The sequence below is a fragment of the Chenopodium quinoa genome, unplaced genomic scaffold, assembly GCF_001683475.1.
Source record: "Chenopodium quinoa cultivar QQ74 unplaced genomic scaffold, ASM168347v1, whole genome shotgun sequence".
Taxonomy (NCBI): Eukaryota; Viridiplantae; Streptophyta; class Magnoliopsida; order Caryophyllales; family Amaranthaceae; genus Chenopodium; species Chenopodium quinoa.
In genome coordinates this window covers 1500147-1553819 of record NW_018744137.1, presented here as the reverse complement: position 1 = coordinate 1553819, position 53673 = coordinate 1500147, and the positions used below count along the sequence as shown (strand labels likewise).

General features: G+C 35.7%; 5 protein-coding genes across 5 annotated transcripts; 2 read left to right on the top strand and 3 right to left on the bottom strand.

The window, feature by feature from the left end:
• Positions 1–7418: 7418 nt before the first annotated feature.
• Positions 7419–10297, bottom strand: LOC110693057 (1-aminocyclopropane-1-carboxylate oxidase homolog 1-like). Its single transcript, XM_021870182.1, has 3 exons — positions 9672–10297; positions 8989–9310; positions 7419–7946 (listed from the first exon to the last, which is right to left on the bottom strand). Exons 1-3 carry the CDS (start codon positions 10187–10189, stop codon positions 7686–7688), a joined length of 1101 nt encoding a protein of 366 aa, XP_021725874.1. The 5' UTR covers positions 10190–10297; the 3' UTR covers positions 7419–7685.
• A 1260-nt stretch (positions 10298–11557) lies between these two features.
• On the bottom strand, positions 11558–18850 carry LOC110693056 (DNA-binding protein SMUBP-2-like). Its single transcript, XM_021870181.1, has 7 exons — positions 17920–18850; positions 17191–17499; positions 16825–17108; positions 15205–16236; positions 13747–13915; positions 12210–12367; positions 11558–12068 (listed from the first exon to the last, which is right to left on the bottom strand). The coding sequence occupies exons 1-7, from the start codon at positions 18596–18598 to the stop codon at positions 11826–11828; spliced, it is 2874 nt and encodes a 957-aa protein (XP_021725873.1). The 5' UTR covers positions 18599–18850; the 3' UTR covers positions 11558–11825.
• A 3378-nt stretch (positions 18851–22228) lies between these two features.
• On the top strand, positions 22229–35064 carry LOC110693055 (dual specificity tyrosine-phosphorylation-regulated kinase 1A-like). Its single transcript, XM_021870180.1, has 18 exons — positions 22229–22939; positions 23268–23467; positions 25965–26118; positions 26196–26305; positions 26385–26454; positions 26533–26615; positions 26724–26802; positions 26883–26923; positions 27233–27355; positions 28190–28340; positions 29207–29321; positions 29418–29500; positions 29607–29681; positions 31002–31085; positions 31249–32069; positions 32893–33051; positions 33522–33796; positions 33911–35064. The coding sequence occupies exons 1-18, from the start codon at positions 22769–22771 to the stop codon at positions 33934–33936; spliced, it is 2820 nt and encodes a 939-aa protein (XP_021725872.1). The 5' UTR covers positions 22229–22768; the 3' UTR covers positions 33937–35064.
• Positions 35065–36798: 1734 nt separating this feature from the next.
• LOC110693053 (SWI/SNF chromatin-remodeling complex subunit SNF5-like) lies at positions 36799–42105 on the top strand. The gene is made up of 2 exons (XM_021870179.1): positions 36799–37607; positions 41003–42105. The coding sequence occupies exons 1-2, from the start codon at positions 37009–37011 to the stop codon at positions 41637–41639; spliced, it is 1236 nt and encodes a 411-aa protein (XP_021725871.1). The 5' UTR covers positions 36799–37008; the 3' UTR covers positions 41640–42105.
• A 368-nt stretch (positions 42106–42473) lies between these two features.
• Positions 42474–46102, bottom strand: LOC110693052 (probable tocopherol O-methyltransferase, chloroplastic). Its single transcript, XM_021870178.1, has 6 exons — positions 45643–46102; positions 44188–44357; positions 43855–43959; positions 43381–43584; positions 42931–43033; positions 42474–42825 (listed from the first exon to the last, which is right to left on the bottom strand). The coding sequence occupies exons 1-6, from the start codon at positions 46049–46051 to the stop codon at positions 42722–42724; spliced, it is 1095 nt and encodes a 364-aa protein (XP_021725870.1). The 5' UTR covers positions 46052–46102; the 3' UTR covers positions 42474–42721.
• Positions 46103–53673: the final 7571 nt, after the last annotated feature.

The window sequence follows — 53673 nt, the reverse complement described above, 5'->3', positions numbered from 1 at the left end:
CATTTGATAATCAATCATGCAAAGAAAGAATTATAATGAGAATTAACTACACTCAAAAGTTCCCTCATTGACTAGGTGCATAGAAGAAAATTACCCAAAATGCAATCAAATATATCAATTCTAATTCACAATCCCTTGTCAAACTAAAACCAATATGCAATTAAGTGTGCTATCATGGGAGATCAATCCAATCTAAAACAAACAACATGCCAACATCAATTCAATCAATTTAATCACACAATTATCATCAAATTTATCTCAAATAACTCAAATAATCATTACAAAGTCTCACTCAACACCTAGTAGAAGGGAAACTACTCAAGCATAATGAAAGCAACTAAATAAAGCAATAAGAGAAGAGAAAGTAAGAAATGCTCATTGATATAAGGTGGAGATCTTCAAATTCCTCATTTGATTATCCAAAATCCATGAAAACCATTATGCTCCTCACTTTCTCTCTCTAAAATTTTGAGAGTTTCTCTCTCTAAAACCTAAAACTAACCTAAAAATCCCTCCTAAACTGAAAAATCTTTTTCTTTAAGGAGCAAAAAAAACTATTTATACCCCTTACAAAATTGCTTAGGAAGCTCCGCAAAAAGTCAGCTGAAACGGGAAAAGGTCCGACCGAACTCTGGGTAGGTTCGGTCGGACTCAGGGTAGGTTCGGCCGAACTCAGGGTAGGTTCGGTCGAACCTCCCTGATCCTTGTTTGGTCGAACTTTCCTGGTTCGACCCCTCCTGTAAACATGCTGAAAACTTGGTTGAAACTGCCTTGGAGGTTCGGTCGAACTTTTCAAAAGTTTGACCACACCTTGGTTCGACCGAACCTCTTAGAGGTTCGGCCACACCTCCTCTTGAACTTCCTCTTCTTGCTTCCTCTTCTTCCCTTTTGCTCCTCTTGTCTTTGTCCATGCCTCCATACTTGTCCAAGGGGCCTCCTACCGTGCTTAGGACCGTCATGGAACCTGCAAAAGATAGCAAAGATCACGAGAGCATGGGGATGATAAAATTATGCATAAAGATTATCAAAACAAGCGCAAATAAGCATACTTTTCATCCATAAAAGAAAAGGAAGCCATAAGAGGAGAAAAGAGGTAGAAAACCTAAAAAAAACAGGAGAAAAGAGACCAATACACTACCCCTAAGGGTAACATAAATGTCACTCATCATAAATCTCCCACTAGCTGCAGAGTCTAAAATTATTTTAGAGGAATTTCCAATGCCGTTTTAAAAGGCTTGGATTAACTGTCATTGCGCTAAATTATGGTGAGGGCATTCTCTTTGTAAGTCCTTGAACCTTTCCCAAGCCTCATATAAAGATTCATCGGCTTCTTGGGCAAAATTCTGGATCGCACTCTGTAGTACTGTTGTTCTCTCTGCAAGATAATACTTGTTATAGAAATTCAAAACAAGAGTTTCCCAGTCAGTTATACCAAGTGTAGTTCTATTTAAGCCATTAAACCACAATTTAGCTTTTCCAATTAAAGAGAAGGGAAAGAGAATCTCCCTGATTTGGTCTTGAGTGACCCCGGCTTGCCTGATGGTGTTGCAATATTGACAATAGTCGGCAATGTGAAGATTCGGGTCTTCACCCTTGGCTCCACTGAATTGCTTCCTCTCTATCATCGTTATAAATTGAGGTTTAATTTCAAATTGAACCCTATCAAGAGCTGGAGTAGGGGTGAGATGTGGAAAATCCGTAAGCTTTGGTTGTGAATAATCACTAATCTTCTTTGGAGCCGTCATCTCTGATTCTGCGTCTGATGATGTCTCTGAATCGCTAGAACCAGTTAGAGGATTTCGGTGATTATTGTTATTATCACCAGAATCCGCCAGGATTTGCTTGTAGAGATTTTTCTGTCTATGGAAGAAACGTTCGATCTCAGGATCGAATGGGATGTAACCTGATCTGGAACACCTGGGCATAAACAAAAACTAGAAGCAAATGTGAGATTTGTCTCAGAGAACTAACGCTCTCTAAGACAAAAGGGAAATAATCTAGACTACAAAAACAATCAGAAATAAAAATAAAACCGTCTCCCCGGCAACGACGCCAAATTTTGACAGGGTAAAGTCGTATCCCCTAATCAAAAGTAAATACCTAATCTCAACTTAACCATTTATAAATTAACCTGCCTATTGAAACAGACCTAAACATCAATTCTCATATGTCGAATCTCGAATCAATATTGTTAAACTCATGCATAAAAGATCTGCGCAAATCTAGTCACAGAGCATTAAATCAATCGATAGGAAATTAATCTAGCATTGATAATTAACAACAAAAAATTACCCCTTCATATTATTTATGGATCCCCATAAACCCTAGAAATAAAACTACTCACACATATTAAAAACTAAACAAATCAAAGCAATAAAATAAGTCATGATGAAGGGAAGTAAGATTAAGAGAAGAGAAATCGTTACCAAACTAATCTGTATTAATGGAAATAATCAAGAACAAGAGTTGAGAGAAGAGTTAAGAGAGAGAAAAGATCCTAAGTAGAGAGAGAAAGTCTAAGGAAGAAGATAAGTGAAATTAATCGTCCTCCAGCGCACTTAAACAAAACTAAAACAACTTCCTAATTAGAAACTAATTGCTCGACAAAAGAGCTCTTCAGGAAACACGCGCCCGATCGAGCTAGAGGCCGCCCGATTGGGCGCGCCTTTTTCTCGCACTGCTCTTCTCAGCAGCCGCGCCCGATTGAGCTAGCAGCTCACCCGATCGGGCGCGCCTTTGGCGACGCACCAGCATATTCTTGCGCGCCTTGCCCGATCGAGCTAAGCTTGCCCGATCGGGCCCTTGCTTCACCTCGAGGCTTGGACCTTCGATTGGGCTTATTTCTTCGGCCCAATCCGGATGTCCACTTAGGGTCTCGATCACTCGGTCCAAATGCCTCGAGATCCCGATTACCGAGCCCTTAATCACCGGCTCTCACCGATCCTGGGCTCCTAAAGTGGTCGTGTCCTTCTAGCTTCCGTAGTTGGTCCATAAAGCCCGGGAAAATGCTCCGAGAGTGCAATTTCCTGTAAAATATAACTAAAACTACGAAAACACTAGAACACACAAATTAGTAATAAATGTGGCCCGAAAGAGCCAAAAACACTACTAATAACGACCAAGGGACGGGGGTAAAACACTGTATAAAATGGACATATCACCAATTCATCCCCCGTGTGGGCCATTTAGATATTTCATGGTTTTAATAGACGCATCAACTAGATGGTCACACATATCATTGTTATCAACTCGCAACCTGGCGTTTGCGAGACTACTTGCTCAGTTGATCAGATTACGAGCACATTTTCCAGATTTTCCTATTAAGGCTATTCGTCTTGATAACGCTGGTGAATTCACATCCCATGCATTTGATGAATATTGCATGTTAATTGGGATCAGTGTTGAACATCCTGTAGCACATGTTCACACACAAAATGGTCTTGCGGAATCATTAATTAAACGTCTGCAATTGATTGCTAGACCATTACTTATGAAATCTAAGCTCCCAATTTATGCTTGGGGGCATGCTATATTACATGCAGCAGCACTAATTCGCATCAGGCCGACAAGTCATCATAAGTTCTCCCCATCACAATTGGTTTTTGGTCAGGAACCAAATATATCCCATTTAAGAATATTTGGAAGTGCAGTATATGTTCCAATTGCTCCACCACAACGCACTAAAATGGGCCCTCAAAGAAGACTAGGGATATATGTTGGATATGAATCTCCATCGATAATTAAGTACTTAGAGCCAACTACAGGAGATTTATTTACGGCTCGTTATGCAGACTGCCATTTTGATGAATTAGTTTTTCCAACATTAGGGGGAGAAAACAAACAGCTGGAAAAGGAAATTAGTTGGAATGAATTATCATTAGCTCATCTAGATCCTCGTACTAAACAATGTGAGTTGGAAGTCCAAAAGATAATTCATTTACAGAACTTAGCAAATCAATAGCCAAACTCATTTACTGACCCAAAGAAAGTGACAAAGTCACATATACCAGCTGAAAATGCTCCTATTAAAATTGATGTCCCAGAAGGACAAGCCCAAGTTGCAAATGATTCTAAATCACGCCTGAAGCGTGGTAGACCCATCGGTTCCAAAGATAAAAATCCTCGGAAGAGAAAAGGAGCAACAATTGACAATGGCCAGACTGAGGAAGCTATTAATTTTAAAGGATCTCCAGAAGAGACTTTAGACATGATGGAAAAGGATATTCAGGTACCTGACAATGAAGAAATTTCAACAAATTTTATCATGTCTGGAATTACATGGAACCGAAACAAAATCGACGTCGATGATGTTTTTGCATGCAATGTAGCATTAGATGTCATGAATGATGATGAGGATCATGAGCCAAAATCCATTGATGAATGTAGACAAAGAAGCGATTGGCCAAAATGGAAAGAAACAATTGAAACTAAATTGAAATCTCTCGAAAAAAGAGGAGTATTCGGACCTGTAGTCCGTACACCTGAAGGTGTAATACCAGTGGGATATAAATGGATCTTTGTACGAAAAAGAAATGAAAATGGTATAATTGTAAGATATAAGGCCCGATTAGTTGCACAAGGATTCTCACAAAGACCCGGTATTGATTATGAGGAGACATACTCTCCTGTGGTGGATGCAACTAATTTTAGATTTCTAATTAGTCTGGCAATAAGAGAAGGACTTGATTTACGCTTGATGGTTGTAGTCACAACTTACTTATATGGCCCACTGAATAATGACATTTACATGAAACTCCCAGAAGGATTTAAACTGCCAGAAGCAGCAAATTTAGGTTCTCGAGAACAATACTCAATAAAGTTGAATAGGTCTCTATATGGATTGAAACAATCAGGGCCATGTGGTATAATCGACTAAGTGAGTACTTGTTGAAGGAAGGGTATAAGAATGACCCTATATGCCCATGTATTTTTATAAAGAGATTTGTTTCAAGATATGTCATAATTGCAGTATATGTTGATGATTTGAATATTATTGGAACTCCTGAAGATATTTCAATAACAGTAGAGTGCTTAAAGAAAGAATTTGAAATGAAAGATCTTGGAAAAACTAAGTTTTGCCTAGGGTTACAAATTGAACACCTGAAGAATGGAATCCTTGTGCACCAGTCAACATACATAGAAAAGGTTCTTAAAAGATTTTCTATGGATACATCATATCCATTGAGTAGCCCTATGGCTGTTAGAGCACTTGATGTAGAAAAAGATCCCTTCCGACCCCGGGAGAATGACGAAGAAATTCTTGGTCCTGAAGTACCATATTTAAGTGCAATAGGGGCATTAATGTATCTTGCTAGTCATACACGACCTGACATATCATTTTCAGTAAATTTGTTGGCAAGATTTAGCTCATGCCCTACCCGAAGGCATTGGAATGGGGTTAAGCATGTACTTCGTTACCTTCAAGGTATGAAAGATATGGGTTTGTTTTTCTCTAATATATCCAAAGAAGGTTTGATTGGTTTTGCAGATGCAGGGTACATGTCTGATCCTCATAATGCTAGATCACAAACTGGATATGTATTTATGTGTGGAGGTACTTCTATTTCTTGGCGTTCTATGAAACAATCAATTGCAGCTACTTCTTCTAACCATGCAGAAATTTTGGCAATCCATGAGGCTAGTAGAGAATGTGTATGGTTAAGGTCTGTAATTCAACATATTCAGACATATTGTGGCATAAACTCCGAGAAAGAAGTTCCAACAATTTTATATGAGGATAATGCAGCATGCATCGCGCAGCTTAAGGAAGGGTATATCAAAGGTGATAGAACGAAGCACATTTTACCAAAATTCTTCTACACTCATGATCTCCAGAAAAATGGTGATATAAAAGTCCTTAAGATCCGCTCAAGTGAAAACTTGGCAGAATTGTTTACTAAAGCGCTCCCAACAGCCACATTCAAAATGTTAGCTTATGGCATTGGATTGCGTCATCTTAAAGACCTCAAGTGATGTATTCATGAGGGGGAGTTAATGCGCGCTGCACTCTTTTTCCCTTAACCATGATTTTTTCCCACTGGGTTTTCCTGGTAAGGTTTTTAACGAGGCAGCATCTTATGCGCATTATAGTGTATTATTTTGTATGGTTTTTTTTTGTAAATGTTAGTTATTGTTTTATTTAATATATAGTCATCCAAGGGGGAGTGTTATGAAATATCTAAATGTGGATGACTATTATCCCATGTACCATCTAGAATACTCTAGAGTTGGGTATTTGATCTTATCCGTTGATGGAACTCTAGATATTATTCATGTATATATATCCCGTACTGGATGGCAGAATATAACAACGAACAATATATTTCTCTCTCTCTATATATTTCTCTTCTATATTTAACAAATTGGCATATATTATTAATTGTACCTTAAGAGTTAAGACACACATAGGCCTATAGGGCATTTGTTAAGATAAATAAGGATTGCGGATATACATGCCGTTTTCCCTAATTTAGGGCCAAAATTTAACAGAATTTATATTTACTCATAGATCGAATTTCACCCTCTAATTTCCTATCCCTATATATTTCATTCTTTAATTCTCAGTCTTCCTAAACAAATATCCGATACACCGGATGTATATATAATTAATTGTATATTTGTATGTACTTGACAAATAAAAAAGTCTTATAATTTGTTTTCATTAATTTTATTTTATTTTTTGAAAAAAGTATTTATTTAGTTTTGGAATTTTGGGACGAAAAAATAGTGAAAAAAGAATTATGATGTTATAAATAGTATAGGCAGGAAAATTTTCATGAGAAGTTGACATGTTTTTATCAATGATAGCTGCATGGCTTGTTTTAGTATAATAGTGGAATAGTATATTATAATGCAATGGTGTTCTTCAACTTCTATTCATATATAATCGCTGACAAAATCATTCAACAAAGTCATCTTTGGTTGTTATTCAATACATGAATAAACAATAACAAATAAATACGACATTATTGTGATCTGTTTTCAGCTCAATGTGATCTATTGACATTGAGGGGAAATTTATAATAGGTTTAAATAAATCGCCTTTGTCCAAATTTAGTCGTTATAATACCAATTACACTTATTAAATGTTATAGACTAATTCTGGACACAAAAGTATAGTATTGCATCAAAAACTAATATTTTTTGTATGTAAACTAAAAAATTGCAACTTGTCTATTACAACACATAAAATTGACCACTAATATATTTTATTATATTATAAATAAAAAAATATATATACACTTAAACTTATCTAACAATATTTATTTGTTTTTTACATCTTGAGAAAAATAAATTGTGGTCAAAATTGTTGTAGTTATTAAATAATGAAGGAACACTAGTAGAAGTGGTTGCAAAATTAAACAAAAAATTTAAGCAAGATTTTAAAAAAAAAAAAAACAATAATAATATGTTGTTAATAACAATTTTATTATTATGTATTGATATACTCCGTATGAAACTTGCTTTTACAACACTTATTTGATCGAAATTGAAATAATTAAAAGAAAAATGGCATAAAAGTTATGAGCAATGATCTAGTGATCTCTAGATCGGTACAAACTAGCATTAGCCATTAGCAATATAATATAAATGATGAGATGAACAAATTGTACGTATAAAAACATAGATTACATATTCGAATTTTGGATTATTTCATGCATACGTATTTAATTATTTATATAAATTTATTTGTTAAGCTTGAAATTTTCGAGTGCGGGTTGAACACCATAATCTTGGCCAGTTTTATAGTAATGAGCAAGATATTCACCGGCAGTAGTTTCTCTATAAATTGGAGGGTTTTCATCGGATAATAATTCCTTAATTGGTGCAAGTAATCTAGGGTTCTTCAAGCTAGGCCTAAAGAAACATGCCACTGAAATTCTAGGGCCAATTTTCTTTGATTGCACCCTGTGGATTACGCTCTTGTACTTGTCGTTGCTGATCAGCTGCACATAATACAAAATCATATCAATAATTAATATGGAGTACTTAATTTTATTTATATAATTGTCAAATAAATTATGTATATGATATGATTTTTTTAAACTAAAATTTTTAGCTAGGAAAGTGATTAAAAAGGTATGTAGATACTTAAACTATTTGTCTTTAAAATTAGGTAGAAAAAATGAAAATTTTCACGTGCACCCGTCATTCGGGTGAACCTAATATAGGGTACATTCAAGTAATTTTCGAGATGTTGGAAAAAAGTAGACTAGTTTCAAAACAAGAAAAATACTTTGTCTTCTTGTATGTGCGGTATTCAACACATAATAAGTAATTGATTGTCCTATTATTAAATGTTAGTGATTTCTCGTTTTTCAAAAAAAAAAATAAAAAAAAATGTTGGTGATTTCAATTACGAAGTATTAGTTGTTAGTCTTGTTACTACTTTTGTTAGTACGTAGCTAGATGTTAGCTAGTAGACGTTATTCAACATACTCCATAATTGATTATCATATAATGGAAACCTACTTTCAACTACATGAACACTTACTGTTCACTTGACAAAACACTCATGTGGGCTTTCAATGCAAGTGGCACTTGTTTAAGGAATGTTATAAATAATAAACCCAAACACTTTTAAATTACTTTCTCAAAAAGGTTTTCCTCGGACAAAATCTTAATGACAATTAACTATCTACATCGATTGTCCATGTATCCACCTAGGCGAAAAACCATTACCGGGAACAATTATTAGTAAAATATACTATTATTTATGAGGAAAAATAATTTATTTATTTTTTGAACAAAAGGGAATAATGCTTATAATATAAAGATAATTATATAGAAAATACGAGTATGAGTTATTAATATATATTAATTTAAAAACCTTCATAATATGTGCAAAAGTCAACCTTCAATAAAATTAACTTATTATTTTCAATACATTACCCTAAACTCTTAAGGTTAGCTTGTTCTCATCCAACTTTGTTAAACACTAATTAATACCTTTAATCAAAAAACAATTAAAAAGTTAAATTAGCTTACTTGTAGAAGATCTCCAGTGTTGATAACCAAGGCACCAGGAATATGAGGAACATCATACCAAATATCATCATGAAGAACCTGAAGTCCACCAATATCGTCTTGTAAGAGCACCGTAAGGATGTCGTTATCAGCGTGCTTGTTGATGCCTATAGCCGATTCGGGTTGTGGGCATGGAGGATAATAATGGGTTAAGAGCAGATAATCTTCAGCAGAGTCCATGTCTTCCAAATGGTTCGGGTTTAGACCCATGGCCTCGGATAATAGCTCCATGAATGTTAGTCCTAGCTTCCTCACACTTTTGCCATACTCCATCATTATATCTCTATGTAAGTTGAAAAAAAAAAATTATGTTAGTTTTTTTTTTTTTTCAAACAAATCAATTCATTAATAAAAAGTCGTACGGCATTTACAAATAAAATTTGAATTAAGTGATGTTATCATATGATACATAAAAATGTTTCTATGTTTTTTAAATCATTAGAATTTTTAAAAAGAAAAAATATGGTAATGAGGTTTACAAAGTTTTACTCCTTTCACATGCATTATATTTATATAGTATTATACATTACATCTAGCTAGTAATTTTTTAAAAAGCCATTATAAATTTGATCAACAAGAAATAAATAAATAATCCGTTAATAAAAATTAAGTATAGTGGTAGTCATTTTAAAAATTATATATACCTGCATGCCTCGGAAATCTCTTCAGGATCGGGCATAGGGTTCATGGTGGCAACGGTGGTGTCCCTCCAATTAGTCACATGACCGGTGTAGAGATAAAAATTGGACGTGAACACGAACTTCTTTTTCGTGTCGATTCCACGAACATAGTACTGCCTTTTGGCCTCGGCATCCAAGTCATGAAACCTCCTAGCGCCTTTGAGCATCTCTTCCAAGACGTGTTGGGGGATCCCATGGTTCACGACTTGAAAGAACCCCCACTTTTCAGTTACATCAGATAGTTCCTTGATAATCTCCTTTCGTCTCTCGGGACCTGCGTCCTCTAACCCGGTGAAATCTATCACCGGGATGTTTAGCTTTAGTCCCTCATTGACTTTTTTTGAGTCTGGGGATGGTAGGTCATTGACAAAAATTCGAGGTAATTGTGTAACACCCGCATCAATAAGGCCTTTCACACCCATTTGGGACTCGTCAAAGGTCTTTAGATCAGCGTTACGCTCAAAGTTTGTATTAATTTCCATAATGTGAAAATTGTCTAGCAAGTATTGCAACAAAAATGTGTGTAAAAGTAATAGTAAGATGTATAATATACGTGTGTATATTATAGTTTTTGAGCTAGAATATTATTGTTGGTTGCATGTTTGAAGTATCGAGTGTCTCTATTTATAAGAACTTTTTAGCTGTAGTGAGGCAGACAATATCCAATAATGAATGATTAAATGAATAATTGTCATGTCAATATCTGCTCCCTTTCTTTGAATGCTATTATGAATGTCTTAATTTGACCTTTAATTAATTATAGAAATAGATATCCATTGCAATTTAATATTTGGTTATATATAGATTCAACATAAGTGGGGAATTAAATAATCAATTTGGTACGTAGTTTAATCTATTTTTTATGCAATGCATGGGAATTTAATCTATTCAAAAACTAAGGTGTTTTTATCCCTCGAAAAATTACGAATTTAGAATGCAAACGTCAAGAGTGTACAATCACTGTTTCCTTCAAAATATAATCAGTTACTCATGTGGATATATAAATTCTAAAATATTAATTTTTTATCATAAGATAATTTATACATATTAATGGTATAGTATAAATTAATTGATTTATACATATTAATTTATACATATCAATGCGTTGACCTAAGTAAATGAAGCTCTATTACTTCGTAAAAAATCAGTAAGGACTATATTTATCAATCTTGAGTCTGTATATCAATTTAGCTAGGCCGCTAGGGACGGGTTTGAGGATGAGGATTCTCTTACCTTTTTCCTAAAGGAACCTTGCCCGGTAATGCGGACTATATTAACCTCTGTAAGCTAAGCTAAAGTTTCAAATCAATAGGGTGAATGGACTACTATTGTTGATTTATCTGTTTATTGGCTTTAGGTGATGAACTGATGACTATTCGTCATTTTGTTTAAGGGCATGTAACATGTGTCCCAAACACAAAAAGCTTAGTTAAAATTCTACTTGTGATTTTGAGGTTTCGTTCAACGTTGGCATTTTGGCAACCTTGCAAGTTTAGCCGAGTTACCAATTAGATAAATCTTCCCAATTTACTGGATTGTTAACTTCAACTGAGTTGGCATTGATCTTTCAACTAATTGGCAGTTTGGGCAATATAATCAACTTGATATGTTAGCAGTAATCATCTTTGTTTTGGCAATCAACTTTGTTCATCAAATGTTCAAGTTTTTCGTTGAAAGTTCATGTCTTTTGTTAGAGCTTATATATTTAGGTTGTTAACAATTGGTCAAGAAGGTGATGATAGGGATTCAGAAGGGTTTAGGTTCATCAATGCTTATATCCGAACAATTATAATACAAAATCATACCGAGTACTTTTATAATTATGAAGGGAACTCGAGAAAATGCAAATATACTGTAAGATTATGTTCTCATAAAGTTTGTAGTAGTAAACTTAATGATGTTCATTGCAACATATTTTTGCAAATGTTTGTATTATGTATGCAAGTGAGACTGAGACTGCTATGCACATATACACTTACAACGGCGCTACAAAATGCTTTATACAATATAAAAATTTGAATGCTATACATGAATGAGGTCTAGGCGTATGTATCAACAATTGGAAGAAAGCAACCAATAGCTCAGGAATCAGTTGTATAAAGAAAGCTTCTGGCTGCATCAACTTAATGATGGCAACATGGGATTGGAGCCGAGTCCAGGACCTCCTAAATAATCAGACCCAGCATGCTTGACCCTTCCAGAATATCGAATATGCCGCAAGAGCCTTGCAAGGAAGGTGTTATGGCATATAGTTGAGCTATCACAAACAATGGCAACATGCTTGCGTGCCCTTGTTATGGCAACATTCATGCGCCTACTATCCCCAAGAAAGCCAACAGCACCCATTGTGTTTGATCGAACCTGAAAAGTTCAGTGTCACTTGCCATGTACTTGCAAATAGTGCAAAAACTTCAGCCAAAGCAGAACTATCAATTTCCTGTTAATTTTACAGTAAAATCTTAGGTAGACAGCAGAAGGGACAATGTTTAAGATGAGACTTACCATAGAGATGATTACAGCATCAGCTTCCCGGCCTTGAAAGCTATCAATTGTTGCCACTTCAACCCCTCTAGTCTCCTCAAACTGATGGAGCTTCTCTCTCAGCAGTTGCACTTGAGCAACATAAGGAGATTGAACTGCGATAGCTTTTGGGCTCACACCTGCATGATAGAGAATACTTAATCAACTTCCTCATTATATGAAGCTCGTCATCAATGAAAAAAGCAAAAAAAAAATGTGACAGTTGCATTGCATAGCCCTTCTCCATACCTGGAAAAGGAGTGTCTTTATTACAAAAGTTTGGGTGCAGTGTATAACAGAGGTACATCTTCAGTAAACTACTGACTTGTTTAAAATTATAAAGCAATTCAGTTAAGAAATCAGGATTCTCTTTACTTTAATCAGGCTGATTACCTAACTTACATTAGTCATCACAATGTAATTAAAACTAAAAATTGTTTAAATAGTTTGCAACCATGAAAGTTATGTTATTTGTATGATGAATGATGATTATGGCAGAATTACGGAATTACCTAGTTTATACTGAGAAATGCTCCATTAAGCTCGTGTTTGGCAGGCAGAAAATAGCTAAATTTGGGGGATTTAAAATTCCCTAAGAAGTTTTCACATAAACATGGGAGCTCACTCACCCACTACCCATCCTCCCAAGTCATTCAGAACTCCCACGCATTGGGGGTCAACAAATAAAAAAAATTGCTCTGATTTCAAACAAAAAAGAAACACAATTGCCCTCAATCTTCCTCTTATTGATGAGTCTACATGACTCCTTTTCTCTACATCTTACCAACAAGGCTGCAAAAACAACTTGGGTTTCAAGCTGCAATTCTCTACTTCTGCTATGATGAAACATCTCAAATAGAATTATTTTTTATTTTTTAAATATGACAAAGAGGTGAGAAACCTAATCAAATCCAAATTCTACATTTAAAAAAATTAATGGCTCGTTGTGCTTTTTTATTTTTATTTATTTTGACGAAATCATTGTGCTTTTTGTTAATCTTATTTAGGCTTCTTCCTGATTTGATTGGTTATAGTGGTGTACACTAATCAAATTCTGATATATGCTAATATTTTCATATAAAAGCTGATATCAATTAAACCAAACACAAATTAGGAAATCAATTCCCAGGAATTTCAAACTCTAGTACCAACCAAACATCTCAAGGCCATTTCCCAGTATATCTATGGAATTAAATTTCTGTGTGAAACAAACAATGTTGGCCTAGTTGATATTAGGCAACCAGGATGTCCAAATGTTTCCATATCTTAGTTCTGCTAAGAAAATGATGATGGTCTGTGAGGAGACCTTCCCTAGAACATAAGCCCCATGAAACAACCGATGCTCTTTGTAGGTGGGCCTAGCGTTTTTGAGTGACAGTAAGATGACTGTACTGTGGTTAGCCAATCTCAATTTTACATGTCTATGTTGATAATTTATGAAAGCATTCAGATATCCCCAAAAAAATGGCACATGTAAGAGATTTCAATGTATTAGCATGTTTTCTAAATAGAAACAAACCTGCATAAACCAATGAAAGGACATGCTGGATAACAATATTTGCCTCTCCTTCATTGTAGAAAGAACCAGTACCAGCAGGATCCATTTGTTCCTCACAACCAACAGATAAATAACCATACCGCATTCTCGTATCCAGTAATAGCAATGGGCATTGAGTTATCCAAGTTTGCTGCAAATAGGAAAACATAGGCTTTAGTGACACAAATACAACAGAGACTAACAATTTGGTGAAATTCTTTTATGCATCATTATTTTTTTCAACCAAAACAACATTAATTATTACAGATGAAACTATAACTTTACCAAGACATTGTGGTAATTGATGCATGCAAGTGTGGCTCATTAATCCAAATACAAAGACAGATGGGGAGGGGAGATAGAGTTAGAAGAGTTTTCCTAAAACAATCTCCACCTCTAATTTGTTAAATATTACACCACAATCTAATCTCCTAGATCCTTCCAAGTTAAATAAAATACTAAACGTCTTTATTGCTAGACAAATTAGATGCCAACTAAAAGCCCATTCAAGTCATAGGTAATGAATGACTGATAAGTGTTTTGAAGATTTAACTATAAGGAACTGACATACTAATTTCAAAAGTGCTATCACCTGCAAGGCTATACAAGGATTCTATTTGCTTTTGTAAGTCCTGAATATGTGTCAATTAGGTACTAGCTAATACTGGGAAGAACTCTTTAGGTAGTTACAAAGCAATGCTTGCAGGCTTGCAGCTACTATTTCAGCAATCTGGGACTCTAGATATCCAATGGCTTTTTAATCAGTGTAACATCACTCCATAAATCCAATGCTATTTGCTATAGTGCAATATAACGTGATTGGAGCTCCCATTCATAAGTTGAAAGTGGCAGAGCCTAAGCGGCTAGATATGAACTCCATTTCACCCAGATAAGGATAACTAAGTAGATATACTTGATCTCAGTAATAGATTAAAATCAAAGAGAAGCAAAATTAGACTACTGGTCTATATTAGCTTAATTTTACTGGGATTGGGATAACGTAAGGCTTCAAGTCCGGAATGTTAATTTTCCAACTACAGAAAAATAGAAATAAGATGCAGGTTGGCTTAGTACCCAGAATACTGAAATGTAATCAAGTATCTGAAGTTGTAAGTTAACCAAAAAAAAAAAAAAAAAAAAGTCAAAACCTAAAGTTCCGATGCTTGATTAGGAAAAAAAAAAAAAAAAAAAAAAAAAAAAAAAAAAAAAAAAAAAAAAAAAAAAAAAACTAAATTATATATGAATGTATGAAAATTTCTCATGATTGCTATCCAGAAAGCAAGAGAGAAAAAAAGTACGGTCAATGGTCTCAGGACATGCAAGAAAAGGGGAAAAGCCCATTATTACTAAATAGTTGAAAGTGAAAAATAAACGATTAAAAAATAAAAAGCAAAGTCAAACAGCTACTTTTAAATATTAATAGATACTAATCAAGGTTACCTTGACGAAAGGAGAATCTATAAGGAGATGAGATGAGACTTCTGCAGCAGACTTCAACAACCCACCATACATTTCCTTGGAAGCCCAGCTAGCTATGATATCATTCATCCGGTACTGAGTTGTCAACTTTGCAATGAGCATTCCTCCATGCAAATTTGCTGCTCTCTCTAGAAGAGAGATTCCCAAACCTCCTTCCAGTGCATTCCTAGATAAAACCACTGGAGCAAGCTGGCAATGATCACCTGCAAGCACACAGCGCCTTCCCTGCAGAATTGGGATCCAGCATGAGGGTTCAATTGCTTGCCCTGCTTCATCAATGATAACTAAATCGAAGGGCCCCAACCCTCGGATCTGTGGATCCGCAGCTCCAATATTAGTGGCAAGAACAACTTGGGCAGCTGACAATGTGTCTTTCACAATTTCCTTTTCCTTCTTCTTTAATGTCTTAGCAAGTTGCTTTATAAGCTGACGTATGCCAGCAGCTAATGAATCATCCTTTAGACAAAGTCTCAGGTCTTTTCTTAAATCTGATCTTTTCCTTTCTGTTTCTGTCCTGAAATCCCCAATTTTGGAATTGACAATCTCACCTAATGATTTTGAAGCAACAGTGGCAGATATTCGGGCTGGATTTCCCATTCGCACAATATTTATTCCAGTATCAGAAAGTTTCTCAACCATGTTATCAATAGCTGCATTTGTTGGGGCTGTAACAAGCACTTTTTCACCGCGTTCAACAGACAGAACAATGAGTTGTTTTAACAACCTTGATTTTCCGGAACCAGGTGGCCCTTGGATAACTAACATAGGCCGTTTTTTATTCAAACCCAAGGCCATTGCATGACGCTGAGAATCGTCAAAACTGCTACTGTCCACCAGACTGTCCTCTTCTACTCCTTTCCAGTCTACCACATGACTGTCCTCCAGCCAATCAACATCTTCTTTATCACCAAACAGAGAAGCCACGACTGCAATTGATGGATTTTTCTTCTGCAAACCATTCTTTTGCAGTAGCATCAGCGCCTCACAGTTACGCTAGAGAATACATGAAGAGACAATAGTTAATCAAGAGTAAATCAAATTCAAGAAACTTTCTAAGTGAGCCAAGATAAGATAATGCAAGCACACCTGGTAAATCTCTTAACATTTTTACAAAATGCAAGCACTTCACATAGGTTAATCTAACCAATTTTTCATGCTAAATCTATATTGATATTTGTACAAGGTTCACATCTCATCAAAACAAAGGAATCTAACAATTCATATGAAAAATTATAGGAAGAGAATTGCAAAGAAACAGCACTAATGTCCATCAAAAGAAACTAACAATTCAAAGATATATTAGCACTGCAAGGAAACACATTAATGCAGATGCAGGTATGCAACTGATGCAAGTACTTCAGTAAAAATATCTATCAATTACAAATATTAAGGAAGAAATTTAACTGCAACGTGCTATAGCAACTAGTAACTAGAACACATATTAAGGCGATGACCTTTAAGGACCACAGAGATGTGTGTCGCTTATGTAATGCATGCACGCACATACTCACTTACAGTGTAACTTATATCTATCTTTCCAATGTTTACCAGAAACAGAGCCAGTTCATCATTTCCAATTACCTCATATGTTCGTGTGTCAGCCAATCCAGGAATGCGATCAATTCGCACAAGCTTTCCAAAGAGCTTTGAAAAAGTAGCATCACCACGTCGAGACTCCAGAGCAACACTAATACTGCAGCCATCCTCCCCAAGATTATCAATAAAACCCTGCATGCATGAAGTTGCACCAGCACCTCTGCTATCACATGTTCTCACACAAACCATATCACCTGGAGAGAGAGTAGTGGGTGGCAGCTGGTGATTACCCTCCACTCTAAACACAACCAAATTCATTCCACCTAATCCTGCAGGTATAAGAGAGATGCTGAGTCAAAGTAACAACGGAATTGACTACTTTATGTAAGTTCATGTCACAAGCTGAGATACCAGTTGAAGTGCTAACTGCAGTTAAGTTACAAAGCGTATCACAAAGCTCTTGTTGTGATTGCCCATGGCTGACCAAAAATTCAATTGGCTTGGAGAAATCAGAATTTTCGTCAGGTGTAGGCACAGCATTTAACTCTTCTTGAGTAAATTCCAACTCTGAATCCCTTTCTATACGAAGCAAATTTGCCATATGATTGGTAAATTGATCAATGGTAGCCTGCATCTTCCTGACCTTGTTAATGTCAAGCCCCAAAGCACCACGGGCAGGCTTTGGCTGAGTGACCTTCCTAGCTATAGCTTTGTGCTGCGCTGTTACATTCATATGATCAGATTTAAAACAATCAGCAGGAGGCATATTAGGACCAATAAGCTATCAAACTGATCATCGAAGCAGTAAATTTAACAAACAGTCCAACTGTGCACAGCATGATTATAAAGTTTAAACAGAACAAATCACACCGGCTTTTTACAATCAAATTCACAATCCATTTATGAACCCAAGCAACACACAACATGCTTAGTTGTAGTGAACTTCATTTATCCTTCATTATCATCATTCTAATATGACAGTTAGCAAATCCTAAAACCCTACAAAAGTATCAGGCTCGATTTTACGACACTACCAACAAAACCCTAACATTCATCAAGTAATCACAATCTTAGACAACTAACAACCCTAAAAACAGCAATCAAACAACCAATTCATAATACAAAGGCATAAAAATGGACCTGAATTAAACAATTGCTTAAGCAACTTCCACGACCGTGTCTCCTTCCAATCTGGCACAACCGCCTCGCGTTCCAACTTCTGAAGAACATCCCTAAGCTCACGCTGAAAATGATCAAGCAAAGTAGGATAATGAGCACAAGCCTTCAAACAAACAGCTTCAAGACCAACTGGCATAGGAATTGCAGTAATATACGGTTGCGCCTCAATCAAAAACGTCACACCCGGTCCCATTCGCTGCTCCAACTCCGAGAAATCCCCTCGCACTTCCGCCGCCGCAAACTCCGCCGCCATCGCACTCATCCCTTGCCGCAACCACCGCACCACCAGCTTCCCTAGATCTCGTCTTCCTAACGGATCTCCATTGTGATACAGCGCCTTGTTCGCAATCAAATTCCTCGGCTCCGGCAGCGACGTCTCCGCCAGCGCCGGCGGAGTTTTCCGTTGATTCCTGCTTCTCCTCCTCTTCGGAGCAGCAATCTTCGTTTTTCCGTCAACATCGCCGCCGTTTCCGGTGATCATTCTGGAATTCGAGAACACAACACTCGGAAAACGAAGCGCCGCCGCCGAACTTCCGACAAACCGCGTTCTGACGGCGGAGGAAGTCGACGTCGAAATGCGAAGCTTCTCGAGTGCGAGAGCAGAGGAGCCATTACAGACATGGTAGCAAAAAGCTTCCATAACCGAGTTGAATCAGTAATGGCGGAAACCTGCTACTGAGTCAACTCGGTGCAACGCATTATTTTAATTTGATTTTTTGATAAAAATAGTGGAGAATTTAGAAGAAAGAGAGATATTTAAGGGGGGGTTTTGTAAACCAGAGACTGAATATGGGGTAATTGAAAGCGAAAGGAAAGGGGGGTTATTGACGAGACGTTTGGTAATTGGGAACCAATAGTTGTGTTTGGAAGGTGGGTTTTGGGATTGTGGTTGGACGACGTGTATTAATTGGGTTCCAGTTTTAAAATTTGTGGGGATGGAGTGAACCAACGTTATTTTACACTGTGTGGCTCTCAGTCACGGGAGAATGGGGATTACTAGTGTCTCCGCCTCCGTTGACGTCTTGATTTTTTATAACTTGCCCCGCGGTGGCCCCGCCAACTCGCTCTTTGAATCTATTCTCTTACAGAATCTTTTGTGTTCATTGGTAATTCCTCATAAATTTGAAGCTTTTGATATTTTTTGTATACACCTAGCAGCATGATACACCCAATTAATTCAAAGTTAGGGTATGTTTAGTAACACTATTATTTTCTTTTTTTTTGTTTTTTTTTTCAAAATTATGAAGTATGTCGTATAGTGAATCAAAAGTTGGTCAAATATCGTGATAATCTTGAAAACTAGCAGAAAAGGAGACACAATTGTTGTGCTTTTTTTTTCCAAAATGTCAAAAAAAAAACTAAAAATAAAAAACAATATCAATCAAGCTTTTAGTTTTTTTATTTTCATTTGATGATTAATTAAACAATATTCATCAGATACATAATAAAAAAAAATCAATTAAAGATAAAGAAGATACATAATAAAAAAAATCAATTAAAGATAATTTCAGTTCAGCAAAAATAATTTCAGTTCAGTAAATTTAATTTTAGTTTGGTAAAAATAATTTAAGCTCAACAAAAATAATTTCAGTCCAGTAAAAATAATTTCAATTCAGCAAACATAAGATAAAGTGAATGGAGCCTTATCTTTTGACTTTTTATTATTCGTTTTTAAAACTCATACATCTTATTGTAATTAGGTTAAGAGTACAAAACTATCACGGATTTCTATAATTTAGATTCAAATTAAACTTATTAAACACTTCTTTTTGTGCGGGGGATGTGTTCAAATTGGGAAAAAAAAAGTTTTACGTTAATTTTGATTTATTAAATTCAAATAATAACGAATTTATAGACAGACAAGTGGGATTTCATGTCAACAAAATGATGTACTAACGAACAATTGAGAGTTCGATACTACGTTATCTTCACTAGAATTAAGGTGTTATAGTATGCAATTTTTAATCTAATCTAATGCGAAGCGTAAACATTTCTACGCTTAGTCAAGTTTTGTCAGCTCTCATAGTTTAATTAGACTTTGACCTTTTTTTTATGTTAATACAAGATTTATAAATACATATTATCAAGTAAATCAATTTTATTAAAGTTGTCTTAAAGTGTATTTTATAAATACATAATTTTTATATTATTACAGCAATACAAATTAATAAAATGAAATTAGGAAAATAATGGTCTGACCTAAATTTGAATAGATTCAATTTGTATGGTTTCTTTAAGGAAAAAAATAGCAAGATTTTGAGATAAATTAGGGCATGTTCTCATTGACTAAACTCAGCTGAACTGAACTGAGCTGAACTGTACTGAACTGAAATGAATATTTTATAAGAGAAGGAAATTAAGAGCTGAATTGAACTGAACTCAATTTCAACTAATGAGAACATGCCCTTAATGGAAACATAATAGGAGTGGAGTCTAATAGTTTAATGACCTCTCATAGTCCTTATACTCATACGGAGTACTAATTGGAGTAATTGCTATAATTACTACAGAATATTTTATAAATATATTTCATCTATTTTCTTTTAAATACAACACATTTTTGGAACACACTTTGAAAAAGAGATTAAATAATGGATACGGATAAATTATTCAAAATAAAATTTATGCATGTAGTACCTAACCCTAATGTAATCTTAGTGTTCAAATTATTTTGATAAAGTTGCATGCTCGTTTGTTTACTCTAATCATCTCCTTAAAAAACGTGTCAAAAAAAATGTTGTATTTTAAAAATACAAGGGAAGTTTGATGTATGTATGATCAAGGGCCTATTTGGTTGAACTTGCTTGTTTTAGCTTATTTCAACCAAAATAAGTTCAATTAACTTCAAAAAAATATAGGAAATTAATTGCCAATCAAGGTCCGCATTTGCGGAAAAGAATTCATGCAGACTAGCAACTAAGTGGACGACAAAATTGCTTGCACGTTTAACATGAAAAATAAAATCAAACAAAGGAACCATAGTACCAATATTATCAGAAAAGGACTTCAATTAATTATAGATAATGAAACTTTAGATAAATTCATGGACTTAAATAATTCTAAAAAAATTTAGACTAAAGTACATAATGTTTTCAAATGTTTCACACACAAACAATACTACTTTAGACTAATTTTTTCTTAGAACAAAAGGTTTATATGAAAATTTTCACACAAAAATACACATTTCTCTAGAAAGTATAAGTCATTAAAAAAAAATAGATTTAAATATTTTTTGTTATTTATTTATTTTTTCTTATAAATAGTGTTAGATATCACTTTGAATAAAAGGTGTTTTAAATTGCAATTTGTAAGTTTTTAGTCTAATATGAATTTTTCCAGTGTAGTCTAATCTAACATTCTAATGTAAAGTTTTCTTATTTGCTTGTGTTATTGTTTGAAAAAACATGGATCCATTTATATTTTAATATTTTAGTACATAAGGAAAATACTCCACTTGTTTCTCATTTTTGATGCTACTTGAAATCTTTGTTACTCCATATTTAATACATATTATGTTCATGGTTTCGTCTTATGTATTTAATAATTTAATATTTTGATTAATTCGTATTACTTTATATGAACCCCTAAATATTTTTATAGTAAACAAAACAATTAAAGATGCAAGAACAAGAAAATCAAAGTAATTTGGGGAATTGGGGAAAATTAGTTCCTTTTTTTTTTTTTTGAAGCAAGGGCAAATATTAAAGGGTTAAATTAATTAGTTCTCTTATCTCGTTACTATTTTTTTAAAAACAAAAATCTACAACAAAACCATTGTGAAAAAAAGTCACCTTGAATTATTTCAATCAAATCCTTAGTCCAAAGCCCATGAAAATTCTAATGGCATCTCGGTGTACCCAAAACTTACCATTAAATGCACCTATCTGCATTTGCACCTAGATACATGTAATGATGTAATCCAAAGTTGTTAATTAATTACTCTACAAGATTAAAGCAATAGAAATGCTTCTTCATTGGCACCATTCTAGCAATAGCCATTTCACGCAAGTCCTCCAATAAAACGGCATGAAAACTCAATAATTATTTTTCACTCTAAAAAAACCTACCGTATTATATATATATACAAAATAATATTATTTTATTATAAATTGTAATTTTAACCAAAATGGATAATTCATGTCAACGAATTTTATTTTTCACCCACCTTAAGATAATTACTTGTACTAGTATACAAGTAATTTTTAATTTTCCAAAATTCCACTCTACCCTTTGTACCCGTAAAATAGAATACATTATGCAATAAAGAAAAAGTCATAAAAATGGACCGGGTTCATTATACGGAAGATGCTCCGCCGATGACCGTATAATCAAAACTCCAGTCACCCAAATTTTTAATCAATTTTGGCACCAATACTGGTCGACTCTATCAATTCCAACCCAATTTCCCCCAATTTTTCATCAAATCAATTTCTCAATCAAATCAAACCAAATTATCCCTTCTTCTTGTAATTGATCTTCAACAAGTTTCACACTTCACTTATTCGGATCCTCAATTTACACCCGGATTCAATCGTTTATCGATCCGAACCCTAATTAAGGTTCAATTTTGATCAATTCATCTGCAATCGGATGGTTACAAGATGAGGCATTAGCTCTAATTTCAATAATTTGAAGAAATTGAATCAGTTTTCGAGGTTTTTGAATGAGGATGGGATTGCAGTCTTCTGGGTGAATTAGTATGCGGTTTTGATTGGAATTGTTGATTGATTGGTGGAGGAGAGAGAAAGAGAGGAGGATGATTGAATTCTGCAATTAGACTATTTGTGAAGAAGATTAATCAGTGGTTTCTATGGATGAAGTCAACCATAGAGATGGCGGCGAGTTTTCGAATGAGTTGCCGTCGTCTTCGCCATCGTTTGCTTCGGGGTTTTGCCCCCGTCAGCTGGCGTTTCGTCCCTATATATTTTCCCAGGAAACGAGTAACAAGTCTAAACCTTTGAGGGTTGTGGTTAGAAGACCTGTAAGTTTCTCAATTAATGTCTTGATTCATTCTTTTATGATGTTAGTTATTATGTTAATGATTGGAATGTTCAAGTCTATGATTTTATGAAGAAATTGCTTAATTTTGGTTGAAATTGAAATGTTGAAGTGTCATACCAATGTAGTGTACATTTGTCGAGTATGTGACACGGGTACTTGAGGTGAAATAGAGAGTCGGAGTAATGTTGTTTAGCAATATTTTAGATGAGTGGGTATTGTAAGTAGTTGATTGCCCTTTGAAATTGATGGTTGAATGAGTAGCATGCTAATGTGTGTGTATGGTATGTGTTATTTTTTTTGGTTTGTAGTTGGTGGCAAAACTTACAAAGCACATAGTTGAAACCTATCAAGAATGCAATCCCGACTTCAAGTATACAGATGAACTCAACCTTAAGAGGTTTTTAACAAGTCCATCTGATGGAGTGTTCAATGATGGCCATGATAATGCAAATTCGGATCTTATTCTTTCAGTAAATTACGTCTTGGTCAATTCTCATACACAACGAAGGTGTGATTTCTTATACTTATTTTTAATATACCCCCCTCCCCACTCTCACTCCTCACCCTCAAAAATATCCTCCCGGGCCCAATAGAGAATTTACTAAGAATTAATGTAGTGCCAAAATGCTTAAATGTCGTAGCTTTGTTAGAATTTACTAAGAATGTTGATGTAATTTATCAAAAAGTTTTAATTGCAATCCAATGTGAAATATTCAGACATTGATTTAAATGTCGTAGCTTTGTTAAAATTGAGGGTGTAGAATTGAAAGTGGTGGTAAATTGGTAATTGGTACAGATTTTCATACATTTAAAGCGGATTCAAAAGTGAATCTTCTATGACTTATGTGCACTCAGTTCCCAATAGATGGGACTTTTAGTGAGGTGCTTACTTACACTGATCCCCCTTTCCAATACAAGGCTTATGCAAGTCCTCCTTCCAATAGATTTTGAGAGTGAAGAGTCTTTGTAGGGAGAAGACTATTAATTTTGGACAATGGCTAGCTTTTATAACTTCTGACTGAAACCTCTCATTTATTGGACACTACAATGATGCATTTATAATGCAGACTGAGAAAGAGTTAGGGGTTATAACCAGGAATGGTTTAAGTTTGATGATGAAGATGAGCCTTTTTAGGGGAAAGATCATTATTTGGACAAAGGCTTGCTTTTGGAACTTTTATTTGATAATGATTGATTTATAATATGTTCAAATATGGAATGAGAATGAGTTAGGACTTATAATCAAGAATGCATTGTGGAGTTTTATGTCTTTTGGATATGTGGACATAGCCCTTTTAATTATGATGCCAGTGAAGAGGGTGATCGATCTTGTACCAATTAGTTAGTTTTATAGATGTGCAAGGGATTTGATTGCTTTGAAAAAGAATACAATGTGTTGGTTGATTTGTTCAAATGAATGCAATGGTCTATTCATATTCCATAGGCATACCAAGCTCCTAATTCTCGAAACATCCAATTTTGTAGATTCCATCCTCCCCTTAAAGAGTATTCTACAGAAATCCTCTTTCTAATGTTCCCACATCCAAAAGATTTTACTTACAAGGAGCTTGTACAAATTTCCTTCCCTAGTATGTACAACTAGACAACTTTTTTGCGGAAACCTTCCCCATTAGCAGTTTAGCACACCTTATTGCTTTTTGCAGCACTCTAGAAATGCACTACGCCCGTGCTGGGAACAAAAAATGCATTTTTGGTACTTCATCTTGAGAATCCGTCTCATCCATCTTCTTCATTGGCTCAAAATACTTTTCATATATGTGAAAGCCCATTTTGGACTCCGTTTGGCCCACCAAATAGCCCATTATTATATTAGTGTCTAATGGTTGTTCATAGAAGACAAATCCAATTTAAAGCTCTTTAGGAGAAGCATTGTTCCTGGCAAGTGGCAACCATGAGCACCCACTAAGCAATGGCTGTCCACATGTCCAACGACCCACAGGCCACAGCGCCTCCTGTGGTGTAGGAAATTCCTTTTGACATGCATCACCTTTCATCCTTCTATAAGAGAATCTCCTTTTCCAAGACCAATTGTGTATTATTTGAAAAATTGCATACCACGGTAATGCTTTTTCCCAGAATTTATGAATCATTTTAAAGATTCTCCTGTCTAGGAAAGTATTCGTTTTAAAACCTTATCTTTTCCAAATAATTTAAGTGGTGGTATTAGATTATCTATAAAAGACAACGAATATGATAATTTCTAGCAAGCTTTGTGGAGTCACAGGTCACACTATGGCATATGAATATACATAAAATATTATGCCACTCATCAATTCTCAAAACTAAATTTTTATCCTTTGTGATGCGTAGTTTTTTCCTTGATTGTAAAAGAAATGAAAGACGAAAAATCAAAATTTTGAAAACAACGTAAGAGGATGAGTTTGAGTTTGATATCTATTGTTGAATTGAAATTAGGAGGTGCAATTGTTGAAATAGTTTGGGAAAAGTCAAAAGACATGGAAGAACATTTGGAGGAGGTAAAGGTGAAAAGACAAGGAAAGAGAAGAGAGAGGAAAACGAATAATTTATTTATTTTTGATAAAAAATAGAAATGTAAATACCGAAATACAATGGGAGGACGCAGGCATGCAAAATTTGCTGCTATAAATATTACTGTGGAGGATGACAATAATTGTAGAAAAGGCCAAACCAATAACAAAAATAAAAAGCTTTTGAGGATAGGTAGCTTGCATTACCGGTCCATTGACTCTATTCAACTACTTCGCGTGTTATCTGGATTTTTTAGTGTTTTGATTTACTTATGGCTTGTATTTAGCTATTTAGCCCCTGTTTGTTCATTAGATGGGAGGTAAATAAGTATTAGGTGCATGTTTTGTGCTGGTATCTCTTAAGGTATGCTTTTGTTGATGTAAGTGGTCTATTTTCCTTATTTATCTCTGTTGTCTAGGGGTCATGATAGACAAGAATATCATGCTGCAATTTACAAGTGCTGTTAATTTAGTTTTTTTATTTTATTTTAACAGATACATTGTGAAAGATATTCTTGGACACGGGACATTTGGACAGGTTGCCAAATGTTGGGTGCCTGATACTAACAGTTTTGTAGCAGTCAAAATCATAAAAAATCAGCCAGCTTACTATCAACAGGCCTGGGTTGAAGTCTCAATCTTGACTACGGTACCTTAGCTGATAATATTTCCCGCCGTGAAATTATCACTGGACCTGAATAACTTTTCCTTCTGCCCCCTTTGCAGTTAAATAAGAAGCTTGATCCTGAGGATAAGCATCATATTGTTCGCATTCATGATTACTTTGTATTCCAGCGGCATCTTTGTATTTCTTTTGAATTACTAGACACAAATTTGTAAGTTTGATCTGCCCGTGACTTTGCTATATAGCTGTTAAGACTTTATATGTGACTTGTATTGATACTTTTGTGGCAGATATGAGCTGATAAAACTTAATAATTTTAGAGGGCTATCGTTGAGCATAGTACAGCTCTTCTCAAAGCAGGTAGAACTTGTTGATATCTATAGTACTTGCTACAGCACCTTTAATATCCTTTGGATTGCTAAATATTGTATTTAATAGATTTTGCGTGGGTTGGGACTGATGAAAGATGCTGGTATTATCCATTGTGATCTTAAACCGGAGAACATTCTTCTGTGCACAAGGTGAGTTTTCTTCCTGTGAACACATGGGATAGTGGGAACATGTTGATGGGAAAGGTGGTTTTCTGGTCCTCTTTATAGCAAAGTATGACACTCTTATGATATTGACAGTATGAAACCAGCAGAAATTAAAATTATTGACTTTGGATCTGCCTGCATGGAGGATAAGACTGTCTACTCTTATATTCAGGTAAGGCTCTTCCCATTCACTAATTCACTTCTTCTATTGATGATGATGATATTTACTCTAGTTTTTTACATTTCTTGCAGAGTCGTTACTACAGGTCTCCAGAAGTTCTTCTTGGCTATCAGTATCCTTTGTTACTTGCTTATTATGTCTTTCTTCCTTAGGTATAGTAATATTTGATGATTTGTGAATTCTCACCCAACTTCCTGAATAAGGAAGATGATCATACCAGAATCATTTTCAGTTATCTTGCTACTTGTCTGCTTGTGTTTGCTGCACAACCAGACTACCAGAGTACAAACACATATAGATAGAGCTGAACTGTTTCAGTTTTGATTTGATATATGGCTGTTCCTTGTCCAAATAAATTATGAATGAATGAATGATGCATTGAATGACATGCATAGTTGCATACCTTGACTATGTTTTTAAGATATACTACCGCCATTGACATGTGGTCATTTGGATGCATTGTTGCTGAGTTGTTTCTAGGCCTCCCTCTATTCCCTGGAGCTTCAGAATTTGATCTTCTAAGAAGGATGATTCGTATACTCGGGTATGCTTCTCTTTTTTCTTATGAGTCATTTTTGTACGTATAAATTAAGTCTAGGTGTGGTTCTTGTGCATGACTGCAGTTCTTGGATAACTATTTTGATGCTAAATCGATGTCCAGTTTTTTAAGTTGTAACAAATAATCTCATATTTTGTTAGTTCACTGAAAGCCTTTTATTATATCCTATGCTTTAAAGGCTTTTAATGGCTCAATGCTGGCAATTCTTATACAACAACAACAACAACAACAACAACAAAGCCTTAGTCCCAAAATTAAATGTAAAATCCCCCCACTCAAAGTGAAAATGTTTCATTTTGAATTCCTTATAATCCCAGATCCATTTCAAGTACATTTATAAATATAAGTAATATTACAGTTCAAATTTGTTTAAGGTACACTGTATATTCATTATATAATCATCTTCAATTTTCATTTTCATTGCTTACAAGTCATAATCAATCTCTACTCTTTTTGATTCTAAATCCACTATTAGTAGTAGGTCCAGTGAAGGCAAGGACTCATTTGCATTTAATTTTAGCTAAATGTTCTCATTTTTTTCAACTGAAAGTGCAATTTTTTATTTATTTATTATTTTTAATTTTTATTTTTTTTTATTATTTGTTACATTTTTTAAGCTCATCAATATCATGTCCCCACACCTTTGAACTGAATTTTAAATCCCTATATGTGCAAATATGTTTCTTTTTCTTAAATTAAAAAATACACTTGATGTTATCTTAGCTAGATACATCTTTTATTGGCCAAACAGAAGATCATTATGATATTCTCCTTATATTTGATCTTTACTGAGTGTTATCTGTATTTGAATTTTTGTAGGGGTCAACCCCCTGATTATCTACTAAAGGATGCAAAAAACACGAACAAGTTCTTTAAGTTTGTTGGAAGTGTCGATCATGTAGATGCTGGACATGTTTCCATGGGAGGAAAAAGTGCTTATCAAGCATTATCTGAGGAAGAATATGAAGCAGTATGTGTTTGTACCCTTAAGAATCTGAGATTGTTAATGAATAGAATAAAATTTGAATTTAATCATTGGTTGATGGCACTTCCTGTTAAAGAAAAAAAGGTTGATTAAGGCTTGGTATTTCCTGTTTAGGCTTTGCTTCTTTAAATACTACATTACCTATTATTTTGGATTTTTGCTATGCAATGACAAGTATGATTCCGACCAGGGTGTGCAACTGCAACCTTTGTAAAAGAGAAATGCCTGAAACAGAAGGTGATTGTGGCCTGAAGCTAATAGGCTAGGGACCTTAAAACACCGGCAACACTTTTTTTCCTCTTAAAGCTATTGTTTTCTAGTTTTCTTCTTTCTATATACCGAATTTTAGATTCTTTTAGCTTTTCATGCTTTCTACAGGTGTTTCTTTTAGAGACATGGATAGAGGGGCCATATAGGATACGTTAACTAATTGTAGCAGAAACCCTGGAGTAATGAAGATATGTCAGAAGCAAATAGGATACATTGACAAATTGACCATTTCTGTCCCTTGTTTTTTAGCTTAATTAAAATCTGCAAGCCCTAGATAGTGGGGTTCAAACACTTGGGGGAGCACCTTGAGGAAATCCAAGTAGTTGGAGATAGTGTATCTTATTCTATAAAACACAAGTAGCTATTGCAGATTGGGTTAGATTCCAATCCAAATAAAAGCTTTTCATAATAATTATCAAACTTGTCACTACTTTGAGAAAAGCGTAGTTTCTCAAAGTAGTGAAATTTTTTAATGTTTTAAAATATGGCGCTATATGATATTATGGTTGGTCCTTTTTTTAAATAACTATCAGATTTACTGTTTCCTGTCTTCATGCAAGTATTCTTTGAATTTGTGACAGAGGGAGAAGAAAAAACCTATGATTGGAAAAGAATATTTTAATTATATGAATCTTGAAGGAATTGTTGCGGCCTATCCTTACAAGAAAAATTTACCCGAAGAAGACATAATCAAAGGTATGTACCATGTTTGAATTCTTTTAATATGCTTCCTGTATGATAATATTGTCAAGTCATGCTTATTTTGGTATGTATTACCTTCGAATTTTGCAGAGAGGCAAATACGGTTAGCTCTTATTGATTTTCTAAGGGGGCTTGTGGAGTTTGATCCTGAAAAGCGATGGTCTCCATTTCAGGTTTATTAATTTTCTGTCATATCAGCAACTTTGTGTTTCTAATCCTTAGTAATCTGATGTAGTATGATATGGATGACGAATTTAGATGATTAGCATTTGAATGCAGGCTTTGAAACATCCTTTTGTGACTGGAGAGCCATTCACAAGCCCTTATATACCTGTTTCTGAGACTCCTCGTGTGGTGAGCAGTTTTGCACACCAATATTCTTTTTGAATTATTTTACCGTGGAAATTTGAAGCTTTTAAAATTCTTGAATTCTGTTTGCATTTGTTATAAGTTGTTTTTCAAAGTGTTGGGTCTACTTTACTTCTTCCAAAGGAACACTTGGAATATAATTTCAATTATACTAGCAACTTTTCTTTCACTACTGTCCTTGTTGTCTTTCTGGTGGTACATCCTTTTATGTTGAATTGAATGGGCTATGCTGAAATTGCACTTTGTTTATTTGTTGAGTGACAAATGATTATACCCATTGACTACAATATATTAAGAAATTAAGACTCTAGAGCAACACTACAACGGATATCATGATCCTTTGTATAAGAAAGAACTTAACAGAGAATACCAAGCCCTCAAAACTTTGAATCTTTGGGAAGAACTATACATGGAACATGGTTGCTATTTTTTCTATATTGGATGTTGGAAACTGAAAGTAAATTTCTATTTAGGTGGCTATTTAGTAAGCATGGCTATGTTTAGTTGTATAAATTTGGAGATTGCAATACATGTACGAGAGTATGGAATAAAGTTATGAACAACAATGACCTCTGAGTCATTCCTTCATAATTGATTATTCTGATTGTGCTCAGGGAATGTGTTTATTTACTGAGACTTTGGCATCCCTATCAAGCCAAATGCATTAGTTATAATATCAAAAAGATGTATGCACTTGTTCAGTAAGGTTGCTGGTACACCAATGTGGCTTTATCAATTCATAATCCTTGAATTGTCCCTTGTAAAATACCATGTGAAGAACCAATAAGACATATGGCTGGTTCCTCTACTTTTAAAGGAAACACATTCTAGTGATATTTCTTTATGGTCTTCCTTAAGCTTTTGTTGTAGTCTTTTATTAAGATTATTTGTTTAGATTAAAAGTGCTGATTTGCAAAGGAGCTTCAGCCTTCAAATAGAGTGGGACTGAGGAAAAATGTTGTAAAGAGGAATAATTTCCAAGCAGCAAGTTTTCTGATTTACCAATATGAATTTATGCTGATATTGGGATTCATTGAACTAATAAGTCTGTTTTGAGACATGGTCTCTGAAATATTATCTTTTTATTTTTTTTCTAATTGCAAGTACATATCAATTTCTTTAGTTGCAAGCTTCTTGTTTTTTCCATATGTGGATGCTTTGCCATTGTAATTAGTTCATTGGTTAGTGTCATTCTATCTTTCAAAGTCTTCTGTTTTCTTCTTGCTATCCTTTGTTTGTCCCTTCTTCTTTGTCAAAGTTTCTAAAACTTTTTTTTTTCTCTTTCTGTGATTCCGTATTGGGAAGCCGGTTAGCCCAGTTTCACAAAATTTCAAGGTGGACCATCATCCTGGGGGAGGGCACTGGTTTGCAGCCGGTCTCTCTCCACATGTAAGCTTGCAGGCTCTTTAGATGCTTCTTTTTCATTCCCTAGGCTATTGTACTAAATGTGCTATGGCCCACTGCCTCCATGCTTCACTTTCCAAAGTGTGGGCTTGGAGGGAGTATCCTGTTGTCACATCTCTGTGTCTGACTTTTGATATCATTTATGCAGGTTTCTGGTCGTACTTTATCAATGCATGCTTCTCCACACATTCAGATGCAACCGTATGCACAAAGCAGTAGTTATGGTAGCTTAGGAAGCCATAATAGTTATAATGATGGTAATATGCTTGGAAGTAGCTACGGGAGCTATGGGGATAATTTTAATACATTTACATACTTTTCACCCGGTTGCCAATCTACGATGAATGTTCATACTCAAGGTAGTAAGGCAATGGTCGGAAATAGCCCTGATACAAGGTGGAAAATTTATCACCGGCCACAAGGCCCACATGGACTTGGTGTTAGTCCATCTGCAGGAAATTTTGCACCATTTCCGCTTGGAGTTAGTCCTTCACAGTTTACTCCGCCAAGCAGTTTCACTCAGAATTCTGGCTCACCTGGATATTATAGTGCTGCATCTCCAGCAAGGGGAAATTGTCAAGGGTCTCCTCTCGGAAAAGGTATTGCTGTTAGCAATTTTAACCGGAGAAAAAGTTGGGGACATTCCGGAAATATACAGTCTCAAGAAGGTACATCCTCTGCGCATTGTCAAGGACACTTGAGTGGAGGTCTTTGCTTCAGTCAAGGTGAGGGCAACACACAGTCACAGGTACCTGGTGGTCCACTGCATATACCTATAAACTCTAACATGTCAAGTTGGAAGCCGCCATCTGGTAGTAGTAATATCAGTACTGATAACTCTTTTTCCCACATGCCAATTTCTGGTTCGCATGGTTCAAGCCTTCAATTTTCACAAATTAAAAGACCTGTGGATGAAAAGCTTGATGTAACAGCATTGCCTGATCCTGGCGATTGGGATCCAAACTATAGGTATGTAAATAGTACCTCCCTTGGGCATGAAAACTTGGACTCCTTTTGTTGTTTCTAGATGATATACAGTTTTACTCACTGGATATTTTTGAATCACAAACATTTTTGTAGTTTATTTCATTTTCATAAACAAATTGTTTTTTCTTAGAATACTCTGTCATGGTCTTATGGCTTTACTTTTGTGTTCTTAGGAATTTATCTTTATTTACTTATTTTTTATTACTTCAAATATCACTCTATGAAAGGGAACATACACATAAGACTTCAGTTGCTGATCACTTCAAGTTGTATCAGTCAGCATGGATACTAGTCAATCGTGCTTTATTACTTCATGCATTCTATTGGAACTTTGTAAGTTGAACTCACAATAAGATGCCAAATCCTCACTTGAGCTTACCAGCTTAAACCCAACCCACTAAAAGATAAATATCTTCTATTTGAAAAGTTGGGCATTGGCTCATTATCTGTCCCAGTCTACGCTATTGCTGGAGTAATTAGATTATGCTCAAGTTGATGCCAGCAGTCAACAAGCTCTGCTACTCTACATTCACACAGCTTTTAAATTTGAAATGTTGAACAAGAAAAATGTTCTTGCAGGATTTTCTCTCAAAAGATTACTTTGATATAGAAGATGCCAATGGTTGTTGAATTTCTGTGAAATTGTTATGCCTCTGTTTGGACAGAGGTTATGTGAAATAAGTTTTGTGCTTTTTTCACTTCTGTTATTCAAGGTGGAAGACTAAAATAGAAAAACATCTGTCATTGTGTTTCTAATTTTTAAAGCCTATGCATTTTTGTAAGCTTTGCCGTTTTTCTTTTTCAGTGATGAATTACTGCTGCAAGAGGATAGTTCTGATGTGAGCAGCATCACTTCTGAGTTTGGTAAAGCGGTGAACATAGATCAAGCTACGGCATCACCACAAACTTTAGGTTTTGGAACATACAGCCATGATTCAAATGCAGTTACTAATGCAATGTGGAGGTAATTAATGTACTAGCTGAGTTATTTTATTCAGTTTCATCTGTCGTTTGTAGGAGTTGAGGCATGCATTTAGATGATAGAATTGGTTTCCTGTTTCCATATGATTTCTGTTATTCATTTGTGTGTGGTCAATTTATTATCTAAGCTGTGCTGAGAATTGCCCTTAGAAAATGCATCCAAAGCATTCTGTAAGAGTTAAGATGTCCTATAGAAGATTTAATTGCCTGTATACTATTAGTAATTCGGTGTTCAATAAATTGAAATCTGTTGTGTTGTTAAGGGCTTGCATCGTTTGATACAGTGTTTGGTAGATTAAGTAATAGGAGTTGTGATTTCTATTGGATTGGTGTTGCCATGGTTATTCAACATGGGCATGAGTGTCGAGCTCAGTGTAGGGAAATTTGGATCCAGGGCCCAGTGGATGCTGGTTTGGTTACTGAATTTATTTTAATGTTTGTGATTTGATCCAGGCCCAGTGGTCCTGTTCAAGCCTTTTCAAAACCAGATATGAGCAGCCCACCTGCTCACAATCTGCCTCTTGGATATGGTCGTTCAATGTTAAGGGCACCACAATATATGTCACAATTGTCACCGACCTCCCTAAGTCGTTTGGGGCAGCCGCCTATTCAGCGTACGAATCATGGGAGATCATCTGTTACGTATGGGAATGAGGGGATTAATATGAGGCCACATCACAATTCTTATAGCTATGATCCGGGATATCCACATAACAGCATGCCATGGGGTATGCACAAACTTGATCCTGATATTTCAAGCAGTTCTAAATTTGTCTTCCCGCATATGTGAAATAATTGTTTGCCTGTTCCTTCACTTTTGCTGTTTATTTCCTTTTTTGAAGGTCAACATTGGGGGGGAAGAAGATAGATACAATACCGTTCTTTTTGATAGCCCTTGCCCTTGTTTGGTAGGTCGCAGAACAAACCATCCAATCAATATTCCACCATCACAAGGAAGAAACGACATTGGAAGGATATCATGAGATTCATGACCTTGCAACTGCCCACAATTCACTTCCATTATATTCCATGGAGCTCGCAAGAAAGCTCCACTTTACATGCTTCCTTTGTGAGCTTGTGCTGTAGAATTTCCCATCCTGAACGTGCTCATTCATTGTCTTGGGCTATTATCTGTTTCATTTATTCAAATTTTGGAAGTAAATCTTCTGGTTTGCTTTAGTGGTGTTCCTTCTATTGTTTTCTCTTATGCAATGTGCATCATTTTGAGTGAAGGCAAAGTAATTACAAATGTCTCCCCACAAGTCTAAAAATATGTTGAACATATCTAACTGTTGTCAAATGAGCCAAGCAGGTGAAAGCATCCGTTTTTCATTAACTGTACGGTCACGCTGAGGCTAACTTGACAGTGCTCTCAGTATGTTAGCTATCAGTGGTCCATCATCAGTTGACCGTAGAATTCCAGCATCTCCCGGCTTTACATCAGTTTGGATATCCGGGGAGCTCAAAATCTAATGTAGAAGATTGGTTCCTTCGATACTTTTTGGCCGTTCTGATTGAAATACATGCATGTTAATTTGACATAGATGCTGCATTGCTTTGCGTCTCCTCACCACCAAGCTCTTACTTTTGAGACTTCAAAATTGGCAGGACTTGTGCTTTCTATATTAATTAATACTGATATAGAGGAGATTTGATGCATGCTAGAAGCATAATATTGTTTGTTCTGTTTGTGTGAAAATTTTGGAAAGCATAGCAAACTTGTTTGATGGGTAGCAAGGCAAACCTTACCAGTTCATCGCGATTCATTTACTTCTTGTTGGCATGTACTCCGTAGTAAGGCAAACTTCTGAAATGAAATTGATATCAGCTACTTTGTGTATGATTATAGACTACTAGGCTTAGTAGTGGTTGGAAAATTGATGTCAACTCCTTTGTGCTTGTTGGTTGAATTTTGGCCATTAACAGTATTGGGAAAAAAATATTAGTGAAAACTTCTAAAGTTGGATATAATATTATCACGACTCTTTGTGATGCATATTCTATAGCAAATGTTAAATAGAGGTACAAAATGATGATTCATGCTATTAAGCTATTTGATATATTGCTATTTTGATACTTCATATATTGCAACCATTCCGCACAATGAACGAGTGAGTTCATGTTTTCAATTTTAGACAACAATAATGAAAATCTAACTAAGGGCTGGTTCTCTTCAGCTTATTTTCAATTCAATTCAGTTCAATAAGTTAAGTAAAGTAGAGTTCAGTTCCTAATTTCCTTCTCTCATAAAATATTCAATTCAATTCAGTTCCAATAAGTTAAATTCATTTTAACTCAGTTCAGTAAATCAAAATAGGCCCTAATTGTTAAATTATTTTTTAAAAAAATGTAGTTTACTCGTATTTGTTAGCCCTACCATTTGATTTCAACTTTCAAGTAATGTAAATAGAATTATTTCAAATTTGGATACCCAAATTAAAATTGTAATATTGTACATTTAAAAGAGATTTATTTTTTGTTTTTTTTAATGATATCCCGTATCCTAATCGAAGTTGTTTGTCTTACATAAATATTTGTGTTGTAAAATTTACAAATATTGTGTTACCATGTGTTCTAAAGCACCATAAATTCCCGACTGATCTAAAAAAATAATAATATCATAGTCAGACTTAGGGCCTATTTTCTTTAGCTTATTTTTAGTTCAGTTAATTCACTTCAGCTCCAATCAGTTCGGTTCAGTTCCAAATTTCCTTCTCTCATATAATATGCAGTTCAGCTCCAATCAGTTCAGTTCAGTTCAGCTAAGTTAGTAAATCAAAATAGGACCCTAGGAAGTTAAGAGTGCTTATTGGGCGAGCTGAGCCTAAAATATGGTTAGCTTGGTTTGTGGAACTCGAAACTTTCTTTGTCAATCTTTCACTAAGCCGAGCTTGACCAAGCATGAGCGAGCCGAACTTGAACTGTTTATGAACAACATTGATTTATTATTATCCTTAGTTTACTTGTCTTCTTTATTTTTCATCATTAAAATTTTTAATTTTGTAATGATTTATTATTATGATAATGAAAATACTAACTATGACAAATACATTTATGTTTATATACATATATATTTTTTTATATGCAAAACAGTAGTAAAGCTTATACACGAACTTTTTGAGCATGAGCCCTCGAGTCGCGTCACCACAAATCGAACTTTGACCGAGCCGAGCTCTGAAGGCTCATTACCTGCTTGTGTTGTGCCCACCTTAACTTTCTCGACCATCACAACTCTCACCATCCCCGATCAAACCTTTTTGCCACCCTAATCATGCCACTCTAATAATCAACTAGTAAGATCACCCAATCTTGAACTCAGCATTCGCTCTTATCGTTACATTCTCACAAGCTCGACACCTTTCCATACCCGACTTGCATCCTTGTTTATCAAATAGACGGAAGCTAATCTTATGATCCACAATCAAAACACTCAAACCGTGACAAAACAATTTTAAAACCATTTCTCAGTCCAGCGTATTTCATATGTGGCTGGTCACACCGTGTGACCGGAATTACTTATGCAGGGGTTACTCGGTCGATCATGAGTTACTTGGTGAGGGGTTACTTAGTAAGGAATTACTCATTCGATCATAGGTTAATTAGCAAATTATGGGTCACTCGATCGATCAGGGGTTAGCGTTACTCAATCTAAGTAACTTCGACCACGTAGTGTGACTAGTTACATATAAAATTTTGTGTTCCTACTAGACTCCGACTATAAACAATTTTTGAATAGGAGGATTTCAATTGTTGGATTTACTAGAGTAGTAAGGAAAAAGAAGAAAAGAAAGTCGTTTCTTCTCCAACAAAAGTCTTACTTGGTAATTTCCTGCAAATCCTCTCACTCCCATGGTAGTAGTAGCTAGATCCCAACTTCCCCCAATTTTCTCGCCATACTTTCAGACTCAGTCGTAAGAGAGAGAGAGAGAAAGAGAAAATCATGGACGAAGCGAAAGCGTTGGCGCAGCGCCAACAACAACAAATAATGTTACAGCAACAACAGCAGCAACAACTCTACCTTCTTCAGCATTTCCAGCAACAGCAACATCAACAACAGCAGCAACAACACCAGCAACAAAATCAACACCCTCAACATCAACAACAACAACAACAGCAACAACACCAGCAACAACAACAACAGCAACAACACCAGCAACAACAACAACAACGGCATCAACAACAAGCTGCCATGGCACGTTTTCCGTCGAACATCGATGCGCATTTGAGGCCTCTTGGAGGGAATCGTCCATTAGGTCTAAATCAATCGCAATCGCAAAATCAAAATCAAAACCCTAACCCTAATTCGAATTCTATGCATCCTATTCATCAGCAGGGAAACCCTAGCTCTAGTCCCCAATCTCAGCAACAGCATTTGCAGCAGAAGATGAATAGGGTTTCACCTCAGTCGCAACAGCAGCAATCTGTTCCTCCTCTTGCTGGGAATCAAGCTGAGCTTCAGATGGCGTATCAGGATGCTTGGCGCGTTTGTCATCCCGATTTCAAGCGGCCTTTCGCGTCGCTTGAAGATGCTTGTGAAAGGTTTTTCCACTCTTTCTCAACATTTTACTGATTTTTCAGTTTTGATGTTTTCTTGAGTATTGTTATGTTAATTTTAAGTTGTTTGTTAACTTCCTTGATAAAGTTGATTAATTTAGGAACAGGAAGCTGAAGAATTTGGTTATTGTAAACAATTATGCTTTCATTTAGTTTGGCTTATTCTCAATTTGGCAATGTGAAGAACTTTTCTGATAAGTATTCTAGTTTGGTCCTAATGACATCGGGTTTGAATGCGTGTATAAAGGTGAAAGTTGCGTGATTCATTCCAAGATGTAGTATTAAATTGATAATAGAAATTGGGTTTGTTAGTTTCCTTGATAAAGTTGATTAATTTAAGAACTAGAAGCTGAAGAATTTGGTTATTGGAAACAATTATGTCCTTAAATTACCCAATTCTCAATTTGACATCGTGAAGAACTTATCTGTTAAGTATTCTAGTTTGGTCCTAATGACATTTGATTTTGAATGCGTGTAAAAAGGTGGAAGTTGTGTGATTTATTCCGAAGATGTAGTATTACGATAGTGAAAATAGAAATTAGTAAAATACTTGAGGAAGAAACTTGACTAGAGTGTAATTACCAAGGATACTTAGGTAGCCTTCCACATTTGGACTTATTTTTCATTTTATTTTGTTTTTGTGTGCAAGTGAGGGGGACTTTGGAAATTTCCAACAAGTATAAGATGAAATTTAAGGAACCTAATATGAAGAGTTTATTTGTGGCTTTGTTATGTAATGTACTGGAAGCCTGGAAGGCTGGAACCTTGCTTTTGTTTGGAGGTCTTTGTCAGTAGATTGGTGTTTGTGTTAGTTTTCAGGCATAGATCTTTCAGGCTAGTCATTTCTAGGCACTTTTCTTCCATTTTTGGGGTGGTACAGTGTATTCTTTGAAATGAGGTAGTTTGGGTTTGCCTAGGATGAGCAGTTGATAGGGAGTTAAATGAGGTCTGATTTTTGGGTACGAGAAAGTCTCGATCTGGTGATTGTCACGCCTTGGAATTAGCTACTACAGAGAATATGGCTCTCATAAGCTTAAGGATGCATATGTTGAACAACTTCCCACCTCCAGCTTGAGCTTAAATCCTGGAAGAAAGATATCCTCTATACCACACTGAACTCTTTTGTAAGAGGATAAAATGGTTCATTGAAATCTGTGAGGGTTGATTTTAGGTTTTTGGTGTCCATGGAAGTAACAAGGAGAGGAATTCAATGCACAATGTTGAGATAATGATGCTTAAGAAGTACCATGTTGATGATCAGTGGGAATTACCTCTTGAAATGAGAAAGCTTTATTTCCATGTGAAGAAAGGGAATTTGGAATTAGTAGGATTGCAACAATGAGTTTGTGTGCTCAACGTTTGTTTCATGGTAAGATGGGTGGGGTAGTTTGTCCCTTGGGATTCTGACTCTTTGAAGCTTATAGCCTTATAGGGGAGTTTCCTACCATGTAAGTTATTCTTGCATATTTCCCTTGTTTAGAGGTTTCTATGAGCCGACTCTATGGAGGGATGATTCTTGCGGTTTTTAGGTTGCATTTAGAAGGGATCTTCACTCTATGGAGTATTCTTGGAAAGCTGCATTCAAGTCTTTAGTTGGTTTCAATATTAGTGTTTTAGAATGGCATATGGTGTAGTGACTGGTGATCTACCCTTGAAGGGTCAGTTCTGAGACTAGATCTCAATTGCGTCTTAAGGATGTTTTTGATGAGGTGATAGCTTAAAATGGTACTCAAAGACATCAGAACTTTTCTTTTTATATGCTTTGTATTAAAATTACTTGAAAAAAGATTTGAGTATCAAAGTTATAGAAGCTAATTGCTGATTGAGCTTTTTTTTTTTTTGTAGTTCGGTAGTGAGGGGAGTGACGAGATTTTTAGACTAGATGATTTGGAAGTTCTTTTGTGTTTATTCTCGAAGGAGATTTACATTTTGATTTCTTAGCTAATGTCATTTGAAGATAGAGTCTCCTGTACTCCTTTTTATTCCCTTTTCTCCTCTCCAGTAGGTGCATGGGCAGCATTTAAAGAAAAGTGCTCAGTAAGGCATTTTAATTTTGCTAGTCATTTTAGCTTTTGTGAAGAGAAAATTCTCTTTTATCCTTAAGTGTCTTGATGGCATCTATTCTTAGCCTTATATGAGATTGGAGCTTCAATTGTCTTGTTGCACTTGGAAACAGATATTTGATGGTTTTTTCAGTGTTTAATTTGCATTTGTCAAGTGTTTACAGTATTTATGCAAATTTGAGAGGGCGAAAATAGGCAATTGTTCCAGTAGTAAGCTTGGATATGGAGGGTTTTTTGCTAGCTTTAAGTAGTTTTGGCACAAGAATATTACATTTTCTGATGATTTAAACTGGTTCCCTTATATTTTTTTTTTGAATGATTCCAGCATGTGTCTGTATGATGTCAAAGCTGATTTGTGAAACCAAAAGCGCCATATCCTCTTATTTTAGATAGCATATTTATTGTGGAATGTATTTAATGTCCCTGAAATGTTAGAACCCTACCTGGTCAAGATCCACTATTGATTCTTGTCTGTTGATATGATATTATATTGGCTTTGATTGGCTTTTGTCACAGCTAATATTTGTATCTGGTATTAGATTAGTGGAATGAAGTGGTGGAATTTTTTTGTGAGCTTATTGTCTTATCTTGAAGTTGATACACATGTAGCTGTGATTATGTCTTGATAATTCTGTCAGAGTTCATCTTCTCTTGGAAAATTGACTTCCAGAATTGCATCACGTCCTCTGTTACATGATTTGCCTAGAGCTCATTAATTGTGGAGTGGTATCAAATGTATTTTGAGGGGGATCCAAACTGGACATGGGGAATACCTTTTGTGCTTCTGAATTAAATTCGCTACAATATTTTCTCTTGGTGACTATCACTACTGACCGTAGGTTATGAGTCAACACCCAGGGTACTAGCCACTAGGCCCACTACTTGTACCCAGCATGGTTATTAACTTATTACAGTTTAATAATTTTATTGGCTTGGAGTCGATATACCTGTAAAATAAATCTAGAAATATAAGGTATGAGTTTAGCATCATAATTATCAGTCATTTCAGGCGGTGAAGTATTACATTGCTAGTTATGATTTCCAAAACGATAATGTTATCTCTGTTCTTTTTTTTTTATTATTTTTTTTTAAAGCCAATCTAATTTCTATTGATAATGTATGGTTTCGGATGTGAGAATGTTGCATCTTTTTATTGGTGTGCGGATAAATAATAACATGAAAAGGAATTCAGCTCTATGCTCTATTTTGACGTGGTCTTTTACTGACTTCACATGCATCCTTTTCTCTCAATTTGCTCAAGTTCTGTGTGAAGTCCTACAACTATCTAAACGCTCTGCTCAAATTTTGATAATACAGGCTGCTACCATACCATGTTGTGGCAGATTATGAAGCAGAAGAAGATGATAGGATTCTTGATTCTGATACTACTGGGCAAATACTCTCGCGCTCCCAACAGTGGGACCACAATATTGCTGCTAAAGTAGCTGAGTTCACATCAACTTTTGAGAAACAGGCACTGGCCTTTAATATTATAACTCGAAAGCGGGCCTTGGGGGAATTTCGCTCTGAGGAGAGATTGATGATTGAGCAGGCTCTGTTACAAGAAGAGAAACGCGCTTTTATGGAAGTACGAGCAGAAATGGAGTCAAGAGCTGGTCGGGAGGTTCAGGAAGCTAAGATGCGGATGGCAGCCATGCAAGCTGAGCAAGCTCGAGCTGAATCACAGGCACATGCTGAATTGATGGCTCGAGCTCCAATCAGAGTTAATGCTCTTGGATCACAAGGAAATGATGCATCTATGAATCATGAACTAAATGATCAAGAGCAAGGGGTTATCCCTGATGAGATGATCAACGGGTGGGGCAATAATGCACAGAGGGGGGAGAGAGAACCTTCTGATGATTTTTTGAACGATGAAGAGGCAGAAAATGGAGACACAGGAATGCAAGAAGAGTGGCGTGAAAGTGGGGAGTTTGATCTAAATTCTAGATAATATATAAGCTTGTTGGTTCTGGTGATTCTGGGAGCTGAAATATATATACCCTGTCTTTAGCATAAGCTCTCTTGGATTACAAGCATTAGCTCCAAATTCTGTTATGCAGGCTGTTACTTGAGCATCGTTTGGAATTCTGAGTTTCCGTCTAGCTGAGTCACTACAGGATAGGGACTAGTGTAACAACAGCCTAGATGTTTAATTAATTGGTTTTGAGTTACCTTGTGTTCTGACATACCCATGTATAAAATCAGTCCCTAGGAATTGAATGGTTGAGTTGAAGGGAGGGTTGGGAATGGGGAAACCCCTTTCCTTCCAGCTTTTAGATTCTTAAATTAAATGAGCAAGATATCTTGCATGTGAAATTCTTCATGATCTGCTGAAATTTATTGAACCTCCAAATTGAGGGAGAACATGGATGAGGCATATGAGATCGATACGAAAATTTAACTTTTTTTTGCCTTTAGGTTATATCTGTGTTATTAGTTACTCTGTGGTCCGAATAACTGTAAAAACTGTGTTCCATTTTTTGTGCTTTCTACATTTTAAGTTTTTATGTACAACAGCATTATGTCTATTATCCAAAGTTAAAACTCAAGCACCAATTAGTATAAATTGAGCTGAATCAGTTGGACCTATCATGGTCTTGAGCTTGTCTGGGAAATATTTGAGCATGGCTTAGATTCTGCTTGCATTGTATTCCATCTTATTCTTTTACCTTTTTAACCTTTTACCTCTTTCCATATAACCTCTTTTACGCACACCTACTCACTCTGTTTCCTAATTTTCCTAGTAACCTACAGTGAGTCGAACTTTTAGAAACCAAGAGAATAATACGGTATCATTCATCAATATGAAATTGAATTTCACATACTTTTATTTGGAGGATAAAGAGTGAAAATAACAATCCTTCTCTATGTTCTACTTCAACTGTTTTGGGAATGGAACATCCCAAGAGTCCTAGACAAAGAAATACCCAAATAATCGAAGAATAAATTTAGATACTATTTTTGTAGGTGATTGCTGAAAGGATTGAGCTTTCATAGATCAAAGAAGCAATCTTCTGTAACTAGCAGATAAAATTACTCTGGCTTTCGACATGTAATAATCGCAAATTTGATAAGATCCTTCTTGTATCCTTCTACCATCAATGGCATTGCTAATGCCCCTTTTATCGTTTTCCATCCTGTACAGATAATTTAAGCCAAAATGAGACTGAACATTAACCTCATGAAAGAGCAGATGTAGATGTATCAACTTTGAGTCATTAGTATTCTTAATCTAAGCATACCACTGCGCAATAGCGAAGTTATGCCCTTCCATGTCAATGCAGATCGTATAACTGCTGGCCAAAACGGCGCAACATACTGTGACCAATCTTCAGCCTTAATGTCCTGCAATACAAACTCAGAACTTAGTATCATTAACTTGTGAGATCAATCTAGTACCAATCAGTATAACGTGCCTTGGGAACATTATGTGCTAGATACTTCAAATAAACACTTCATATGTAATCTATCAGGAATGAACATGAGCTTTTAATTGACTAGACTGACATATTTTAATCCATACAAAAGTATATAATATGTTCAGTTTCAGTCCAAACTTGAAAGGAGCATTTGATGAACACCACGCTCCAGGCCTCCTGGGTGGGCAGGTTTAGGATGTACTTTGCCAATTTATATAGCAGTAGCAGTGTGATTCACACAACGGATAATATCGAAAAAAATGAGGTGTGCACCTGGAGAGACAGAGATTGCAGCAACTCTACATAATCAGCTGCAGAGCACCAGGCAGGAAGATAGTAAGCATCACATATTTTCCGTAAGAGTTCAGTTTCATCAGGCTTCAAGGCCTCCTCAGAGGCAGAGAGGTCCCTATGACACCATGTCACGATTATGATTGTAGCACCGGGGGCAGCAACTCGAGCCAATTCAGTGACAAACTGAATAATAAAAAAAAAAATGTTTAAGAGAGCGTATTCACTAAAGCACTGTCTTCTAGAAACAGGAAACACGAACTTAACCAAGTTATATATGCAGACCAGTAAGACAGTATAGGTGAAGGAAATGATTTTGGCACACCATTAGTTGATTTTGGCACACCCAATGTGAGAGCATAGTTTTTTTATGCTCTTTTCCCATAAAGGTGTGCCAATATCAATTAAGGGTGTGCCAAAATTAATTCACGTCTAATAAGCATAGAGAAACCAAACCTTCTTTTTGTCAGGCATATGTTCACCGCTCTCCATTGACCAAACCAAATCAAACTTTCCATCTTCAAATGGCTGCTCCAAAGCATCTGCTACTTGAAAGGATGCCTGTTATTTTAAATTCACGAGAATTAATCTTTATCCTTTCATTATTGCTAACTCACTAGTGTTTATTTTATATGCATTACTAAGCCAAAGCTGATGAAAACTGAATTTGCTGAATTGTTTGTAAGTTGATCTGAAGAGAACCTAACCAAACCATTACACGAATGTGTAGGTCAATCAAAAGACAAATACAGCATTCTACATGTGTATGCCACATTTCTCATAACTCACCTTATCAGCTAAACCCTCAGAAACAGCAAGAGCTTGAGCTCTTTCAGCTTGTTTTGGACTCAAGGTTATTCCTTGAGTTGTAGCCCCGAACTTCTTGGCTAGGTATCGTGAGCTGCCTCCAATCCCACACCCAACATCAACTATAGCTTTCGGTTGTTTGCTTGGATCATCTGCAGACCAAAGTTATTTCTGGAAGTTTAAGAATTTAGTTAACCAGAAAAAAGAGAAAAAAAATAAATTACAACTCTAAACAGGATCCTCTCATAAAGCCATGGAGTATATAAGAGGGAGTGAGTGTATTTTCCCCAAATATATTAGGCTAGCGTTAATCTAATATCTACTCGCACATACAACTACAGTTAGTACAACAACTAATTTTGCCAAACACACTTCATAATAATTCATAATTGTTACAAGTTTAAGCACATTGTACACTTCTCTTAGCACGAGTCTAAAAGGCATGAACCCCTCCCTCTTTTTTGTTATATCCCACAACACATTCGTGTAATGGTTTGGTTTGGTTTGGTCTCTATACAATTCTTATGATTGTATCTTCTTTAGTAACTGTAACGGCTTGTTTGATAAGTGGTAATACTAATGACCTTACATCAATCTCGTATAAAAAATCCCATCTTTTTTGTTTATAATTGGTAAAGCCTCCTCCAATTCTGAGTATTTACATTTGTTCATTAATTTTTCTTTACCGTTCAATACCATTTCTAAAATTGGTAAAAGAATTTGCTCCAATTAAAAAAAAAAAAAAAAAAAAAAAGCATATTCGGAAATCCTTGGGGATAGAGTTGAAGTACGTGACCACTAAATACCACAAAAGAGTCACGGTATTTGTCATTTAAAAGTAAACAAACAGAAAATATCAAAATATCAATTCAATCAGATATTCAAATTTAATAGTACTGTAATTTGAGCAGTACATCTGCAAACTGCAGGCGACAATGTGAAGAAAATGGCCCTATCACAAAACAGAACCCAAACTACAGTAAGAGTAAATCAGCAAATACCAATACAAGAAAATTTCAACCTAATAACTCCAGATTAAATCCTTTCTACGTCACTTATCCTGTTTAGAACTCTTTCCGCATCAAAATCAAACATTGATGGAAATGATAATATGCAAGTATATTAATTACAGCAAACCAATTGGTTGTTGATACAGTGGTGATTGAAACTAAACTTGGCAGTGAAGACCGTATGTTCAATCCCCCGCATCAACAATTAAAAGGGGCTGGAAACTAATCACCTAAAGTTAATCCCAAATTACCCTAAAGGGTGAACCGAGACACCAAAAAAAATACTAATTGCAATAAAATAAAATGGACATGTAGCACCACTTATCAAAAAAATCAACCTAAAAACTCGGAATTAAATGAAACAAGAAGGTAAAAATCAAATGAAACATATATTGATAATTTGATAGTATAATATGATATAATGGACCTGTAACACCGGCGAAGCGGAGAGCCTCCTCAATCATTCGGATCTGAGCAGCGCGGTGTTGCGAAAGCGAGGCGGGTTGAGAAGGGTCATAATAACCATGGTGCATATGGTCACCCCAGATATCTTCCCACATAGCAGAAGATTCATCATACAAGTCTGCAATACCTTTGTTAAGCTCTTCCCTTGACTTTATATTTCCTGTGAACGTATTACTGTTATCATTTCTTGATTCTGTCATGGCCATGGATATGGTAATGCTGCTGCGACGGCGGTTCCGATGGCGGTTGCAGTAAGGGTGGCAGAGTGATGGATTCGTTGGTGGTTTGAGTTGCAGATGTGATGTGGATTGGTTAGTATTTATATGATTGGTGGCAGTGATACAACACCTACTCAACTCACTGCTCCACATTCTTTTTATTTTTTTGTGTGCAGTGTATAGTAGACTATTATTATTGTAATTATATCTGACAAAATAATAATATTGTAATTATTATAATTGTTATTATTACTTTATAAGAGATCTTAAGAGGTACAGGTATCACATATCTCTTCCTCTATTTTTATTGAAGTTCTTTGTTTTACGTGTATACTGTATATTTCGACTCTATTCAATTTAGTTCAACTCAACTCTAATAAATTCAGTTTAGTATAGTTTAGTTCTTAATTTTTCCTTCTCTCATAAACAATTAATTTCAGCTCTATTCAATTTAGTTCAGTTTAGTTGACTTGTTTTCATTAAATTGAAACAGGCCCGTAGTATATTTTTTTAGTGTGCCATTCAACTCTTTGCACAATTCATTACTAAAGTCCTAAACTTAGTTTGACAAATGTTATTGTATTAAACAACACATAACATATAATATAATCTCGTGGTATTTGTTGAAATTATCTTAATGAAATTTTTTAATATTCGATTGTTATACTCTTACACTTAATAATAATTAAAATATTATTGATTAAACTTTTATTACATCCATATCTAGTTATAATGAAGCACTTTAATAAAAATTGACTTAATAATATTGTGTTTGTATTCAAATATTATTATGTGGGGGTTTTACCAAAAAAAAATTACTGTGGGGTGCCTACTCAGAAGTTCTGTATATAGAAAAGGAAATAGCATTAATGTGGGGATTATGTCATTTGTGACCTAATGATTCTGGGCTTCTGGCACGTTTCTAACACAACAAAAATATGTTTTGAGAAATTTTGTCCATAAAAAAAGAAAATATTTTTTGATGCTAGTTTTTGCCGCTTCAAAATATTTCTTTTGAGATGGGCTTTAAAAAGTGAACTGTTAAACATCGCCCGCAAATTCCTACATAAAGCCCACAAAATAAGAGTGAAATGACACTTTTGCCCTCAAACTAAAAAACACAATTTCTCTCTCTACTCTCTACTTCCACTTTCTCTCTCTAAATTATTTCCAGAGCTATGTCGAGGCGGCCCGGCAAGGAAGTGGCGGCACCGGCGGTGGGCGGAAGGCGGTTTGCCGGCCAGAAGGTAATTTTTTAAATTTTTGTAATTTTTTTTTAAAAAAAAAAACCTCCGGCGACGGTGGGGCGCCAAGGCGAGACGCCACCACCACGGAGGAAGCGCCTAGGCAAGACGCCCATATGGTGGTGACGGCGCCTAGCCCAGACGCTACTACCACGGCGGCGGCGCATAGGCTAAGCGCCACAGCCGTGGAAGTGGCGTCTGGGCTAGGCGCCGCCACCACCGTACGGGCGTCTTGCCTAGGCGCCTCCTTCTCTTATTTTTTTTTAAATTTTTTTTTTGTTTTTTTTTAATTTTAAATTTTATTTTCGAATTTATTTTTTTTTTTTTAAAATTTGTTTTTCTTTTTTTTAAATTGTATGTTCCCTTTTTTTTTTATCTTTTTTTTTTTAAATTTTGTTTTTTTATTTGTTTTAATTTTATGTTCTATTTTTTTTTAAAAAAAAAGATTGTTTCTGGTTTTAATTTTTAATTTTATGTTCCTATGTATTTTTTTTTTTTTGAATTATATTTTTGTATGTAAAAAAATTATAAGTTCCCTTTTTTTTTTATAAATTTTCTTTAAAATTTTGATGTTCTTCTTTTTTTAAGTTTTTGCAATTTTAAATTTTTTAAGTTTTGTGAGTTTTTTGTTTTTGGTTTTTTCTTTGCATTTTTGATTTTTTGTTTTTGTTTATGTTTTTCATTTTTTAGTTTGTTGTTTATATTTTTTGTTTTTGGTTATATATTTTGTTTTTGGTATATTGTTTTGTTCATATTTATATTTTTTTATGTTTATATTTATATTTTTTATGTTTTTATTTATATTGTGTTGTTTATATTTTTATTTTTTATGTTTATAATTTTATTTCCGTTACTTGTTTATTTGCTTTTGTGTTTATTTTCGTCCTTCCTTTTTTGTATTTATATTTTTTGTTTTTGGTAATATTTTTTGTTTTTGTTTTTGTTTATGTTTGTTTTTTTTTTTGTTTGTAGTTTATATTTTTTGTTTTTGGTATATGTTTATGTTTATATTTCTTATGTTTATATGTATATTGTCTTGTATATATTTATATTTTTTATGTTTATAATTTTATTTCCGTGACTTGTTTATTTGCTTTTGTGTTTATTTTCGACTTTTTTTAATTTGTTTTCGTTATTATGTTTCGTTATTTACTTGGAGTTAGGCATCGCAATTTGGACCTGGTGCGGGGAAGAGTATTGACGTCGTGAGGAGTACGATCTACTCAATGGAGAGCTCGGGGCCCAGACACGTTAGATCCCGTGGTATTTCGGCCTCGGCCCGCAGAGAACGGGTGCACTGTTCTGCGGACGATCAAGATGATGATGAGGAGGAGGAGGAGGAGGTCGAGGAGGAGGAGGTCGAGGACGAGGATGATGCAGATGAGGATGTCGACGATCAGAGTGGACCATATGATGATTACGGTCCATTCAGTCAGAGGCTTGATGATACGTATGAGACGCATAGGGTAGATGTGCGTAAGGGTCGAGATGGTAGGTTTGTTAGTAGATCTGGCACATCATCTGCGTCCACTGTGTCTGCGGGTAGCAGAAAACGGTCGAGGGCCGTTAATGATTCTTGGATGGTGAGGGGTGAGGTGGCCGGGGGACCTATAGACGGGAGTGTGATTCCTAGCTTTTTAGGACACATCGCTACCCGTATTTGGGAGGACCAGGAGAGGGCTTTGGATACAGGCATTTTGAAATGCCAAACCCGGGAAAAGACTTGTAGGTTTTTGTGTAGCTGGGCTGATGCTTGGCCGGAGGAGAGCGAGATGGTCGGGCGATTGAGGGGCACTAGAGTGAGTCACCTTCCTGCCACCATGCACGACATGATTGACTGGACGCTGATCACGGCTTTCGTTGAGCGATGGCAGCCGGATACGAACTCGTTCCACCTTCCGTTCGGTGAGATGACGATCATGTTGCATGACGTCGAGGCCATCCTTGGGATTCCCGTGGAGGGAAACCGAGCATCTGTCGTCACTGATGCGGATCAGGCAGATTTACTAGCGGAGCTGTTGGCGGTGGATAGGGCTGCGCTGTACACATCGGCACTTGGTGTGTGGGATCACGGCGGCGTTAAGATCGCAGCCGTCTTGCAGGTGAACTGGATGCCTTTCGGCCAGAACCCTAGTAATAGGGTACCCAGGACCCTCTACACCGGACTGATTCAGTATCGCGAGATCGTAGAGGCGTACATGCCGCAGCGCTGTCTTCGCCAGCTTGGATTTGTCCAAGTTGTCCCACCTCCACCGGCATGGCCCAGTAAGGCGGTACGATCTGCGTCGTCGAAGGAGTACGTCGTCCAATGGCCGGCAAACATGATATCCATGTGGGAGCAGTTTCCGATGGTTGCCCGCCTATGGACGGCGGAGCTGCAGCGGCCGCCAAGTGGGGTGACTGCCATGTGTGACCAGCACTACATGGAATGGTACATCCGGCACTCGCACCCGAGGTTGATCAAAGACATCGACGACGCAGATGATGACGATGTGCCACCTGCCACTGCCTCTTATGCGGTACATCTCATCTTTTATTTGTTGTTCTCTTATTTTAATATATATATGTATAATACGTCGTTTCATGTTTTTTATTTTGTGTAGTGGATGGGCAAGATTATGCAGTTGGGACACCGACTTTTTGAGGAAAGGGACTGCATGACGAGTGCATCAGGCAGAGCTGTTATTGACGATCTGGAACGGACTCTTGAGCAGTGGCAGTGGGCGTCACAGAGGGATTACTAATATTTGAAATTAGACATTATCTTTTTAGTTTGTAATATTTGAAATTATTGTTCTTAGTTTTTAAAATTCAATATTATCTTTTTAGTTTGTAATATTGTGAAATTATTGTTGTTAGTTTTTAAAATGAAACATTATCTTTTAAAAATGAACACATAGAAATGACATAGTATTGACAATACAAGGCCTCATAGTAAAAGGTAGGTGTACATCAACAAAAACTACATGGCAATTAAATTGTTCCACTGTTGCACGCGAGCATGGTACAAAGCATCCCAACCCTCCACGCTTGCTCTACGAATCCAATAGCAACGTCCCTTACCGGTCTGGTGACGGTCTCGCGCGAACACCAGGGCAGAACTGACACCCACAACCTTTCCGCTTTGAGTCAAACCGAATCGCTTTACTGAAATCTCGTTCTTCTCTTTTGCGATAACGGTCGCATCTCAAAATGCGATCCATTCTACCATCCCGTTGAGATTTATGAGTTGCTACTACTAAACAAAAGCCTGATCTAATTGCAACCTGTTTTGCCCAATCAATCGCTTGTTGAGCATCTTCGAACAGGCCATCATGTACAAAAATCCCACTGTAATCATTTCCGTCTCCACCATAATCCTGTAACAATAACATATAACGTATAAATATAATTACATTAAGATTAAATTAATACACTTAACACAAAATTATCACAAACGCAATTTCTAAATTTTAAATTTCTAAATATCATTTTTATATTTAACGCATAATACATTTAAAAAACAAAATAATAACACACATTTCATTTCAAATTTATCAAACATAAATAAACAAACAAAAAAAACCATAATAAAAAAAAATAAACAAATACAAAACAAAATAAAACAAAATAAAACAAAAAAAAAAAAAAAGGGGATTAAATTAAAAAATAAAAAAAATAAAAAAAAAGAAAAACAAACAAAAATAAAAACAAACAAATAAAAAAAAAAACAAAAACAAAACAAAAAAAAAAAAAAAAAAAAGGGGGATTAAATTAAAAAATCAAAAAAAAAATCAAAAAAAATATATATATATTCCCCTAGTGGCGCCTGCCCAGGACGCCGGAGCCACGGCCTGGGCGCCTGGTCAGGACGCCGGAGCCACGGCCGGGGCGCCTGGTCAGGACGCCGCCGCCATGGTGGCGGCGTCCTGGCCAGGCGCTCTGGCCGTGGCTTCGGCGTCCTGGCCACGCGCCACTACCATGGTCGAGGCTTCTCCACCAGGCGCCGTTACCACGGTGGCGGCGTCCTGGCTAGGCGCCACAACCACGGCATGGCCTTTTGGCTAGGCGCCAGCCACCATTTCGTCCTTACGATGCGTTACGAACCTCGTTTTCCGATGACGACGGCGATTCTCCGGTGATCCTCGGCGATCCGGTGCTGCTCCACATTTTTTTAGTGCGAAAAATTTATCTTCGGTTAAAATTATAAAAAGGGCAAATTTGTCAAAAAATTATAAAATGTGGGCTTTATGTAGAGATTTGCGGGCGATGAATAACAAGTCCCCTTTAAAAACTCGTTTGGGGTACTAATAAACTTAAAATGGAAATTTGGGCGAGTATATTGGATTTTCTAAATTTAGGGTCTGTTCTTATACGTTGAAATTCAGCACAGTTCAGCTCAGTTCAGTTCAGTTCAGTTCAATTCAGCTCCTAATTTCCTTCTCTTATAAAATATTCATTTCAGTTCAACTCAGTCAATGAGAACAGGCCCTTAAGGTTTTCAAGTGTTTCAGGTGAACTCCGGTAACTCGAGTTTTGGGATCCATAAAGGTTTATCGACCAATTAAGTATTTGCACAGTCATTGTAAATTAGCTTATCCGGGAGATTATCCGGGGATAACCGCTCCAATGCTAAAGTAGGCACTTTGATGAAAAGAACAAAAGAAGAGACGAAACAACCAAGAGAGAGAGAGAGTTAGAGCGATAAAAATCCTACCTTAACAATGAACTATACTTGGGTATTTATAGGGAAACAACCAAACTGGTGTCACCTATCGACATAGATGGCAAGTGGATTTCATAGGTAGCAGGTGTCTACGTAGTTGAAAGAAGCTCTCCACATGGCCACGATGAGGGTCCTAATGAATAGTAAACCGATATCAATAATAACGGAGAAATATTAGTGTAACGTAGTTTATTAATCTAAACCTTAACGGTGTCGGCACTATTAATTATTTTTAAATAATACAAACTTTGAGGGGTATCGGCTTTAAACAAGTTAAAACCGATTAGTTACCTCATGAACAAGTTATATGGAACACGTGACATTGTATTAATTTTTAAAAACTATTAAACAACTTTATAAGATAAATAAAAAAATTAACCGGCTAAATAAGTTGTAGGTAAAATAACTTGTTTAAAGCGGATATCCCTCAAAATTTGTATTATTTAGAAATAATTAAAAGATTGACTTGTTTTTAACGGATCGCTCAAAGTTTGTATTATTTTTAATAATTTTTCCAATATAATTTGGTTCAATGGTAAGAGGTGGTGAAAGAATCTTACACGTATTCAGGTGCATTTAGGAGTAATGTTTGACAAATCAATATTTTTTGGATTTTTTTTTTTTTGATGAATGTTTTTTGGATTTGAATTATTGTACGTTTTACAAATTTTATGTCCATGGATTAAGATTGAGTTGGAGGTGGATAAGAAATGTTATTTGGGTTTGATTATATTTTCTTTAAATTTTTATATGTTCTTTTACACAATGTTCATAGAATTTGAATTAGAATTTGAATTTTTATGTTCCATGTTTTTTTTTGGTGGCAGGGAGAAGGGATATATCAGGCCGAAACCTCTCACAGGTTTTCCCGACTCGGGTTAACGAGCTAGACACTTTGGGAGTGGGTGAAAAGGGTATGAGAATCTCTTCCCTCAAAGTGTCACTAGTGGGGGTTGATCCCACATACAACCTCTTGATTGTAAGATTCAAACTTTACCACTAGAAGTAGAAACCAAGCTTAGCTTGGTAAGGTATGATATTTGGTATTGAACCACGTCATTTACCTATGTTCTTTGAATTTTGCGCCCTTTTGCTCTTAGCCTCTTACCTATAATGAGGAGCTCGCATTTAATGTTAATTGAGCTATCGTTGAAACACGGATGCACCATGAGCATTGCGGACTACAATTACAATGCATATTATGCATTGGTATAGTATGTTAACTCGATAATTAGTTGGGAACTACCAGCATTGTTCGGATTAGTAGTATTGCATGAGTTTGTTAGTTTGTTTCATGGAGACTCTTATTAAGAGAACATATCTAATTAACAAACTTCGAATGAACCATCAACCAATCTACATCCAACTTCTAACTTTCAACATCAAACAATCTCCAATTTAAATGTGTTTATAGTACGTTGAAAGGTAATTTCTTTGAAATATGATGTTTGTTTGGAAAATACTCAAAATAGGGATATATAAAATGATCAAAAGTCATGGATAGTCCGACTAATAATTCGATATTGTAAATGTAAATCATGGTAAACTGTTACTCCGTAGTACAATAGAAGCAACATAAACCAACTGCTTGGTTGGTCACAATTTCCATGCCAACTGATTCATGCTATCACGCTCAAATTTAACTTAAACTTGGGATTTTATTTAGGAAAAATTGTCAAGAATAACATGACCTTTCATTCATCTTCCAAAAATAAAACAACCTTTGATTTATTCCAAAATAACATGACCTTTGCTGCACTTCTTCCAGAAATAGAACAATTGAAATTGTGACTGGTATTCGCAGGTAACCTGGTGACGTGGCATAT

Bases quoted from the DNA above. Each gene is read 5' to 3' on its own strand.
- LOC110693053 (XM_021870179.1), top strand. From the start codon at position 37,009: ATGGACGAAGCGAAAGCGTTGGCGCAGCGCCAACAACAACAAATAATG. The intron at 37,608-41,002 runs GTTTTTCCACTC...TTGATAATACAG, and splicing joins CTTGAAGATGCTTGTGAAAG to GCTGCTACCATACCATGTTG.
- LOC110693056 (XM_021870181.1), bottom strand. From the start codon at position 18,598: ATGGAAGCTTTTTGCTACCATGTCTGTAATGGCTCCTCTGCTCTCGCA. The intron at 17,500-17,919 runs GTCCATTTTTAT...TGAATGTAACAG, and splicing joins TAAGCAATTGTTTAATTCAG to CGCAGCACAAAGCTATAGCT. The intron at 13,916-15,204 runs GTAACCTTGATT...TCCTATTTGCAG, and splicing joins TAGATTCTCCTTTCGTCAAG to CAAACTTGGATAACTCAATG.
- LOC110693057 (XM_021870182.1), bottom strand. From the start codon at position 10,189: ATGGAAATTAATACAAACTTTGAGCGTAACGCTGATCTAAAGACCTTT. The intron at 9,311-9,671 runs GTATATATAATT...CAACTTACATAG, and splicing joins GAGATTTCCGAGGCATGCAG to AGATATAATGATGGAGTATG. The intron at 7,947-8,988 runs GTAAGCTAATTT...TATTATGTGCAG, and splicing joins ACACTGGAGATCTTCTACAA to CTGATCAGCAACGACAAGTA.
- LOC110693052 (XM_021870178.1), bottom strand. From the start codon at position 46,051: ATGTGGAGCAGTGAGTTGAGTAGGTGTTGTATCACTGCCACCAATCAT. The intron at 43,960-44,187 runs GTGAGTTATGAG...TTAAAATAACAG, and splicing joins CTGAGGGTTTAGCTGATAAG to GCATCCTTTCAAGTAGCAGA. The intron at 43,034-43,380 runs GTGCACACCTCA...TTTGTATTGCAG, and splicing joins TGCAATCTCTGTCTCTCCAG to GACATTAAGGCTGAAGATTG.
- LOC110693055 (XM_021870180.1), top strand. From the start codon at position 22,769: ATGGATGAAGTCAACCATAGAGATGGCGGCGAGTTTTCGAATGAGTTG. The intron at 26,455-26,532 runs GTAGAACTTGTT...TGTATTTAATAG, and splicing joins TACAGCTCTTCTCAAAGCAG to ATTTTGCGTGGGTTGGGACT. The intron at 32,070-32,892 runs GTATGTAAATAG...TTTCTTTTTCAG, and splicing joins GATTGGGATCCAAACTATAG to TGATGAATTACTGCTGCAAG.